This window comes from Alexandromys fortis, unplaced genomic scaffold, assembly GCF_014885135.2.
Source record: "Alexandromys fortis isolate MF-2015 unplaced genomic scaffold, M_Fortis_MF-2015_v1.1 scaffold_27, whole genome shotgun sequence".
Lineage (NCBI taxonomy): Eukaryota > Metazoa > Chordata > Mammalia > Rodentia > Cricetidae > Alexandromys > Alexandromys fortis.
In genome coordinates, this window is record NW_026067952.1 from 8,838,453 (window position 1) to 8,909,105 (window position 70,653).

General features: G+C 48.3%; 3 protein-coding genes across 9 annotated transcripts in view; all 3 read right to left on the reverse strand.

Annotated features, from left to right (window-relative positions):
- Positions 1–8,819: 8,819 nt before the first annotated feature.
- Arhgap40 (Rho GTPase activating protein 40) lies at positions 8,820–41,982 on the reverse strand. Its single transcript, XM_050151329.1, has 16 exons — positions 41,840–41,982; positions 40,469–40,537; positions 25,568–25,764; positions 21,769–21,986; positions 21,197–21,272; positions 20,715–20,866; positions 18,581–18,746; positions 16,759–16,850; positions 16,197–16,274; positions 15,664–15,823; positions 13,717–13,799; positions 13,113–13,316; positions 12,438–12,578; positions 11,639–11,808; positions 10,268–10,317; positions 8,820–9,384 (listed from the first exon to the last, which is right to left on the reverse strand). Exons 1-16 carry the CDS (start codon positions 41,971–41,973, stop codon positions 9,293–9,295), a joined length of 2,082 nt encoding a protein of 693 aa, XP_050007286.1. The 5' UTR covers positions 41,974–41,982; the 3' UTR covers positions 8,820–9,292.
- Positions 41,983–47,352: 5,370 nt separating this feature from the next.
- Positions 47,353–56,815, reverse strand: Adig (adipogenin). Of its 2 annotated transcripts, none has more exons than XM_050150878.1 (3): positions 51,677–56,815; positions 49,287–49,398; positions 47,353–47,600 (listed from the first exon to the last, which is right to left on the reverse strand). In XM_050150878.1, exons 1-3 carry the CDS (start codon positions 51,801–51,803, stop codon positions 47,573–47,575), a joined length of 267 nt encoding a protein of 88 aa, XP_050006835.1. In that variant the 5' UTR covers positions 51,804–56,815; the 3' UTR covers positions 47,353–47,572. The 2 variants fall into 2 exon arrangements, with proteins under 2 accessions (XP_050006835.1, XP_050006836.1); XM_050150879.1 differs by having other exon boundaries at positions 49,269–49,398.
- Positions 56,816–56,965: 150 nt separating this feature from the next.
- Ralgapb (Ral GTPase activating protein non-catalytic subunit beta) overlaps positions 56,966–70,653 on the reverse strand; it is a 79,517-nt gene continuing 65,829 nt past the window's right edge. For all 6 annotated transcript variants that reach the window (XM_050150873.1, XM_050150871.1, XM_050150876.1 and 3 more), the window contains 7 exons: positions 68,633–68,798; positions 66,732–66,854; positions 65,087–65,223; positions 60,336–60,444; positions 59,595–59,673; positions 58,338–58,486; positions 56,966–57,703 (listed from right to left, as the gene is read on the reverse strand). In XM_050150873.1, the coding sequence (XP_050006830.1) occupies positions 57,510–57,703; positions 58,338–58,486; positions 59,595–59,673; positions 60,336–60,444; positions 65,087–65,223; positions 66,732–66,854; positions 68,633–68,798 (957 nt within the window). In that variant the 3' untranslated portion in view covers positions 56,966–57,509. The remainder of the gene's footprint in view (positions 57,704–58,337; positions 58,487–59,594; positions 59,674–60,335; positions 60,445–65,086; positions 65,224–66,731; positions 66,855–68,632; positions 68,799–70,653) is intronic.

Below are 70,653 nucleotides of genomic sequence, written 5' to 3' on the forward strand. Positions count from 1 at the left end.
ATGGGGTTGTAAATGCCATGGCTCCCGAGTCACACCTAATATTCCTCCAGAAGCAGGCAGGTCATTCGGATGGCATCTAGGCTGAACTCAAAACAAGCACATCTCAACTATGTGCAGAAGGAGATTTCCTCCCCCAGAATGAAGTGAAGTGTACCCTTGTGGCAGAGAATATCCAGTGTGCCTGTTCAACTCCAGATCTCAGCAGAGGAGGCCAATGACGTGGAAGTAGCCATAATGGAGCCCACTTGGCAACAGAAAGCAGGATCTATTACTAAGCATATGAATCCTGATGCAGTTAGGGGGCCATTTGGCCTCGGTGTAAGGTCTTTTATCTTTGTCCAGCAACGTTACCTTGGAGTTGTAGACAGAGAGGACAAGTGAGGACAAGCTAGGTCAAGGCCAAGTTCTGGAACTGGGGCTCTGGGTCAGTACCCTCTGTGTTGACCCAGACTTGTCTTCACTCTGGTCTCAGTATCCTTCAGTCATGGGGAATTCCCAAGTCCTGTTGATATCACTGCTTCAAGGGGTGGGGCACAGAGGGCTTGGCTGCCTGGTCCTTCTTAAAGATACTGTATGACAGCAGCTTGCCTCAAAACAGTTTGAGTATCTTAGAAAGTTGCTAAGGTTTCGTTGTTTATATTTTTATCTTCTGACACAGGATCTCATTAGGTTGTCTGGTAGCTCCGAGTGGCCTGGAATTCATCTTCCTCAGCCTCCCAGGTACTGAGGATCAGAGGCAGGCACCACATGCTCTCCTTTAAAGCTATTACACAATGACAACTCACTTAGCTCTTAAACTCTCCAAGACAAACAATGAAATATTTTGTACATTTTCATTTGTGATAGACCATGCTACAAATTTCATTAAATATAACATTAATATTAAAGTTTTTGGTGCTCAGAAACATACAACTGTAACTGGCAACACACTATGTGCTTAAATGAAGATCCAATAAAGTAGAAAGCTATTAACTAATAAAATATAGTATTGATGTTAAATATTAGAATTTTATTTTTATTTATGGGGGGGGGTTAAGACAGTTTCACTGTGAAGCCCTGGCTGTTCAGGAACTCACTCTGTAGACCAGGCTGGCCTTGAACTCAGAGATCTGCATGCCTCTGCCTCCAGAGTGCTGGGATTAAAGGCATGAGCCACCACCGCTGTCCAGCGAATATTAGAATTTTGGTACCATACAAACAAATCAGTATTACTATTTTGAAAGGGTTACTACTGACTGCCAAATATTGAGGTGACTTTTGGCATTGCTTTCTGACATGACTTTTTAAAATGTGTGTGTGCACGTGTGTGCGCATGCATGCATGCCATGACACACATGTCATGTGGGTGTCAGAGCACAACTTTCCAGAGGCAGTCTCTCCTTCTACCATGTGGGTCCCAGAGATAAAACTCAAGTCTCCAGGCTTAGCGGTTAGTGCCTTACCCCATTGGGACATCTTGCTGGTCCTGGTAGTTTTCAAAGGGACTATGTGACACACACCACCAGTGTGATTCAATAAATATAACACCACAGAATGTCTTAAAATTTGAACTTTAATAAAAGTTAAATTAACTTTAAAATATTAATTTGAAAAAAAATCTGGCCGTAAACTGTAGGAATTACCAGTGGAAAGTCCAAAGGCTTTTCCTGAGGCCTGCTATTCATAGAATGCTGGCTGGCTTGGCTGTGCCAGGTGTAACCAGACCCTAACATCCCTTAGGGTGCCAAGCGGAGCAGGGGAGCCCAAGGAAAGCAGCCTAGAGCCTGGTTCCTGGAGTGTGCGGAGCAGAGAGCATGTGAGCCACGCTCGTGTGAGGGGAGACCAAGGCTGCCTCAAGGGACCGAGGACACAGCTGCTAAGGGCTTTGCTCAGGGCCTGGCTCACAGCCGGAGTCAGGGGTCATTTGCCATTTCCCAATCGTCTTACTTTGAGCTCTCTGAGGATGCAAACAAAGTCCAAGTTAAGTGGCCATGGTCATGGGATTCTATGCAATGTAGAGGATTCAGACGGGTGTGTGTGTGTGTGTGTGTGTGTGTGTGTGTGTGTGCAAGGTTGGCAAATATTTTCCCTAAAGAAGAGACGTCTCAATGAGAAGGGAAAGTGGGGTCTCATTCATTTCTCCATCCCCCCCCCCTTGCAACTCTGTTCATTTTGCTCCCACCCACCCGACTCTGCGACTCACTTCCACCTCCCCTCAGATCCATCAGGGCCGATTGTTCTCTGGTCCTCAGTCCAAAGCTCTTGATGGATTTGGTAATTGGGGTAATTACGGTAATTTTACCTTAAAGACAGGCAGCTGCGGATTCCCTATTGGGGAGCTCCTCCCTGGGCCTCCTGCCAGTGTTCAGGGACAATGGCAAGTGGCTCCCATTCCCCTCCCCCCAGAATACAAAGTAACTGGGTAGGGGTGGGAGAGATGCGAGACAGTCCCTCTGGAAGCTCAGGGTGGGGGCTGGGATGGCACAGCGTCATTTTCCTCTCCACCACCCAGCGCTGGTTCCAGGGATCTGTCAAGCTCAACACATACACCCCTCCACCCCACCCCCACCTTTTTCCCTTTCAGGCCTGAAAACCCAGACAGATAAAACCCACTGTCTCTCATACGTGGATGAAGCCCCTTAACGATGCCTAAAAGCTCTTCAGCACCCATCCTTCTAATCTCCAAGGATGAGGAACCAGAAAGAATGATGGATCTGCACCTGGAGTGTCATTTGCCCAAAACCAGGGACCTGGAAGCACCTGCCAGGCTTGGAGGAGCGGGAGCCCGCGCTGCTCTGTCCCCAGCGGCATCTTGAGGAATTGCATCCTAAAGCATTGCCTGGGACACCAGAGCCAGCCTGCGCTGAATAAGGTCGCTGACTGCTGCTCCGTCTTCGGATTTTGAGTATAGAAGGCACCTCCAAGAGCAAAGGTGTCAACCAAGGCCACCAAGAATGTGTGTGATTCCCCGCTGGAGTGTTTGGCAGTGAGAGCCCCACACAAGTGCTGGGAGCAGACCAGCAGGGCAGGCTCTTTCAGGGACATTGCGGTTGTGTTTAGGGGGAGCTGAGGCAGCCCTGAGGTAGGTTCAGAATTTCAAGTTGGTGGCTTCCCTCTTCCAAACTCTTCTGGAATGCATCTTCTGCGCCGTCCCAGGCAGCTCACTCCTTTGTCGCCGCTGGGCACATCCTAGCCTGCAGTCTCTTCAGGGTCGGTCAGGAACAGTCCTTGATATGCTTGAACTCCAAGAGCACTGTTCCCCGCTGCTTTCGGGGGCCCTTCCACCTGTCTCCTGTTTATTCTCAAGTCTCACTTTGAACTCCACTGTGCTTCAGTGGCACATCCCTGGAAACTCACCTCTCCCCAAAGGAAAATTCCAGGCCTGTTTTAGCTCCCGGACTCCAAACACTGAAGGACCCTGCCCCTCCCTCCATCTCGTTTGCCAATTGTTATCACACAGCAATTTGTGTGAAGCCTCGTGTTTAGCAACTCTTTCTCCACCGGACTGCAGACTCAGCAGGAAATTCGGCCTCGATTGACATCCTGTAGCTGAGAGAGAGAATTCTGTTGCTGCATGTTGGAGGTCCGGTCACCGACTGGCCAGAGGCGGTGTCTTTCAGCACTGGGCAAGAGGGGTGGGGTGCGGCCTCGGAATTTGTCAGTTTGCCCAGCAGCCTCCCTGCCCTTGTCCTCTACTGGGTAGCACTTCTCGGTCTCTCCCTCATTGCATAACAAAGCCCACATTTCCGGGATTGAGCCCTCCAAAGCCCCACCTCCTGTATTGGATAGCCAATCCCTGACTCGCCTGAAAGTTGGGGGCGGGGAAAATGAGGAAGTCCGACTACAGGTAGGGTTGGGGACCTGGATGGGAAAGCTGGGAGCATAGATTGAGCTGTCCCTCTGCCTGACAGCCTGAAGATCTTTCTGACTCGAACACCTGGGTGAACTTCAAGGCGACCCTGGCTAGAAATTTTCAGCTCCTTCTATGTGCAGGTCTTTGCGGTCAGCTATCCCCATGGCTGCCCGCAGTTTATAATCCGTTCAAGTGTCACCTCTTTGGTAATGTCTCACGGGCCCATTCTACCACATCCCCTGGGAACCCATGACGCCTGTACAAGCCATTGGCGTGCTCTGTCCGAGGTCTTGCCCGTGATGGAGGTGATCAGTCAGCCTGCCTGCACGTGGGCAGAGCACGGACACCCACCCCACCCCACCCCACCCCCAGCTCTTGACTGGGAACAGAACACACGACTGAGGTTCAGAACTCCCACCAACACTGAGCCCCAGTTTCCCACAGGCCAGCTCTGGGGGCCCAGCTCCGGACCCCTCTAAACGTCACACATTCCTGGCCTCCTCTTTCCTTTCTGTCCAGTTGATTTTTCTCACACTCTGATGTCTTTTATTTCTGAGTTGATGTCTGTCTTGCCAGTCTATGAACTCCGTGCAGGCTGGAGTTCATTTCCTCCCCTTTGCAATACTCTGAACCTTAGTCCAGCCTTCTGGGCACACAGAAGGCATTCAGCGCAGCCGCTGAGAGACTGTAGACCCCCTCAAACATCCTCATAGTTCTTGCTACAACTTGGAAACGGTCTTGTGACTCTTTAGGTGCACAGAGCAGTTGGCCAGGTTACCTGCAGCCTGCACAGGTGGAATAAAGTCCAAGGCTTGAGTGTCCAACCCGGTATAGCCCTGCTAAACGTTGACTCGCCCAGGGAAGCATGCGCCTGCATACTGGGTTCTTTGCTTGGCATCACCTCTACTCTTTGCTCTATCCATTTGAGGATATCTGGCTAAATCCCATCACTCTTCCTTTAGAAAGTGTGGGGGGGGTGCCCTGCTATGGAAACCTTAGAAAATTAACACCGGTCCCTTGCCAAGAGCGCATCATCTCACACTTTGATCTTGGATTTCTAGACTTTAGATCTGCGGCAATGAGCTTCCGAGTGAGGCTGTCTTCTGTCTTGAGGCTCTTTGTCTCTTCCCTGCGTCTTCTGGCCTTTCCTGTGTGCTCTGGGTAGGAGAGAACTCCTGTGGCACCCCTTCTTCCCTTCAGGGCACCAGCCCCATCAGCCTAGTACCCCACACAACTGCCTCCTGGAATTTTAGCCCCCTTCAAAGGCTTCATATCCAAACGTAGCCACTTGGAGGTCAGAGCTTCAACATATAAGTTTGGGAAGGATTGATTCGGTTCCTAAAGCACCGGGTAAGAGATGCAGGACTCAAGCCCAGACTGCAGAGAGCCCGGACAGCCGAGCCCCCACTGTGAGCTGTGCTAAGCCTGCAGAGGGGCGGCTGTGGAGTCATCAATCATGGAGACACCACTGCGTGGAAAACGATGAGTTCTCAGATAGCTCTGAAGATGAATGGGGCAGCTGACATGCGATTAAACGGGGATCCTCCCCCACAGCCAGGACTTGCTGCAAGCCGAGGCTCCCGCACAACTTGGAGTGTGTGCCCACCTCCAGCCTAGGTCAGTAAACTACAGAGTTTGTGGTCAGCCTGGCTGGGCAAGTTAGTGACAGAAGTAGGCAATGAGGCCAGCACAGGGGCTGAGCCCCATGCAGGGACAGTGTTAGTTACCATCTCAGGCTGCCTGGCTCACGTTAATAATAATAGTACTGACAAGGAGCTGTGGGCACTCCCGTGAGTTTTCTCATCTGTGGCCACCAAACAGGCAGGTCAGAGTAAGGACAGGTGGAGACTGCAGTGGCCTCTGGAGCAGGCAAGCGAAGGTCCAGAGGACAAAGAATGAACACATTCATTCATTCATCCAGTCAATCAGTTTTTATTATGCACTTTAGTGCCATCAAATCTACAAAGGTGAGGAAACCCCCAAGTGACATCTGCCTCTGAGGAGCTGATCCCCAATCACGGAGATAATTTCATTCACCTAGATTATCTCAGGCAGTGTTAAATGCTAAGAAGAAAATGAATGATGGAAATGCACATGTATGGGGGAAGGAGGGAAAGAGAAGAAGAGAGGGAGGGAGAGGGGGAGAGAAAAAAGGAGAGGGAAAGATAAGGAGAAAGAGAAAGGTGGAGAGAGGGAGAGAGAGAGAGAGAGAGAGAGAGAGAGAGAAGGGAAGAGGGAAAGAACACAGGGAGCAACTTCAGGTGGGGTGGTCTCTTGGAGGAAGGGGTACTTGACCTGAGACCTGAAGGTAGAAGGGGTTGGCTGTGGGAAAGGATTCTAAGTGAGATAATTACAAGGGCAAGAGCCTGAAATGGGCATGGACTTCGGTTTTCTAGGGACATGAAAAGAGTTGCATGTGTCTGGCCAACACAGGTGACTGTAGAGATAGAGTCAGGGACACTAGACAGTCTAAAGGTCCAGAGAACAAATCAGAATACTGCTTTAAATGAGAGTCTTCTAGGTCTTCAGTGGGAAAACTTTCAACAGGATTGAGATTATCATCATCGTCATCATCATCGTCATCATCAATTACTACCACCACCATTATTCTCACTACTCACCATCCTCACCATTAGTACCATCATCACCAATCATCACCACCTACACCAGCATCATCAACTCCAGTCACTACCACCACCATTACCCATCATCCTCACCATGATTGTCATCAGTCATCACCACCACCATCTCACCATCATCACCAATCACCACCACCACCAATCACTACCACCACCATCTTACCATCATCACCAATCACCATCATCACCAATCACTACCACCACCACTGCCACTACCATTGCCACCAATTACATTCTCATTATCACCGCTATCATCATCACCAACAGCCATCAGTACCACCACCATCAATGCCATCCTAGCCATCAATTCCCAACAACACCACCAATATCACCATTACATAATTAGGCCTGAAGAGGTGTTTTCTGCCGCACATGACTTTTCACAGTGATTTGCAGCACCACTCTACGAGAGCCTAACTTAGGAGTGCGTAACAGCTGAGTCTCGGACCACCACAGCCGCTGAGTGTCCATCAGGGACCATGGCTAGCTGACTTGGGAAGGCAAAGGCCAAGCTGAGAGTAGTTAATCTGTGTCTATGCCATTTCAGTTTCCTGTCTGTAATGTCTGACCACATTCAATTCCTGAGCTGTTTAAGGCCCTTTTATTTTGGAAGCCTGCTCATTTCTAGAATCATGAATGAAGCCAATGTGATATTTTAATCTGGTGATGAAGAGATGGCTTAGTGATTAAGAGCACTGGTTGCTCTTTAGGGGATCTGGGTTTGATTCCCAGCACTCACATGGCAGCTTACAACCGTCTGTGTTTCTAGTTCCAGGGGATTGGATGCCACCTTCTGGTCTCTGTGGGCACCAGGCATGCAAATGGTGCACAGACATACATGCAGGCAAAACATCCAATTGCATAAAAAGATATTAAATTCCCCATCTTTATACAGTCATAGCATTCAACATGGCACCACCACCATTGCCACCCCATGACCACCACCATTATGACTTTCATTGCCACCATCACCACCACCATTACCACCATCATCATCCTATTGTGATCACCATCGTCATCATCACCATCATCCTGTTGTGACCACCACCATCATTATGACCACCATCATCACCATCATCCTATTGCAACCACCGCCATTACCACATGGTCACCCTCATCACCACCATCACCATCATCCTGTTATCACCACTATCATCACAACCACTATTACCACCACCGTTAGCATGCCATAGGATGACCCAGATGTTATCAGTGCCAAGCCATCTCTCTTCCTCCAGAATTCACAGAGTCAGTGCACAGTAACCATTTTGAACTGCATCTGTATCTTTAGCCAAGAGCTCTTCAGCAGTCGGAGCCAACTCTACAAAGCCCTCAGGCAGCCTGGAAGGACAAGGGAGCACTCCCCTCATAGTCAGTGTAGTCTGTATCCAGTGCCTGGACTTGAATCTTTCCCCTCTGCTCCCACACACCTTGTTCTCTACCTCTGGGATGGGGTGACCCAAATGGACAGTTTCTACCATTGTTTCTCGGAGTCCCTCAGCAGAATTAAGCTCTGTCTGCCTATTTTGGCAATTTGTGTGATAACGTACCCTCTAATGGTGGTCTTCCCTTCCATCTCATGTGCTCAACCTCCAGGCCTCCAGGAGCACTCCTTGGTCTTGAATCTGTCTCAGAGTCTACTGGGAAGAGCTGAAGTGGAGACAATAGAGGATCGTGAAGGTGGAGTTTGTAAAACTCTTAGTATAATTTAGAGGATCAGCACCCCCATTACTGAATGAATGGATGGATGAGGCTTCACTTCCACTGAGGAGAAGGCAGACTCAGGCAGGAAGAGGAAGGGACAGAGCTGGAATCCTAAGTGACAAGTACCGGGAATGCCAGAAAGTCAACCTTGCCCTGCAGAGATTGCTGTCTATAGGTGGGGCAACCAGAATAGGAGAATTCTGGGAAGAGGAAGGGCTCAGTCTGCAGTCCTCATCCAGACCTAGTGGAAGCAAGATGAGAATGCCTCACTGATAAAAGATACCAAACCACGTGGCTAACACAGACAAGAATTATGGGCTAATTTAAGGTGTAAGAATTAGTGAGAAGCCTGAGCTAATAGGCCAACCAGTTTATAATTAATGTAGTCCTCTGTGTGTTTCTTTGGGAATGAACAGCTGCAGGACTGGGTGGAACAGAAACCTCTGTCAACAGCTGTTCTTCCTCCAGCAGCCCTCCCTGCTCTGGGGCTCCTCAGGGTCCTGCTGGATGGGGCAGGTTCAGGTGTAGTCAGAGCCCATGGGAAAAAAGGCACAGTAAGGTGTTTCATCTCCTAGCTCCAGTCAGCTGCCAGAAAGGCAACATCCATCATGAGCCAGACTGGGAAAAACAAAGCAAAAGTGGCGTTGAGCTAGTGATGAGTTTAATGTTGAAGCAACTTAAATATGCTATAAAACAACACGTTTCCATAAAACAGCATTTAAGATACAAGAGGGCAAAGTGAAGTTTGTTATCTGTCCAGGGCATCGTTGGGGTCTCAGAGAAGACAAGGGGTCCTCCATGGTCACAGTGGTTTCCCACTCCATACTGTGGGGTTGCCTCTAAAGGAACATTCTCCGGAAGCTCCCACCTGTTCTTCAGAGGGGTGCTGCAGTTTCGTTCTCCGTTTCTGGAAATTGTGGACAGACACCTGTGGAGATGCAGGTGCCCTGGGTGGCATCCTCGGGGGCTCTGTGTGTGCGGCGAGGAGGGGGGGGAGCAGACCCAGCTCTGTGCTGTCTGGCATGGAAGAGGTATTTCCTGGGAAGGCCCAATCTTTCCACGTGAAGAGCTCTGCTCCCAGGTTGGGTGTTCCAGGCTGTTTCTTAGGACTCGAGGCTTAGGTGGGGCTCTGTCTAATGACCCAGTCACCGTGGGGGTTGGCACGGTACAAATCTAAGAGGTAGGCGTCTGGGTCCAGGCGATGTTCACCTGTAGGAAGAAGGGAACCCGGAGGTTGAGCGTGTGGCTGGAAAGATGCTGCTGTCCTACCCAGAGCCTCTCACCAGACAAGGTACCACCCTCTGGCTATGGGAGCCTCAGAGTTACCCCTTTCTCTGAGGTGATTTCTGATGGGGGAAGATGCTTTGCCGGGAAATCTAACCCCTCTTCCCCAGGCGTCCACACCAGAGGTTGTGGTTTAGCCTCCAGCTGATACAGCCATGCAGCATGAGTTCCAGCGCCCCCTGGTGGACCCCACAAGCTCCTGAAATGCCTCCCTGAGCCTCCTCCACTCCTTCCACACAAGGCTGTCCTTTCAGCCACCACAAACTCCTGGACCTTGTCTTGTCTCCCCTTCTTGGCCAGTGGTTCTCTGAGGGTAGTCCAGTCCTTGGACCAGCAGCTTCAGCGCATGAAGGAGCTTATTAGAAACATGAGTTCTCAAGACACAGACATTTGTCATTCTGGCCCCTGGAGGTGACTCTAATGCCCCAGTCAAGTTTGAGGGTCATTGCTTGTCCCTGGTTCTCACAAAACAAGGACCCTAGGAGCTGGATGCTGGTGGGCCTACAGCATTCCTCAAGGCATTCATGTGCAGGACTGAGATTTCCCTTCCCTGGGGGTGTCCTTGACACATCGTGGTAACACTGGCAACTTTCATACTAAACACGGGTCATTCGTCTATCTGGAAATCAGCCCTGTGTAGAGCTGTCTGTGCAGGAAGAGTTCCTAAGTCAGCCATGCTCATCTTGACCCTCACAGCAGTGTCTACCAGTTGCAGGAGACAGACCTGGAGGGAAGGCTCTTTCTCTTTCAAGGTCAAGGCGCTCCCGGGAGCCCAGGCTTCGGGCTCACTTCCCACATGGGAACTTACCAATATTCCCTCCAACTTCATAGACAAGGAAGGTGGCTGGCTTGGCGGTGCTGTAAGACAGAGAGAAAAATCTACTGAGCTCTGCTGGAGAAAGCAAAACCACCTCATGCCTGGAAAGGGCGTCCTGAAGAATTTGTGGTCCCAGTTGGAAGAATTAAGGACCCTTCTGAGAGACCTGGGGCCCCTGAAGGAGACCAGCAGCCAGCAGCAGCAGGGAGTGGCATCCAGATAGACCTTGGCAAAGATCAGCCCCAGGCACTCTGCCACAAGGTCCCTTCGTGCTAGACATCAGAAATGGGCTTTGGAGGGGTGAGATGGGGTGTCACATGGGAAGAGAGGCCTCTGCCATGAGAGGCAGATTCGGCATCAAAGTGGAATGTGGGCATTGTATGATTCTGTATGATAGCTGTCACGAATAATTATGGGTATCCCGAATTTAGCTTCAGGATCTGCCCCCCTGACTCTCTCTGTGGTTTGGACATGCCCTACCCCCTCTCTGGGCCTTCGTTTTCTCATCTGTAGAAGGAATTGGATCAGACACTCTGAGGGTCTTTGTGCCAAACCCATGAAAGAAGCTCCCGAGGGCTCTGGCTACTTCTCGTGCCTGGGAACGACGCCCACATCTGGGTCTCACCCATGCAGTCAGCTGCGCTGCTCCTTGCTGCCTTGGGACCCTTTGCACGTGCAATCTCTTTCACCCTGAAGCCTTGTTTTCTCCTCAGACTACAGTAGGCACCCATTGCATGTTCTTGTTGCTCTCTGTATCTCTTAGAAAAGCTAATACAGTTTTTAACTTGACAGTTGGTGGCTACTTTACTTATGTCTGTCTCTTCCATGTATCATGAGCTTGTAAGGCCAGGACCTCTTTGGATATTTTTTATAATCAGTTTTAATTATGAGTATGGGGGGGCATACGTGCAACTGTGTATGAGTGTCTATGGATACCAGAGTCGTCATGTATTCTGCAGCTGGAGTTACAGGTGGCTGTGAGCTGCCTGACCCAGGAGGCTGGGAACTGAACTCGGGTCCTCTGAAACAGCAGTCAGTGTTCTTAACCACTGAGCTGTTTCTCCGACCCCTCTGGTGAGTCCTTTTATTACTATTTTAGCATTCCACATGATGTCTGACCTATACTAGCCATTTATTAAGCGTATATATTAAAACCAATTATGAATGGGGACTCTCGTAATTATTATTTGAAGAAACTCTATAAAGGTTGGAGAACCCATTGTGACCACCCAGAAAGAGGAAGGCCAGGGGCAGTCAAGGACACATTTAACTCCTCATGGCCTAGAGCTGGGAGGGATTGAGCCCTCCCGGTACCCTGCCGGAGAGAAGGGAGGCTTGGTGCCTCGTGGAGGTGGCCCTTACTCTGAGAGAATGCTGCCTGAGTCTTCCCTGCCATCTTCAGGCTGTGACCCAGGGTTGAGGCGCTCTGTGAACAGCTTCAGGATGTGGGTCACTCTGGTGCTAGGGTTCAGAGGCACCTGCAGAAGATCCGTGCTAGGCCAGGTCACCTGGACCTTTGCCACTTTGGGAGTCTGGAGGAAGAGATGATGGAGATGAAGAACAGAAGGCTCTTTCATCCCTGGAATTCAAACACATGTGTGCTTGGGCCAGTATTCACATGCCCACCACATGCATACACAAACCCACACATACATCCAAGTGTGGAAATACATGCACATAGGAGCACATGCAAGCTATCTACAGATGTGCACGTATGCCCCCAGGCTCATGCCTGCTCCCCCCTTACACACACACACACACACACACACACACACACACACACACACCCCTTTCCCAAGGGACTGTGTTGTGGACTCTACCCTGCTGTGTCCTCCAGAAAGACTCTTCTTCCACAGCCCTGTCCCACAAAACGACCCCGTCCATTTTCGGACCCCCGACCCAGACACACAAAGTGCCTTCTAAAGTTAAGGCCAAATATGTGGCTTCCAGGAGAACCCCCACCAGGCCAGCTTCCCAACTCCGAGGCCTCAGCTCTCTGGTACTCCACCGGCTCCTTCACCTCTGCGATGCGGCTCGGGCGCCCCCTGGCGGTCACAGACTATGATACCAGGCAGCTTGGCGGCAGGGATGATGGGAAACCCGGATGCCCTCCCCCAACAAGGTACCTTTTCTCCATTTGCTTGACGTGGGGGGCACTCACCGCCTCAAGCCCGTCCCTGGTCTTGTCCCTGTCTACATGTGTCCTCCGCAACCAAGTCTTGAGGCCCCCATCACAGAGCTGGGAACGACGGCCATTACTGTCATTCAGTTTTCGCACTTGGGCTACCAAGAAAGAGGCAACCTGGCCAAAAGGAATCATGGGTCGGCTGGGGTCTGTGGTGCTGTGGGCAAGAGGCCAAGCAAGGCCCCATTCAGGCCACCGCGGGGCTCCTCCCACACAGGGCTTGGAAACGGACTCCTCGAAGTGGCTATTAGTGGGACGGTTGCTAGGTGTTCAGTCCCACAGAGCACCCTGGAGTATTAGATTCAGAATGGAGTGGTCCCTGCGGTTTCTGGAGAGAGCTGCTTACGTGGGGAGCTGTTCATTGGCACCTCAGGCAGAGATGTCCCCCGAAATACACCTGGACTGGCCTCCTGCTCTGAGAACCCCAACCAGTGGGCCTGGGGGAGTTCCTGAAGGTCTGCAGGTCAGATCAGCCACGGTGCAGTGAGAATCTAGTAAAGACTCCAGGATCCTAAGAGGAGCCCTAACTAGCAGCGTGAAACATGGCGCCCGTGACAGATAGCCGAGGGTAGGTAGCTACACCAGGGAGACCAGGTGGGTGGAAACCGTGGACAGCCCGCCCCTGAGCTTGCTGTCATGGCTGTCACTCACCGTCCAAAGCAGGTCCTGGTACTGCACCATCATGCACATCACTTCAGCTGCGCCCTGTGCCAGCTGCTTCTCACCCTTGGGGAGCTTGGGAGGTCGTCCCCGGGGCAGGAAGAGGTTGGGGGCCATCACTGTGGAAACATTCCACAAGGTCATCTTGTTGTGCTGTTCCTGGGCTGCCACCTTCCTGAGGAATTCCAGGAGCGCCTAGGGAAGGGCACAGAACCTGCCTTGAATTCCAGCACAGCCCTGGGCTTCCCACCCTCAACAGTGCTTCACCCTTCTTCCCTTGGCAGAAAGGGGTAGTTCACAAGTGCCCCCTATCGACGCCTTGTCCTTTCGGCCCAGTAGCTAACCGCTCACACGGGTTTGCCAGTTCGCTGATGGTAAGGCAGCAGAAAGACCACACGGGAAGTTTTACTGTTGGACCCCTTTTGCAGAGGAAGAATCTGGCTTAGAAAATGTGCCAAGGGTCACATAGTAAAGATGAAAGGAGAGAGGGATGGGTGGACGGCGTGGCTGTGGGATTGAGTCATGAACAGGGTAGGCACCTTCAGAGCCAGCACTGAGGCTGAGGGCTGAGGCAGGGCACCAAAGCCACTTTTACCTTCAAGGTGTTGCGGTTGGGTTCAGGCAGGAGGAGGACTAGCAGGTGGAGAGCCTGCAGGCGCTGCTTCAGGTCAGGGATGTCTGCAGAAGAGGGAGGGAGAGACAGAGAGGCTCCTTTATTCCCCCAGACTCTTCCCAGGAGAAATTCAGTGCTGGGAAGCCCAGCGGGTCCTTTTCCACAGCTTGCCACTACTTCCTGGCTAGCATGGTCAGACAGAAGCCCAGCCGGTACTGGTCAAGACACCACACTTTGCTAGTGAAAAGCAGGCACACATGTTCAAGGCATGTGCACTCATACATGCACATGTGTATCTGTATACATGCCCAGATGGAGAGACACTGAGCTGAGCTATGGCCCAGGGTCAAGAATGCCAGGGGCCAGAAAGTCATCGCCGGGAGGGGACATACGTAGCTCACTGTCCAGGATGGAAGGTTTTGTGATCCCTTTTGCAAGATGAGGGTTGGAAAGGAAGCTGACCCGCACCTGAGGTCAGAGTCTCTAGGAGGAATGGGGGTAGAAGTTATAGAAATACATCTCGTGTCATTTCAGGGGGGCTCCTGAAATTTGAACTTGGGCAGGTGGCAGTGGTGTGTGGGGAAACCTCTTCTAGTCAGAGAGCAGCAGGCGTGGAGGACAGAGACAAGATGAGGAGGAGGAGCACCCTCTGTAGGCATTTTACCCACAGAGGGGGGCCTAGGAGAAGGTGGGTCAGGCCCTTGGAAGGAGTCAAGTCCTTTCGCCAGTGTGTTGGGGATGGTTGGCTTGATGCATGTTTGAAAGGAGGCTGTGAGACACAAAGGCAAGAGAGACACTCACCACCCTGCTGCTGCAGATGGTGGAGTTCAGACAGCCTAAACGTGAGTGTGTGTGTGTGTGTGTGTGTGCATATGTGTGCAAGCCAGAGGTGGACACCAAATAGGGGTCTTACTCAATTGCTCTCTACCCTGCATTTTGGATCGCTCACTGAACCTGAAGCTCGCTGACTGGCTAGGCTGGCTGACTAGTTTCTCTTGCCTCTGATTTGCCTGTGCTAGGATTGCAGAGGCCCGTGGCTCCGCATCTGGGGACATGAACTCAAGTCTCTACACTTGTGTGGAGAGCCCTTTATTAACTAATCATCTCAACAATCAACCCCACCTGGAAGGAGAGATGGGGGGGGCAGAGAGAGAGAGAGAGAGAGAGAGAGAGAGAGAGAGAGAGAGAGAGAACCTTGTCAGGTTTTCCTGGGTTTGTACAGGGAGGATCATAAAGAAATTCAATGAGGAATTTATGTGTGTGTGGAACAGGAGGGTCTGACCTGTGTATGCACAGGCAGAATGACCAACACACACAGGTGTCCACAGTTACATAAACCCGATAAGCTCCAGCCCATGGATATCAGGACCATGTCCTCTGACCTCTACATGTGCACCATAGCATGTGCCCCCATGTCCTCTGACCTCTACATGTGCACCATGGCATGTGCCCCCCACATCCTCTGACCTCCACATGTGTACCATGTCATGTGCCCCCCCCCCCAAACAACAAAACTTTTAAGATGTAATAAACATTTAAGAAAAGAACTAAAGTCAGCTAGCCCCCTGTCCATGTCAGGGCTGATAACAGATCCAGTTCCCAAAGCCCCAGCCTCTTCATCTTCTCCCGTCACCCTATGCAAATGTGTACAAGAGACGCACCTGACAGACACACGTACCATTATGCACCTCACAGGTGCCTGTGCATACATGGACATGTTCACATACATGAAAACACACTTCCTGCCCCAACAGCTTGAGACCCCAGGAGACGGACACATCTGTACAGGTGGAACAGTCTGCCCACCACTGCCCTTCTCCACCTTCTCCCACCTACCAAGGCCAGGGGCTCCCAACCTCCCACGGTGCCCTTCACATCACAGGACTGCCACAACCCTCCCCTCCACATGCACGGGACTTCCACACGCACTGGGCACTGCTGCAAAAGCTGGGAGGTACTCGGTTGTGAGCAGAGGTGCCGGCAGCTTCCGGAGGAACCTCTTGAGCAGGTCGGATGCGTCATTGGGATGAACCTTATCCCAGCTTACGAGGCCAGCATAGAAGCCTCGCTCCAGCTTTTGCTCCAATCCCTAGAGAAAGGAAGGCCACCAAGAAGTTCCCCACAGCTCCCATGTAAACTGCTCACTGTATCTGGGCTTCAGTGTCTGCTTTCAAGGTGGGGACAACCATGGCACCTTCCCAACATGGTTACTATGAGTATCGGATGCCATTTTGAGTCAAGCTATTGAATGCAGGGCTCCGTTCCACAGGTGTTGGCAGCGTGACCCCAGAGCCCCCCCCCCCCAGAGCTCTACTGGGCCCCCTACCTATCTCCTGGAATCCCATAACCACACCAAAAGCAGCTCACAGATCAACTAGGACTCAAATTCTCTCCCAGCCAAACACAACACCGGGCTTGGAGAGGAAAGGCAGCCTTCAGAGATGGAAGAAATCAGCCATTACCTTGACTCTGGCCTGGGATCCAGGAACTCTGAGGATGCCTTCTGTGTCCAGCCCTCTTTTTTCCAAACAGGACAGCAACTACCAGAGGAAGAGATCATCACTCAAGTCAGCCACCGCTGGTGCTGGTATACAGGTCGAGCAGGGTGTGTCTATCTCTCGTGAAAACTGGGAAGGGGAGAATTCTAGAAGGACTCCTTCAAATAACAAGGTGGAGCCAGGGTCCTGTACGTGCTGTGCAAGTGATCTACCCCCGGAACCAAATCCTCAGCGCTTCTGAACTTCCTGACCACACTGCACTAAGAGCTTCAGGGGCATGTGCTCCCTCAGTCTTCAGCTAAAGATTTGTGTTAGAACCCCAGCTCACAGACCTTGAAAGAAAGGATCTACAAGTTCCAAATTGCCCCCAAGTCTCTGAGTCAGCAGTTTCCAGCATCAGAATTTGAACCCAGGTCCCCTTCTCTAAAGCCCAGGTTCTTCCCCTTGTGGTAGGCATCTCCCAAATGTTCCCCAGAGCCAGTCCTTCAAGGAAGGGCAAAGTAAGCCCAAGCTGGGGATAACTTACAGCTTGCAGGAGCAGGGGGACCTGGGCGCTGGGGAGGACTCTGTGATCAGCTTCCAGCAGGCTGTGAAGGGGCACGCCAAAAAGGCCCGAGTCTGCAGGAGGCCAGAAGAGAAGAAGCTGTATCTCAAGGTCTGCAGGGACTCCCGACAACCCAAGGCTGGCGGGGCCACTAGGATGAGACTTGTTCCTCCAAAGGACCAAGTTCTGGGAAAGGTGGAACCGAAGTATCTGACCTCAGCACTGGTGACACCAGGCATGCCACAGCGCAGACCTGTCCCCCAGGTAAGGAAGAACTAAGAGGAGAATGTCCTGCTGCCCTAGTGTGAGCCAACAGTCCAGGACAGAGCTGCCTAGCTCCGCAGGCATGGGCCGAGAGCCGGGGATCTCAGCCACCCTGGCTCAAGGCTGTTCCCAGACAAGCCCTCAACTGTCTTCTGTTCCATTCTTTCTTCCACTGCTTTCTCCCCGCTGCTTGAAGGCCCCTCCTTCTACCTTCCTAATCCGCTGTCCCTTGCCTTTGGACAGATAGAAAAGGGCCAGCAGAAGTGAGGACTAGGAAAGGGCAATGGGTGGATTTGAACAAGGTACAATGATACACTAATATGAAAATGTCATAATAAAATTGATAATTTTGTACAATAGCTAGAAAAATTAACTTAAAACTGTTAAGATACTTTTTTTAAAAAATCATATTTTTTTTCTTTGTGTGTGTGAGGGGGGGTGCCTGCATATCACTTGAGGACAGCATTTGAGAGTTGGTTCTCTTCTTCCACCTTGTGGGCCCCAGGGATCGAACTCAGCTCTTCAGGCTCGGCAGCAAGCGCCTTTCCTTCCTGAACTGTCTCATAGTCCTGAAAATCCTGTTTCCAGAGAAAGTTTAATCGCTGTGGTAAGTGGAACTATTGTTCCAAATTCGGCATGCCTTCTGAACACCCTCTCTGCTGTATGAGCCTGTATTTTGTCCCCACTGGGAATGCAGAGTGCACCCCACCCCCTGTGTGGGGCCTGCCTGTGTGAATAGTGGAGACTGGTAACACGGTAACCCGCACAATGTACATGGAGGCGCTGGTTAGGCTGGAGTGCTGGCCCGTGTTTCTGCTCTTGCCAGGAGAATCTGCTCCGGATGGCCAGGTGGTCCAGTGAGGAGAAAGAGAGCTAAAAACAGCCCCAGCTGCAGCCACACCTGAGCTGGATGAACCAAGCAAGCGCCAGCTCACCCATGTGAGCGAGAGATAAGAATGATTAAGTCATAGATTTATTGGGGGGGGGGTGGCTGTTCATTATGAAGCATTGCTATAGAAAAAGTGTAGGATGTAGAACTGGGAAAGTGAAAAATGGCCACAATCATCGTATTAGGGGGGGATATGCATACAAGGGTGTGTCAGAGAGAGAGACAGAGACAGAGAGAGAGACAGAGAGAGAGAGAGAGAGACAGAGAGAGAGAGAGAGAGCACTGAAAGCAAACACTGCTTATATCTGCATTATATTTTACTGTATTTACTTAAATAGGCACAGAGTAAAATGAGCGTGAATTGTGTTTTGTTTTTTTCTTCAGGCAGAATCATGCTATGTAGCCTAAGTTGGTCACAAACCCATGATCCTCCTGCCTCAGCCTCCCTAGAACTGGGTTATAGTTGCACCGTGCCACTGGCTAGGAACTGTTTCCACTTGCAGAAAAAAATCCACAGAAATCAGAACCATGCTGAGTGTTTCCTGGCAGTGGGACGGATAGTTCAAGTTCACAGAGCAAAGGGTGGGTGGAGGAGGGGTGTAGAGGTGGCAAGCTTAGAGGGGCAGGCAGGGGTCTGGCACACATGCTGACCTGAGCCTTTCCACTTCCCGGCTTTGCTCCTCTTCAGGTCCAGGCCCAGGATGTCATAGAGGGCTGTCAGCTCTATCAGGGCCAAGGGAGGAATCTTCTTCATGTCCCTCGAAGACAAGTCTCCTATCCTGGTCACACCCAGTCTGCCTTTGGGGATTCGGAACCTCTGGGGAAGGGAGGAAAGACAGCCTGTCTGGAGGAGGTAAGATGACGTCAGAGGCATTTGAGTGGGAGGAGCCCAGAGCACGGAAGACCCCAGTCAGGGTCCACACTGGACTCAAGTCTGAGCTCTGTCTCTTGCCAGATGGTGATGTTCTGTATCCAGTTCTTTGCCTGGAACTGTACACACCACCCACCTCAGGAAGCTTTTGTGAGTGCCAGTGAGCCTAAGGGCAACACTGTAACAGGCTCAAAACTAGCAATGCCACAATAATGAAGATGGTTTTGCCAGCTGCAACCCAAGAGGGCCTGGAAGAGAGGAACCACCAGGGACCTCTTAGCATGTTTCTATTCTTGCATTTTGCTCATTTTACCCACGCTTCTACTTCTGTCCCAAAACTTGGTGTATAGACAGTCATAGCTCCTCTCTCTCCCTGTGAACAATGGTGAAGTAGTAACTGAAGAAAAATAAAGGCTGCTCAGCTGCACCACCTAAAGGCTACTTTGGGGTTCTGCAGGCAGCTTTTAGCCTTGTGTAGTCAGAGGTGACCAGCAAGAAAGAATAGTCTTCTGGCATATCCTGACAGGCTTGATCAGATCACCTTCCAGTGTGCCTTTAGGGCACCAAAGGAAATGGAAGCATCCCGTGTTGTATTTGTTTTGCATGTGTGCATCTGTGGTATGCATGCATGTGTGTATGAATATAGCAGGCATGTGGGGGGCACATGTATGCCCCTGCATGTGGAAGCCAGAAGCTGAGTCAGGTGTTTTTCATCTATCTGTCTGTCTGTCTGTCTGTCTATCTATCTATCTATCTACCTACCTACCTACCTACCTACCTACCTATCTATCTCCCATCTACCTATATCTATCTATTTATTAGGGCAAGAGCTCACTTTATAGACCAGGCAGGCTGGCTTTTAACTCACAGAGATCCACCTGCCTCTGCCTCCTGAGTGCTGGAATTCAATGTGTACACCACCACACCTGGCAATCACTTCTCATTTTATGGAGGCAAGGTCTATAACCATGGCTGCATTTTATAATTATGGGTAAAATATAGCCCATAGGCCTTGAGATCCTACTTCAGAGATTCACACGCTGATTTGCCCTTTAATTTAAACACTCAGGAGGCAGAGGCATTCAGAACTCTAGTTTGAGGCCAGCCTTGTCTACATGGAGAGTTCAGGTCAACCATTGGCTGTATAGTTCGTGTGTGTGTGTGTGTGTGTGTGTGTGTGTGTGTGTGTACATGTGCCACAGCATACATTTGGTAGCCAGAGGACAACTTGAAGTAGTCGGCTCTGTCCTTCTACCATGTGGGACCCAGACGCTGAAATCAGGTTGTTAGGCTCAGCAGCAAGCACCTCTCTCCAACTCAACCGTTTCACTGGCCCTAACTTTCGATCTTAAATACTTAATTATAAATGACTGATTCTAATATGCTGAGATATCCAACATTTGGGGAAGTAAAACACTAAAACCAAAAAAAGTTGGGTTTCTCTTACCTAACAGGCTCCAAGATTAATTTTTTTATGTAACTAGAAAAGCTGGGTGTTGTGCCACATGCCTTTAATCCCAGCTTTTGGGAGGCAGAAGCAGGCAGATCTCTGAGTTAGCGGTCAGTCTGCTCTACATGGTGAGTTCCAGGACAGCCAGAGCTACCATGCTGAGACCCTGTCTCTAAAAACAAACAAAATAACTAGAAAAACTACTGGGTGATCAGCTGCTTGGATAAGGGGTGACTCCCCTAAAGACAAAAGCAATGAGGAGCCTCAACCGAAGCACCGAGAGAGCCCCTAGGTGCTTGCTCCTGGTCCCTGACACCCAGAAAGCGACACCCAGCTAAGGGCTGCAGGGGGAATCAAGTAAATGAGTGATTCAACAACTCCCCTGCTGGGTACCCGGCAGCCTGGCAAGTGTGAGGAGCTGAAGGATGGAGAAGTGCCCAAGGACCTTGGGGCAGCGTCCTCACCGGCAGCGATCCCTTGTCCCAGGCACAGGTGCCTCCCGGGGATGACCTGGCCCTCTGTAGAAGCATGGCAGCTTGTTCAGAGTAGGCAGAGTCCATGTTGAAGACTTCCTCTGTTCCAGCTGGTTCCTGTGGTCCCCTGAGATCTGCGGACCCTTTAAATCAAAAGCAGAGAGACTGGTCTGACTAGGAAGCAAGTTCTTAGGCTGTGGACTCAGGCACGCTGTCCAGGAAGTGGTATTCTAGCTGGGGTCATTGCCCAGAAACTGGTTTCTTATCTGAGCACCACAAAAGTGATCACCTAGCCCCAGATTTCCTGGTCTGAGGCCCAGTAGTTCATTTAAGGGCACAGCTTGTCCCGCTGGTGTTTCTTCCTTACTGCCCTTGTGCAGGGAGGGAGAGCAACCAGGAGAAGGTTCAGAGGTGAGCATTCTCTGCTTATGCAACCTGGATTCTCAGGGCCCTGAAGAACAAAGGCCACTTACCTACAGGAGATGCAGAATCCACAGGATTGATCTGGGTCCATTTCATTCCCAAGGTCCCATTCTCTGAAACCACTTCCTATACAAAGTGTAGAGATCATCAGTTAGTCCCGTGGGAGGTGATACACAGACCCTGGGAGGTAAGAACCACTCACAGGTAGAGCAACTGAAGCTCAGAGAGGCTAAGTTACTTGGCCAAGATCCCACAGCAGCTGAGTGGATGGGGAGGGAAATGGGGGCCTGACTGACCCAGCTTTGATGCCTATAATTTTAATCACAGGGTTGCACCCTTCTATGGATCCCAGAAAGAAGATGCCCACAGTTTGTCAGGCTTCAGTGCCAGCAGAACATGCAAGTGATAACAAAAAGCACTATGTTGGCATCAGTAATGACTTAGCCAGAAACTTTCAGATGCGTCCAAGGACATGGTGGCAAAAAGCACATATACTCTGTCACGCGCAGCATACAAACAATCCCATACAGCCTGGGGACACAGCGGCAGGCAGAGAGGCACATGAGAGTTGAAACGACAACACAGAAGCTCCCAAAGACAGTGCCCAATGGCCCTTACTCACCTTTGAGGTGAAGACCCCAAAGATATCCCTGACATCTCTGACGGGTGGCTTGTGTCGTCTTCGGGCTGAGCGGGCATAGGTGTCTAGCCGGCGGCACACAGCAGCCACCTGGGTCTGTGTCAGTGTAGACAGGAGTCCCTGATGATCGCCATCCGAGCCCAGGCCACCAACAAGGCCAGACAGACCTGTGTCCCGTAGCCACTGGGATTCAGTGTCCCCTTTGGACAACGGAGGGAGGAACATCAGATAAACACACAGAATTCCGTGTGTGGTTAGCCATGCTAACTAACATAAGCCTCACGTGGAATCACAAATGATCGTACAGACACGAGGAGCTTCTGCAGTGTTCATATTGAGGCCCATTAGCACCAATCTGATCCTCCCCAGGTGGGAGCTAGGTGTGCTTACGAACAGTGGCTAGCATCCAATGAACGCTTAGAGACAGCACATACACTCTGGTTCTGCAATATAGCCACAAAACCACTTCCACTCCCGGTTCTGGCAAAGACACCAACCACAGGATCATGTAGGTCCAGCCACGCACAGCACAAACCCTCTGTTCAAGACCTCTGTATGTTGAAGTAATGGGGTGGGTTCCGTGCCAGCATCCTATACCAAAACCATGATGAGACTATAGCTTCCGTTCCCACCTGTGAGAACTCTGCTCCAGGACTCAGGTCAGGGGCTGGGATGCTGCCTAGACCACTGTCCCCAGTTACCCAGACCACCCTGAGGAGGCACTGGCCTTGTGGTGGGGGAAACCACCAAGTGCTCACCAAAGAAGTTGTGCAGAATGCGTGACTGTACATCGTGGGTTGAACAAGGTAGTCAGGAGGGAGCTGATGGTTTCAAAAATAACTAAACAAGGGCTGGGGGAGACGACCCAGTGGCTAAGAGCACTGGATGCTCTTCCACAGGACCCCAGTTCTGATCTCAGTACTTTCGGAGCTGCTAACAACAGTCTAACTCCAATTCCTGAGCAGCTACCACCCTCTTCTGGCCTCGGTAGGTAGCACATGCACGTGTTATCCAGATACACAGGAAGGTAAAGCGCCCACACACATACGATAAAAATAAATAAGTCTTTTTAAACTATAACTTTTCTGTCATACCACACTTTTACCTTTTATTTTTTTAAGCTTAAAAGAAAAATTTTAGGGCAAGCAAGCTGTAAACCTCAGCAGTTGCCCAGAGGAGGGAAAGAAGAGAGAGAGAAAGGGCCACGCTGTTGTAGTTAAGTTGGCAGGTCAGCCTCGGGTGACAAGCGGGCACATGGGGGTAGGGAGCTTTGGAGAATGGAAGGAACGCACAGAGTGTCAGAGGAAGCACATCTAGGCTCCGCTCAGAATCCGGAAGAAAGAGATAAAAGGAAAAATCAAAGGCAGGGGGAACCAACAGAGCCTTGCGGCTGCTTGTAGATGTCAGAATACAGTCTAAGAATAGAATTGTGGGAATTCTGAGTTCTTGTGAGAAAACTCCAGGAAAACAAGAGTCCTGTGACCTTAGTTTCTTCCAGACGTGGACTTGTTCTTGGACTATGCTTTCGTGCCCCTCCCAGGTGTAGCGGACAGGAGTGGGTTTACTTCGGATTATTCGTTACAACGGGCTGTTATTATCTGTTTATGGAAGAGCATGTTTTTGCCACCTGTGGCTGTCCTTGCGGCTGTACACTTTCCTCAGGTGACTCTTCTTAACCCTCAGAGTACAAACTGATGCTCTGAATAAAGTTGGCTATTGCATGAGACTTCAGTCGGCCTCGTTTCTAGACTCCATTCTCCCAGGTGTAACTGCTAACAAGAACAACAAGCAGTAGGGACCACCTTAAAGCCACGTAAAGGACAATAGCCCCACCATTGGTGGAGTACTCGCCACTACCTGCCATGTGAAGAACATGCCGCAGAAAGGACCGTCAGGAGCAGGGACGGGAGAGGGCAGAGGGAGGCATGGGTCTGAGCAAAGTAGAACGAGCTACGTGTGTGGAAACATCACAACAAAAGCCGTCGTTCCTGCACTGAAGTCTAATGATATAATGAACTACACATGCTCTTGACTCCTTCTGTCCTGAGTCTACACCAGCCCTGTCTTTATTCTGTTGTCTGAAAAGTCTCCAGCCTTTGGCACTCTGACTCCAGCCCTTTGTTTGGTTTTTGATGTATTTGCTGGCTGCGGTATAAAGCAAGAAAGCCCGTCTCCGGCCTCCACTTCTGGCCTTACCAGGGATTTGCATTTACGGAGCCCCTGCACCAGTCCATCGGTCCTCTGAAGACCTGAGTGTCCCAGGTGGCCTATCTGACCAACCAAGGCCAGCGAAGCTGAAGCACAGGCCAGATCAGACTTTCAACGTGGGCAGCCTCGTCACGCCCTCGTCACTCCCGCACTTGCCAAACGAGGGAAGATGGGGAATGGAAACGTGCCCAGTTCACCCAGATACCAGCACACAGGCGGAAGTGGGGAGCCTTGGTGATGCCCTGGCCCCATGGAAAGTGGAGGATGGCGGTACGTGAGCAAATGTTCCGATAATGCCAAGGCATGGTTGCTACAGCAATGAATAACATCGGGCCAAAGTCTGAGGGTTATCGGAGTGCTGTGGTATAGAAGTTAGGAAACACTTCTGAGCCCAGCACCTGGACAGAATCTTCTGGAGGGAGGAGGCAGTGAGGACAAAGGCAGGGGTGTGCTTTCATGGTCAGAAACAGCCCGGAGGCCTGTAGAGAGGAGAGCGCGGTGGAGTGACAGACTAGACGATGAGGCAGAGATAGGTCCCAGGCCAGTTCTGGAAAGGCTTGTGAGCTATGGGAAGCGTCACCCCACCGAGAGGTGGTGTCTGAGTCCCCTCCCCTGGCATCTGGGTGCACATTGGGTAATAGGAAGTGAAAAACAACAGTGGCTGTCTCCCAAGGCTGGCCAGGGACAGCGTCCCTGGCTCTTTCCCAGACTCTTACTCTTCACGCCCAGACGCCGTGTTGTGAGGAGGCCTGGGCCACACACAAAGGCCACATGGAGGTGTCTGAGCCCAGGTCACAGGTATGGGAGGTCACACACACCACCAGACACAGGGGTAAGAAGCCCTTTGAGATGACTCTGACCCAAATGACCTTGGGCTTTTCACTGAAGGACAAACTAAGCAAACCTCCCAGCTGAGCCCTGCCACCGCCAGAACTGTGAAACATGTTAGCAATGGCTTGGTGCTCCTCTCTGCTACTGTGTTTAGGGGCCTATGATATGGTTACAGGGACACATGGCTGCTGGTATCCTAAGCGGGGAGGGGGTAAGTACTTGGCAGAGTGCTTAGAATCTGCCAGAATTTCAGGTCCTCCCAGACTGTTTGGTGTTCTCCACTGTATCCCAGTGTCTAAACACTGCCTGGCAGTGGGGTGTGGTGGCGCATGCCTTTAATCTCAGCATTCGGGAAACAGAGGCAGGCAGACTTCTGGGTTCGAGGCCAACTTGGTCTACAGAGCGAATTCTAGGACAGCCAGGGATACACAGAGAAAGCCTATCTCGAAAAACTAAAACAAAATAAAACAACAAAAAAAATCTACTACGTGGCAGACAAGAACACTCAATAGATCTTTCCTGAGTTATTTCATCAAATGGGTGACAAACTGATCGGCCTTATCAGAGGATCCTTTTGACAGTGGCACAGAACGCATAGAGCAGGGAAACCAATTGAGAGGCCGCTGCAACAGTCCAGGCAAAGAAATCCTCCAGCCTCTCAACCGTGTGTGGGCCATGACACATCCCTCCCCTGGAATAAGGCCTTAACATCCACCTTGCAGGCCCAATTAGGGTCCCTCACCTTCTAGGAGCTGGCTTCCGCTTCCAGCCCTGTCCTCCTCCGTCAGGTCGCCCTTCTGCTGGATCCGTTCCACCTCCAACCAGAAGCCATCCATGGACAAGCTCTCCGCCCAGGACAGCCGGGAGTGGGAGCAGTCCGCAGGGTGTGACTTCAGAGGATACTGTTGCAGATGTGTGGGTCCTGTAGAGGGGCCAGGGCTGTACAAGTGAAAAGGGGGTGTCAAGCCAGGCTCGGTTCTTGCTGTCCTGAAGTTAGTGTCTCTCCAGATATCAGACACTGGCTCCCAGCAAACAGACCAGGATCCTTGACCTTTTCAGAATCCTTGGTCACAAGCAATGCTGCTGATGCCAAAGATAGCTAAAGGGCCAGGGTGTCCCCTTAACAAGGCCAACAGTCCTTGTTCTGGGTGATGGTCAGTTTTGACTGTCAACTTGATAATATCTAGAGTCACCTAGGAGACTGGCCTCTGCAGCCATGATAGATGGGGTCAGGGTCCCAGTTCCAGACTCCCATGACCTGGACTGTAGTTTGTCTTTCAGGCTTTCTGCATCCCACCCTTGACTCCTTCCTTCCACACAACATAGAATGAATTTCCACTTTGTGCAGTCAGATAACTCCAAAACAAGACCAGGCTCCTGGTCCCAGCTAATGACAGCTGAGGATGACCAATGATCTCGGGACGACGTTTCTATGCTTTGATCAGAGCCAGAGGCTTCAGGGACCTCTCGGTGCCAATAGTGCCCCAAACACACCAATCCTGACACCCACATCAGTGACAATACCTCCAGGTTCCTCAAATGGGAAGGCAGTATATCTAGAAGATTCTATAGCTATTTGAGCTTAACATTAATACCAGCCAAGCTCTGGCCCCTCTAATGAAAACAGTAAGTTGCTTCAAGTTTCAAACTTCCCAAATTAGAAAAACAAAACAACAAGAAAAAAAAAACCCTAAATGCTCAATCAAAAAAGCAATCATGAAGATGCTGCTTTGCAAAGACAAGAGAGAGCTGGTCGCACAGCGTGAGGACTGGAATTCAAATCCCCAGTACCCACATTAATGCTGGACCTGTAACCCTGGCACTCAGAAGGCAGAGATGGTGGATTCTCAGGGACTGGCAAGCTGGCTAACTAGACTCGCCAAATTTGCAAACTCTGGGTTCAAGTGAGAGAGCCCACCTCCTTATATAAGGTAGAGTGCAATCAATGCAAACACCCAGTGTGTCAACCTCTGGCCTCCACATGCACACATGTGCAAACACATGTCCCCCCACACACAAAAAAATAAGGCATAGTATAAAACGGCAAAAACTAGAAGGAAGTTGGCTGGGGATATAGCTCAGTTGTAGAACGCTTGCCTGACAAGGCTCTAGGTTCAATCCCCGGCACAGAACACACACATATACACACACACACATACATAAACACACACATACACATATACATACACAAGAGGCCAGGGGTCAGAAAATAAACAAGGCTGGTCATATATTGGATAAACATTAACAAAGAGAATGAGCCCAATATTACTTTTAGATTAAGATGCATTCCCAGGAGGGGGAATGTATTCAGAAAGGGCCTAGGGTGGGAACTTTCACACCTGGAACTGTACGGGAACAGCAAAACCCAAACCTAGCAACCACGCAAGTGAACAAGCACCATTAGAAACGTGAACCTGGGCCAGGCTGTGGTGGTGCACGCCTTTAATCCCAGCACTCGGGAGGCAGAGGCAGGCCTGGTCTACAGAGCAAGATGGGCTGCCCTCTTGTCTAGCTGTTTCCCACCAAGTAACCTGGCATCGAAGGCGTGGCATTTACACTACTCCAGCTCGTCTTGCATTCCCTGACGTCAGTGCCAAGTCCGTCTCCTCCTCAAAGTGCAGGCCCCCTGCTACAAAGGCAGCAAGCACCCTTCCCTTGGGTAAGCCCTGGCCATCTTGTGGTAGAGACCACCTACCAAAAGGCAGCCCAGAGAAGACAATGTCAATGTCAGGTGCTCAGAAGCTCTGATGGTTTCAAGTGGACATTACACGGTAGCTGGGACAGCACAGCCACACCTGTGACACCGTTGCGAGTGACTGCGGAGGACGGCAAGGTTTCTAGTGGGGTGACATGCTCTATGATGGCTGCACAGCTCTGAGAACACATGCGACCCCGCTGACCCCCCCAGTGTGAATGCATGGGTGTTGTAGCGTTGACAAGCTCAGGACCCACACAGCTGGTGCTGGTTGCCTCTCAAGATCTTTCTGAGGTGGTGACACACCTATCAAGACAGACAGTCTTAGGAAGGCTGAGGCAGGAGGATCACGAGTTTTAGACGAAAACACCCATAGACTTCTTTCTCATCACTAACTGGCTTGCAGTCAACGCAAGGATTCCTGCAGAAGTAAAGCAGGGAATCTTACCAGTGACCTTGTCACACATCACCCCTGCGGACCCTGACGGGAAGATGAAGGGAATTTCTCCTCAGGTGCCTTTAAGCCTGGGCCAGATGCCCTATTCTTCACACAGGGCGACCCAGTTTCACTCCTCACGGAGCCCTAGGGCTCAGTTTCCTCACTGACCACCTCCGCTAAAAGGCCAGCGGCTACCAAGGAAGAGTCCCTGCCCTTCCTTCACAGGGCAGCTTATTTCACAGATCCCCGTCTGGGGAGGGGACCAGCCACTCCATGACGCTGCCGTTTGCATTTGCCAGGACGCCGGGATGATAAATGCTGCGGTACATGCCCTGCCCCTTTGTGCAGAGGTAACCACAGGAGAGACTTCTGGAAGCAGAATTGCTCAGAGCGGCGAGATAACGGCGCTTCTTGACAAACTGCCATCAAAATGGACTGCTGTAGTAGACTTTACTCTCGTTGCCTGTGTGGCCTCTGAAGCTGCTGCTCCCCACCCCATCTGAGCTCCACGCATTGAATATCCTTATATTCCAATGTGATCCAGGGGTGTGACCCAGAATCCAAGGCCAGCTTCTGTGTATGCATGACCATACAACTACACCGGGAAAAAGAGTTTGTTGGCGGTGGGTTTTTTTTTAGTCTTATTACTCTTTCGGGGGCCCGCCACCCAGGTCCCAAATAAATCACACACAGAGGCTTGTTCTCAATTATAAATGCCCAGCCGTACTTGGCTTGTTTCTTGCCAGTTTTTCTTAACTTAAATCACCCCATCTGCTTTTTGCCTCTGGGCTTTTCCCTTCTCTTACTTCTGTATATCTTACTGTCACTAACGCCGTGGCTGGCTGCGTGGCTGCGTGACTGCGTGACTGCGTGACTGCGTGACTGCGTGACTGCGTGACTGCCCCTAGCACGCTCTTCTCCTTGTTCTCTTTATTCTCTCTGCCTGCCAGCCAGCTCCGCCTACCCTTTCTCCTGCCTCACTATTGGCTGTTCAACTTTTCATTAGCCCATCAGGTGTTTTAAACAGGAAAAAAAAAAAAAAAACCCTGCAGTTTCACAGAGTTAAACAAATACAGCATAAACAAATGCAACACACCTTAAAATAATATTCTACAACAAGAGTGTGCAGAGGAAGTTACCATCCCTGGCTTCATGTTCTACTGATGCTACACTGGATTTTTATTTTTATTTATTTATTTATTTTGAGATAGGCTCTTGTGTAGCCTGGGTTGGATTCAAACGCACTACACAGTGTAGCAAGAATGATGGGGTTACAGGTGTACACTACTACCACATCCTGTTTTCTGGGATGCTGAGGAGCAAACCCAGGGCCCTTGTGTGGGCCAGATGAGCACCAAAGGAACCTTAGCTCCAGCCCCGCCATCTTGGAATTTCGATCATTCTTGCATGAAGAGCTCCACACACTTTTTACACCACTTGTCCCTCCTGTACCTCAGCCCAGGACCCTGGCTCTGCCTCCCGCTGTCCCTGAGCTGCCAACAGTTCCACCTCCAAACACACTCAAGTGTGGCAAATTGTGAGGGTGTAGGGGCCTGGAGGAAGCGGGGAGAGCTAGCTGGCCATTTTCTCCCAGCAGCGGCGTCCTGATTGGAGATCCATTCCCGGTTAATGATAAAATTGGCTGCTGGGCTCTGTTTATGCTTTTCCAGAAGGCCAGAGCCAATGCCTCCCGGGAGTCTGTTTACAACCCATGCTGGCGCACAGCTCTGTGCTTAGCCGCCTCTAGAAGCCTTTGGAAATTACCGGCATCTGCGTGTTTTCCTGACACTCTGAAAACTGGAGAAACGAAGTGCAAACAAGGGCCATCCACCGTGTCACCTTTCGCTAGCGGAGCGGCAAGAGGGGAGCAGTTATCCATGGAGGTCAGAGAGAACAAGCGGGAGAACGGGAAGAAGCCACACACACGCAGTTCCTGAGGTCACTTCATGTCATGTGTCCATGTGTCCCCTTTTAGCAAGAAGAGGCAAGATGAGCACCATCGTGGAATTTTCTCAGAGCCTCACAACCACCCTTGATTTGTAGCCAGTGTCAGGCATGCAAAGAACGGCGACCTCCAGTTCCCAGGCCCCTCTCACTACTGAGCATGCGCACATGCCTAACAGCGGACCCAGGCTTATTTCAAGTTGATGTATCAGCCCCGTGTGAGGGACACAATTTACCCCAATTTACAGACAAGGAAATGGCTCCAGAGAGATGAGAGGACCCACACAGACTTACCCAATAATCAAGGTATAGAGCCAGAACCCAACACCGGGTTTCAGGTTTCAAAGATCTTGGTGTGTGGTATATGTGCAGTGTATGTATATGTATAATGTGTATGTGTATGTATATGTATGTATGTGGATGCGTGGTATGTTTTGCCTCAGTCAGTTTCCACCTTATCATTATTTATTATTATTATTATTGTTGTTGTTGTTTTAGACAGGGTTTTTCTGTATATCCAAACTCAGAGATTTGCCTGCCTCTACCTCCTGAGTTCTGGGATTAAAGGTGCATACCACCACACCTGGTTTCCACCTAATGTTTGAGTCAGGGTCATTCCTTGAGCCTGAATGAAGCCCATTGATTCATCTAGCTTGGTTGGACACTGAGCTCCGGAGCTCCGCCTGGCTCTACCTCCGGAGTGCTCCGCATTACAGATGCAGGTCCATGCGCCTTAGGATGTCCTTGTGTGGCACATACTCTATTTACTGAGTTACATCCCGGTCTCTTAACAGCTGCACTGGATGGTTTGGGGTCCCGGGTATAGAGCAGGGGATCTGAACGCATTGGCTGCCCCATAGCAAAGCTGTTCCTCTCTGAGTTCTCTTTTTTTCAGTGGCCCTAGAAGTCCTTGGTGGAGGCCCAACCTCACCTATTCTGTGTGACAATGGAGACAGTGATATGTCTGTCCCTCGGCAGCCTGGCTTCTGTAAGACACCCTTGAAGAGAGGTTTAGGCCTGCAATTTTACCAGCTAGCTGACAGCGACAGAGGCCTTGGCTGCAGAGCAGGGTAGAGCTGCAGGAACACACAAAAGGCCAAGAGTCCTCGGAAGGGAAGGGAGAAACTCCTCAGAGGCCAAGGTCAACATGACTCTGGCACCGAGAATGCGGCACAACCTGGTGAGCAGGTGGAGGTGTGGCCGGGGCTCCTTGCTAGCAGCCACAAAGGCTACAGTGGGACAGGTGGTTAAGCCTGGCACCCCAGGAATAAGAGCCTTTATGCTGCACTAACACTGACTACAGTCACAGCAGCAGGGCCATTATCCTCGCCGTACACATTAGAGGACACTGACATAAGGAATAGGCTCCTGTCACAATACAGGTGATACGGTTAGAGTGACAGTTGGCCCTAACCCAGGTCCCCAGAAAACTGCCATTTGCCTGTGCCTGGTTCTGCTCTGAACCCCACGGTGTGGCTCTCCCGGCTGGCACCAGGGGGTCACTGGCTTGTGACGAGGGCCATCCCTTGCGTCAGGAATGTGCAGCAGCATCTCTGGCCTCTGTCCAAGCGGACAATAGCATTCCTCCGTTGTGACAACCGGAATGTGTCGAATGTTGCCAGGAAACAGCATCGTATCTCTATGGATGGGGATACTCCCCGTTCACACGGGCCGATCCATTCAGCCTTCACTGCTTCTCATTGTCGCTACCCCATCCTGCAGACGAGAAGGCAGAGGCGCAGAACAAGAGAGTTCACCCAAGATTTCCTGCCAGAAAGGACAGTCCAGGCCTTCTGACCCATAGACTATGTCCTGTGTGCATTTCCTGCTAGGTGTGGCCTCTCTTTGATTGGCTGGATACAGCCTGGATGGAGAGGGAATGCCACCAGCCTACACATGCCCATCTTGGCCCTATCAGCTGAAATCCCTGTCTCTGCCACACCAGCCGAGGGCTGTTGTTCTGTTTGGAAGCTTCCTCTTTTCTCACAATTACTGTTGTGCAATGATAAATGGATTGAGACAGGTCTGAGTGGGGCATGCTGGGAGTGCAGTAGGCCATCACTGCTGGGCCAGCACCAAGGTTTGCTTCGTTGAGCAGGCAGGCAATCAGAAGGGAAAGGCTGGGGACAAAGAGAAAGAAGAGCAGTTGGTGATAGGCCAGAGATGACAATGGAGGAAGGGCTGGATAGTGTGTCAATGCCTTTTGCCACGCACCGCACCCCCCGTGTCTGCGCTCTGTGCGCTGGCACCCAGTTCGCGAGCTTCAGGCAAGGGGGCTGGAGGTTAAAATACACAGACACACACAGACAGAGAGACAGCGACACGGGTCATCCTTGAATTCCCCAAGAATGCCCCTTTATTGTGTTCAGGGGCAGATTATATAGAGATAGCCATGCCCCAGCCAAACCCACCAGAAACCGCTCTCCTGCCATGAGGAACTCCTGAAGGTCTCGTGCTCAGAGCAGCTGTAGGCACTCAGGTCAGGGGATTACAAGAAATTCAGGATCTGGGGTCTCACTGCTCCCAACAGCCTTTGACTTTGGGGAAAGCCAAGTAGAGCCCAGGCTAGATTAGCTAACACCAGGCACATGCAAACATCTGAACAAGAACAAATGGTTGATGAGTTTCTGAATGACCGATGCTGATGTTGGACCATTTGTTATGCAACCAACAGCTGATTAACACAGGGTAATCCTGAGCGACCAAACTACTCTGCCAAGAGGGGCAGGAGCCCACGCTTCCTCACTCAGACACATTCCCAAATGCCACACGCATGCCACCAGAAGTGTACACGCTTCACGTATTCCAATTGCCAACCCTAATGGGTGACTCAAGTTCAAAGTAGGGCAGGTATCAGGCCTCTGAGAGCAGATGCTAAACAGTGATCTCAGGACACAGCCATGGGCATATGGCCGTGGCAGGGAAATGTGGGTGCATACCCTTTGATAAGCATATAGACAGACATGGGTTCTCCACGCCTCACGCACTGTCCTCACTCAGCCGAGGACCATGGTGTGGACGGCATACCTTTGGAGGCAAGTACTTATTGCACAAGGCACAGTGCACAGTCTGAACCTCATTGCACAGTGCACATCGGAAGATGGCTGCAGTGCCATCTGTGAGGCAGGGTCTGTGTGGAGGGGGAGAGGGCAGGGGGAATGAGAGGTTACAAGAGCGGTGAATGCCCACGTATCCTCGGCAGGGCTCTTCAAAACCCTCTAAGGCAGTAGTAGCTTTCCTCTTAAGACAAAACAATAAAAACAAAAGGTGACTCAATCTTTGTACTCAGTCTCTGAGTTGTAATAGTATTCACTGTGCTGAGGATGTAGCTCAGGAATGGAATGCTTGCCTAGTCTGCACAAGGCTCTGGGCATGTGCACACACATGCATGCATGTGCATGCACGCATACATGCAAACACACACACACAGAATTCATCTCTCTCCACCTATGTCTCTGTTCCCTCAAACCATGGGCCATCTGAAGCCGACTTATGTTGCTCCTGTTTGGTACCTTGTCACAAGGGGAAAAGGAGCCACCATAGCATTGAGGTGGTATTTAGGACGGACAGACACCTTGGGAGCAGGAAGCCACTGCCCAACTGTGACCCTATGTGCTCTCAATGCACATGGAAGCTTCCACAGGAGAAGACAGCATCACAACGGATGTTGCTATAAATGGAAACTAGGTACCAGATTTGGAAGTGTAAAATGTCTGCCTGTTAAAATTTCATATTGGTTACATGCTAAAATATTTTAGACATACCAGGTGAAAGATGTATCATTAACCACATTGAGCTGGTCCCACACCCCAAATCCCACCATAGTCTTCCCTGTGCCCTAATGCATCCTATCGCCTTGATGGCCCAATCAACTGATGGGGCCCTGGAGGCATGGCTTCTGGTCTGTAATGTGTCTTTAGCTTACTTTGAGGAAGGAGGTTAGGGAGAGCTTTTAAAACCTCTGAGAGGGACTAGAGATGCTTCTGAGGGTAAAGTGCTGGATATGCAAGCATGGGAACCTGAGTTTGGGTCCCCAGAACCCAGGTAAAAGCCAGGCCTGGTTTGCACATCTGGAACCCTAACATTGGGTCAAGGGCACATAGAAAGACAGACTCCAGGGCTTGCTGACCAGACAGGCCAATCAGTAAGCTAGCTCTAGGAAGGCCCAACAGAGGAAGACATCTGACATTAACCTCTGGCTTAGACACATGAACACACATGTGCAATCACTCCTGCACACATGGGCACACAGAAAATACACACACACAACTTTTTAAAAAAAAAAAAAAAAGAAAAAACCTCCATCTACCAACATTTAGCAGATGCTTTTTAGCGGTCTTAGGTCTCACAGGGCCCATCCTTGCTTCCTCAACACCTGCTCTTCAAAGCAGTCTGAAATCAATATCGCCGTGGGAAAAGCACCCAGCTGCCAACCTTGGACTGGCTTGTAAGCCGTGCCTTGCCACGAGGGCCTTCACTGCAGGGTTCTCCCCTTTCACCTTTTTTCTTGGATATTCAAGAGCTTAACAGCCAGAGCTGGGAGATGGCTCAGTGAACAAAATGCAACTTTAAGGCCTGAGTTTGGATTCCCAGCACCTACAAAAAAACCAAGTACAGTAATGTGTATCTGTGATCCTGGTGCTAGAGAGGGTTGGAGACAGGAGGATTCCAGAGGCTCGTTAGTCAGCCAGTCCAGTTAAAACAATGAGCTTAATCTAGTGAAAGACCCTGTGTCCAAGAATAAAGTAGAAGCCGGGCAGTGTGGCTCACGCCTTTAATCCCAGCCCTCAAGAGGCAGAGGCAGGTGTATCTCTGTGAGTTTGAGGTCGACCTGGTCTACAAAGTTTCTAGGACAGCCAGAGCTACACAGTGAAACCTTGTCTTAAAAAAAACAAAAACAAACAGAAAACAAATAACAAACCAAAACAAAAGACACCTCAAGTGAAACTCTAGCTCCACACCCAGATGCAGAGGCAGGCAATACCTAAACAAACACACACACACACACACACACACACCCCACGCACACACACTAAGTAAATAAATAAATGTAATTAAAAACCAAGTGACAGTGTTTTATCTAATCATATAAAGAGTTCCCAGAAATCAGTAATAAAAATACCAATAGACTAGGAAAGCTGGCATATTCTACACACTTGGAGACAAAGTATCAGTGCTCTCTCTATGAAAGGATACAGAACCCACAAAGATCAGGAAACAGCAAATTGAAACAGCAAATTCAAGCTGGAGAAATATTTCACCCATCAGAATGACACACAGCCAAGGGAACCCTCGTAGCCCGCATGAGCGTGAGTAGGGACAAAGGCATCCTCACGCTCCTTCAGCATCTGCCGTGGAGCTGGTAGAGTTAGGGATGCCTGGCAGAAAAGCATGTAAACAGGGTCCACACGGCAGGCAGGATGAAAATCCCAGGGCCGTGGTGGGCAGCAGAGTACCAGCACCCCAGGGACCATGCTACGGCCTCGGATCATCTGCCCAGCTCTGTGGGCCGCAGTGGAGATCCCCAAGGACGTCCACGTGGATGATAACCACTCTCAGAATGGCACCAACTTGAGTACAGGCTCGGAGAAGAGAGGGTTTTCACAGGAGGATGTGGATTCAGAACTCTAAGTCAAACTACCACTGCAGGAAGCCAATGGGCCTGGGTGTGCTGTTCCCATGGAAACGGCCTCTAAGCATGCTCCCTTTGACCGCTGATAGCTGAGGTACTGTGCCAAGCACAGACTCCATTTTACCCTCACAATGAGCCCACGTAGGCACTGCTCATCACAGACATTTAGATCCAAGGAAAATTAAGCTCAGAGAGGTTGAGAAGTGTCCCTCAGAGGCCCACAGCTGGCAGGTGAGGTGCAGGTTAACCTTGTCATTTGAATAGTGTGCCGGTGATTCATTCAGATCTTGCATCTGCAGACGGAGGATGCTATCTGAAGGTCAGTTGACCCTGACCTCAGTGGCAGGGACCTGGGCTGCACGTGACTGAGGTATGAGTTGAGGACGTTACGGGTGATTTGCTCATGAGCCACTTAGGTGTCACCAGCCAAGTCACCTAGCTATTATTGGTGAAGGGGATCCGATAGCCGACCTGGGATCAAAACGGGTCTTCCTGCCTCTCGGCTCCAGCTCGAAAATCCTGCCAGACACTGAGCGCGGGGAAAAACCGTTCAACCTATCAACAGTGATCTTTAAAAGGCAAATTGTGGGGCTGGGGATGCAGCTCAGCTGGTAGAAGGTCTGTCTAGGGCACACTGTCGGATCCCAAACACGACATAAATGGTGTGGTGTGTGCACAGAAGTAATCCCAGCACTCTGAGGCAGGAGGATTAGAGCTCAAGGTTGTCCTCACCTACATTATGAGTTTTAGGACACATACACACTCTCTCTCTCTCTCTCTCTCTCTCTCTCTCTCTCTCTCTCTCTCCCCCCCCCCCTCTCTCTCTCTCACACACACACACACACACACACACACTCATTACAAGAAGTTTATTTGGATCCAATTAACAAAAACTAAAGAATATAATAATATACTGTCAATAATGAGCCAGGCATGAGTATCACATGCCTTGAATCCCAGCATTCTAGAGGTAGAGGCAGGCAGATAAATCTCTATGAGTTCAAGGCTAATCTGGTCTACATAGTGAGCTCCAGGATAGGCATAAACACATAGTGAGACCCTGGTTTTTTGTGTGGTGTCTTTTTTATTGTTGGTTTTCAAGACAAGGTTTCTCTGTATATCCCTGGCTGTCCTGGCACTCTCTTTATTGGCCAGGCTAGCCTCGAACTCACAGAGTGCTGTGCCTCTGGAGTGCTAGGATTAAAGGCATGCACCACCACGCCTGGTTCAAGACACTGCCTTAAAAAAAGGAATACCAAGAAACGGGGCCAGCGAGATGGCACAGAGGTAGAAGAGTTTGCTGTTCTCAGGCCTCACATCAACATGGAAAGACAGACCAGCTCCACAAAGGTGTCCTCCTAACCCCACAAGTACGCTGTGGTACACAGCAGTGCACACCCCCCGATAATGAAATAAAAGCTAAAAACAAGAATATAAGGGTGCAAGTTTATGACCCCCCTGACACTGTAAGGGGCACAGCTTTCCTGGAATTCCCCCTGAGGACATATTTCAATGTCCTCAAAGTCTGTGTCTTAGGACCAGAGATTCCTGTCCTGCAAGTTTGTCATAAGGATAAATCTCAGAGATTCTTGTCTGAGAACACTGCCGTACACTTTACCAGAGCACTTGTCCAAAACAAGAGCCAGGAAAAGGACCCCAGATTCCACTCAGAGGAGGCCACCTAACAAGGAACAAAAGGAAACGTCAGGCAGCCATGGAGAGGCAACGTCGACCTGTCTCCAGCAGCTGGCCTGAAGTGGAAAAGGCCGCTCACTGCTAGTCAGTACCATACGTCAGGGAATAATGCACGTGTGTGTGCGTGGATACATGCAGTTAGAACATGAAAAGACCATGTATGTTGTCTTAGTTAGTCTCCCGCTATTGAGATAAGACCTCTGACAGAAGCAACTTAAGGATGGAAGTATTAACTTTGGCACGTAGTAGGAGAATGTACCCATCATGATGGGGTTCAAGGCGGAGGAGCTTGGGCCCACTGAACCTGCAGCCAGGAAGGCCAGGGTGCGGGATACTTGTGCTCAGCTTGAGTCCTTTCTTTTATTTTTATTGATTTATTTTGAAATAAGGCATCACTATGTAACACTGACTGACCTGGAACTCTCTATGGAGACCAAGACCGGGCTGGCCTTGAACTCACAGAGAACGGCCTGCCTCTGCCTCCTGTGTCAGGATTAAAGGAGGTGTGTGTGTGTGTGTGTGTGTGTGTGTGTGTGTGTACCCAGGACAGCTTCCTCTTTCAGTTGCTGTCAAAGGAATCACACCCCCTCCTTCAGGGGAGGTCTCCAGCTCTAATCACACCCCCTCCTTCAGGGGAGGTCTCCAGCTCTAATCAAGAGCGCCCCTCACAGGCATGTTGAGAGGAATGTAACATCGACAGTTCTTCACTGTGGTGTTGGGGTTCTGTCTAAAGTAATTTCAGATCCTGTCAATATGAACCATCACATGTACATTATACATACATGATGCTGTGTATTCACAAAGAATAGTATCCTACAGGCTGGGCACTAAAGCATCCTTGGTGACTGTCCTTGTGGGTTGCAGGTGGGAGGAACAGGTGAGTTTTGCTTGTAATGTTTTGCTTTCTTGGTGGTGATCAGCATGAGTCAATACTGCTCTCCAAAGAGGCTACAGTTTTTTTTGATTTTTTTTTTCTTTTCTTTTTTTTTTCTTTTTTTTTTTTTGGTTTTTCGAGACAGGGTTGCTCTGTGGCTTTGGAGCCTGTCCTGGAACTAGCTCTTGTAGACCAGGCTGGTCTCGAACTCCCAGAGATCTGCCTGCCTCTGCCTCCTGAGTGCTGGGATTAAAGGCGTGTACCACCATCGCCCGTCAAAGAGGCCACAATTACTCAGCACACCACTGGTCCGCAGAGAGCTGAATGATTTGATGAAGTAATAGCTAGGATGGCTCAAGTCCATCCTGCTTTTGGGGAAACCAAGCCACAGTCAACAGACACACAGCATGTACCGTCCCCCACTCTGAAACAATAGACATCTCTACCAGAGGGTACTGGTTGTCTGTCCTCCAGACGTACTGGCCTACACTGTCCCCCAGACACACTGGCTCACACTGTCCCCCAGACACACCAGCCTACACTGTCCCCCAGACGCGCCGGCTTGCGCTGTCCCCCAGATGCATGGGCTCACATTGTCCCCCAGACGCACTGGCTCACACGGTCCTCCAGACGCATGGGCTCACACTGTCCTTCAGACTCTCTGGCCCACACTGTCCTCCAGAAACAGCTTGTGTGTCCCTGGTTTCAAAGTGCTGATGGTTCTATCACAAAATCTAGCCAAGAGTCAGCAGATGCTACAGCACATTGGCTCGGTTACTGCTTATTAACCACGATGAGTGAATACCAATGCCAGGAACAAAGTTGTCACATGGCTGTGGTCATTGAGATGACTCAGCCAGTAAAGACACTTGCCACCAAACCTGACAACCTGGGTTCCAGCTCTAGGTCTCACAGGGTAGGAGGAGAGAAACAACTCATACAAATTGTTCTCTGACCTCCCCCATATACATACACACACATGCATGCTGTGGCATGTTTGCATGCACACATAACACACACAAATAAGTAAATAAATTGCAATATAAATATATTTGCAAATTACCACATGAGATATGGAACTTGACTTGCAATTTTGTGTAGCAAACAGAAAGTATATTTCTACTGGGCAGCAAGAAGAGAACCCTGCCAAGGTCACCTTGCTCAGAGGAACTTTAAGGCTCCTCCCAAGGTCAACACTGTGATATAATTTTTAAGATTCTGTGCTTTGACTCTTTCACTTTATAGGAAGTGCTACTAGAGGAGCCGCTGACTTTTGCCACACCCCAGCCCAAAGCTTCCTGTGTCTTCCTCCTGGCCTTTGAACTCCTACCTCCCTGTCCACCTGGAACTTCACAAACAAGCAGTGAGTATTACATTCATTGAGTGAATATTTTCCCCAGCAGCGCTGAGGGGCCAGCCCTAGACCTCCACAATAGACACAGGTGAACAGAGCCATGTCACACGGAGCATGGCACCTGAAGGTTGTGGCCTCGCTGGAACCTGCTGGGTAAACAAATGACTCAGTGAATGACAGTGAATGACATCTGAGAGGAAAAGGCTCAGAGGTGGGAGCCTTGACGCAGTGACTTTGTGGATGGCACATTAAACCTAGCCTGGAGGGGACACAGCCACACTGTCCCAGGGAAGTGGGTATTCTGCAGGGGGACAGTGGATGCCATTCTCAACCAAAAGAGAGAGAGAACACCCTGTTCAAGGCTCATGGTGAGAGTTTGGTACAAGGCACCTACTGATCATATGTTCTAACATTATTCTGATGGACGAAAGTATTGAGTATATAGCACATTTGAGGAAATGTTCTCAGTAGTCATTTTACTTCTTGTGTGTGTGTGTGTGTGTGTGTGTGTGTGTGTGTGTGTGAAACGTATGTGGGTGTGAATGGGTATGTTGGCCTGTGCAGGCCAGAGGTGGACAATCAGGTATCTCCCTCTGCTGGTTTCCACCTTACATTCCTGAGACAGGGTCTCTCACAGTCTCTGCAGCTCCCACTTCGGACGGACTGTGCACTCTAGAGATCCACCTGGCTTCACACAGCTCAGGCTTAGCCCTGCCCTAGCTCTGGGGTCACAGGTCCACATCACCACACCTGGCCTTTACCTGCATGCGTGGGACCTGAACTCGGGTCCTCATGTTTGCACAGCGAGAGTTTTACCCCTAAGCCATCTCCCCATCCCCTTAACTAGTTTGCTTTTTTTAACACTTAAAAAATATAATAATGCTGAGCGTGGTGACCTCATCACTGGGGAGGCTGAGGCAGAAGGACTGAGAATTAGAAGCAAGCTTAGGCTACATAGTAAGGCCGTCTCAAAAATAAATCATAACAATAAAACTAAAAACAACGCTTACATAACCGTGGAGTTTGGAAAGCCATTCTCTGGGAGGCAAACATGTCTCACTTTTGTTCCTTTTGTGTTGCTGCAAGTAAACAAAGGGGTGCTATGAAATTTCACACTCAGAAGTAACATTCATTTGTTCACTCAACCATAATCACTGAGCACATTCAACGGGCCAGAGGTTCTCACCGTTGGATCCAGTATTAATAACAGGAGATTAAGGGGGAAGGGTAAGAAGAGCCGCATTTGCAAATAGGTTGGTAGGTTGGTTTTGGATAGACAGGTGGAATGTTAAATAATGGATGGATGGGTGGGTGGGTGAATGAGTGGATGGATGGGTGGATGGATGGATGGATGGATGGATGGGTGGGTGGATGGATGGGTGGGTGGGTGGATGGGTGGGTGGGAGGATGGATGGATGAGTGGGTGGATGGGTGGATGTATGGATGGGTGAATGCATGGATGGATGAGTGGGTTGATTGATGGATGGATGCATGGATAGATGGTGATCACAGTATAGAAGGATGGATTATAGATTCACAGATAGAATAAGCGATGGTCCCTCAAAGATGTTCGCATCTTAATGCTCAGAATTTGTGACTATGTACTATGATTGTGATTGTTCAGGTCCTCTAGATGAGGGGGAGCCCAAGGTCACCACTGTTGTCACCTTATTAGTGGCAGAGGCAGGTGGGAGAGGCAGAGGTGACAGAAGAGAAGGGAAGGGAGGGCTGAAGGTGCTGGGTGCCGGCATTGCAGATGCAGGAAGCAATGTGTGGGCCCTTAGCATCTGGGAAAGAAAGCCAGTTCCCCTGAGAGCCTGATTCAGGTGGAGAAAGAGTCCTTGGTTTGGGGATGCCTAACACACAGAACTCAAAGAGGATAACTGTTGTGCGCATGTCCCAACAGAAGCGGCAGGAAGCCAACACATCCAGCAGGCCAAGGCTAAGTGGACAGACAAACAAGTTTCCCCTATTGAGCCCATTACCACCCCTCATGGGTCAGAACCCCCACAGGCGCTCAGGGGCTATGTTCGGTGGCACAAAGGTCTACGAGTACTACTCCCTGCCAGAGCCCGGAGTAGCCCCATCTAAGAGTACCAACCCCAATTCCTGAATCGCTCTTTGGGGAAGGACCCCAGCCAGTATCCAGGTGTTTGGGCAGCAAATGAGGGTGGCAGAAGCCATCAGCATCCCAAGGCTACTTTTGCACCTGCAACATCGATCTAGGGATGGCTGTGCCCAAGCTAGTCCACAGTATCACTCAGAATGGCGAACAATCAGGACCAGTCTGAAAGGACTCTTGCCCCACAGGACTGCTGTGAAGGCTGAGGTGACACCTGTCCCAGGCACACAGCCTCCCTCCACCACCCTTGAACCAGTACCTGCAGCCCACGGGGGCCCATCGCCCCGGTGGCCTGGCGATGCGGGCTCGTGGGATCCGGGGACAGGGTGAGGCCAGGGGCAGCAGGGCCAGCCCTTCCATCTGGGCAGTGGGGAGAAGAGAAGGCTCTGTCATGGACAGGCACACAAGGCGGCCAATGCTGCTTCTGGGACCGAATGAATCACCACAAGAGTTGGAGGAAGGTGGCAGGGCCTGTGGCACACCCTTCCAAGACACCCACTGAGGTGGGGCTGACTTAGCCAGGACCGCCTACAGGCAGGTATGTGTGAGCACACACTTGGACCCTTGCCAAAACAGAAACGGCACAAAGAGGCATAAATTAAACATGTCACACCTGCCTATAACCCCAGAAGTTAGAAGGTAGCGAAAGAAGATCCTGAGTTCAAGGCCAACCAGGGTGGCAGAGTGAGGTTCTGCTTCAAGAACCAGGGCTGGAGAGATGGCTCAGCAGCTAAGAACACTGGCTATTCTTCTAATGACCTAATGACAAGTCACAAACCTTCTAATTCCAGTTCCAGGAGGGCCAAATGCCCTCTTCTGGCCTGTGTGGGCTTTACATGCATGTGGTACACAGACATACATGCGGGCAAAATACCTATGCACATATTTTAATCTAATAAAAAGATTTTTAAAAAATCAAGTAAGCAAATACACGTGTACCAGACATGAACTATGCTGTTGATCTGGCCACTCTCATCCCCACAGCCATTCCAATTTCAAAATAAAACCAAAAGGATTAAATAAAACCAAGGAAGCCAAGGCTTCACCTTGGCATAATCCCTCCCCATAAGCCTCTGGGAGCTGTGACTTCCTCCTCTGTGCAAAGGTGGTGGTGACAAGCAGGCAGAGAGCACCAAGGTTTGGCAGTGAGGCTGGCCTTGCTGTGGAACAGAGGGTGCCGAGAAAGCGCATGAAGGAGTAGCTGTTGGGGTGGGGTGGGGGCAGGGGGCGGTGTGGAATTCCTGCAGGGGAGGCGGATGTGTCATCTATGGTCCTAAAACCTGCCTCTGCTGCAGAACACAAGCCCCTGCTCCCTGACCAGAATGCCATGGCCTTATCACGGGGATAAGGCTGCCCTTCTAGGAGAGCTGAGAGCCAGTGACCATGAAAGCGTATTTACCTTCAAGAAGGGAGGTCCCAGGCACTCTTAACTGGGGAACCAAGTACACAGGAATCAAGCAATGGAGTTGAAGAAACTCGAAACATGGTTCCGTAGGAGCCGCAGTCCTAGAACTACGCGTGCTCCTGGAAGATGGAAGGCCTCATGGGAAAAGGACCATGGGAGGCCTAATTTGCAGGACGCCACCACTGGCTCAGACAGGTCATGCAGGGAACAAATGTCCACTTTCCCAGCACTCCTTTCTCAGGAGGAGACAAGAGAATGATGTCACAGGAAGGGAGAGGAGATGGGGTCCAACTGCCGAGGCTCCTCCCCGCGTGTAAGAAGAATCAGCAAGGAGGACAGGGGTGAAGCTGGTACATGATGAGGGTTCATGGAGCTGCGTGTGGGGAACACAGTAGGTGCTTAATAAAGGATGGGTCATAGGCGGGTGGACAGGGAGTGGGTGGATTGATGGACATGTGGGTGGATGGATGGACGAATGGACAGATGAGTGGATAGGTAGATGGATGGATGGGTGGAAGAACGGATGGACAGATGAATGGATAGGTGGGTGGGTGATAGATGAATGGATGGATGGATGATGGACATTGATGGACAGATGGATGGGTGAGTGGGTGGATGGATAGGCAGATGAATGGATAGGTGGACGGATGGTGGAAGAACAAGGTGAGGGGTGGGATGAGAAAAAATCCGAGTGGCTGGAAAGATGGCACACTGGCCAAGAGAATGTCTGCTCTTGCAGTGGGCCGGAGTTCAGTTCCCAGCATCTACACTGGGCGGCTCACAACCCACTGTAATAACAGCTCCAGGGTATCCAGTGCCTTCTTCTGGCCTCCTTGGGCTCCTGCAATGCATTGTGTACATATGTACACACACACACACACAATCTTAAAAAAGAAAATGGCTGAGGGAGGGGGTCAGTCACAAGGACCTTTAAGTGAGAAGCTAGATGGCTGATGGGCAAACAGGTATGCGGGTGAGGGGAAGAGGGGCTGTGTGGGGAGCCAGCAGGTCTGAGTGACGTGATAAAAACAAGTACCTGGGGAACGGCAAATGGAAGCAGGGATGAACGCCGAGTGAGCAAGCTAGGGCCTGAGCAAATGCTAACCTAGAACCACAAACCCAGCTGCCTGGAGAAAGCAAGAGAAGTGAGCAACTGGCCTGGATCCCACACAATAAACTCTTGAGCCTCTGGCAGGAAGTGCCACCTCCCAGCTTCCTGGATAGCCGCGTGTCTTTAGAATGAAGCCTGGGGGCGGGAGTGAGCCCCACCTCTGCACCTCTGGTAACATTCCTCAGCCCCTTGGCCCAGTCCCTGGAGTATCGGCCAGGCCGGCTAGGTCACAGTGGTGACTCAGACCTGTGGGCCCCTGAACCTGGGAGGCTGCCAGCTCCTAGGCCGCCTGAGAGCTGGACAACCCTCTTCCTACCATGGACTCCCGTGTCCCTCACACCTGGTCCCCAGGACCACGTTCTCGGCTCAGAATCTGCTCCATACCTCTGTGCCCACAACAGGACTATTCCACCCGGTGCAGTACAGTGGTGCCTATCCTGGGAGTGACCTTCAGCTTTGCCACTGTGGTGCAACCTCTGGCAAATGCCTTAACCTCTCTGAGTCACATGTCCTGAGAGTTGGTGTAAGGACTCAGAGAAACTGATGACAGGCCAGCACCTCTATTGCCTGGGCACATGAGACACAGCTCTCCTTGGGTCCAGGGGCCTGACTTTTTTTTTTTTTAATGGAAATTTATAGGCCATTGGCAAAATGCTCTGCATTGGTGTCCCTCCATGCAGATATTAAAGTCCTAAACCCCAGGACCTCAGAATGTGACCTTATATGGACACAGGACATGGGCAGGAAATCAAACAAAGAATGAGTCATTAGAACAGGCTCCAGTTCAGCATGAGCGGGACCTTGGCACGGAGGGTAGATAGGGGGCGACAGCAGACAGCAGACATCCGGGGGACTATGTGAAGACAGAGCTGATGGCATTGCCTGGAGACAGGACCTGGGTTGCAGCCACCAGATGTTGGGGAGCCCAGGGGAGATTCTGAGGGACCAGTCTGGTGTGCCCTCACCTCACCCAGGTAGTTTCTGTCATCCAAAGATACTGCCTGCAGATACTCAAGGCCCTAAACTTGTGCCCTGTGCTATGGCTCCCTAGAGGGCACTGGCTCTACAAATGAGGACATAAGGCTCAAAACAGTGGTAGGGGAAGAGGAGGGTATTATTCTTTTAAAGCGGGTGTGTGTGGAGACAAACACAGGACAGACAAAACACGCACGAAAGGAGAAGACACAGACACGCGGCTCCCACGTGGGTGCGCTTTAATGGGGGGGGACACGATAAGGGACAGATGTGCAAGACACACAAGGGTAAGGGGCAAGAGAGCGAGACCTCGTGGAAGCTCGCTTTTTAACGAGAAGCGCAAGGGTATCTGGGAGAAATGTCCTGCACCTGTGCGCGCCCGCGCGCAGGTGTCTGTAATCCAGGAGGAATCTGGGAGCTGTAGCTTCCAAAAGGAACAACAGAGGGGACTGCGGGGAGGGAGCCCTGGCTTGTGACCCGAAGTTCAGAGTGGAAAATGAAAACAAGACTGCAGGTGTATAAGGAACATGTGGCAATGTGAGAGACTTAGAGGCTGTGGAAAGACCCAGACACACACACACACACACACACACACACACACACACACACACACACGGTTATGCGCGAGTCCATCCTTGGCATTTGACTGGATGTGTGACCAGGGAGAGACATGGACTGCATCAGAGATACCGACAATCATACCTTTTCCCAAGAAATCTTTCCAGCTGCCTCAACAGGTGCAGAAGGGCCTGGCTGCTCCTACTTCCCCTCGGGATTCACTCCACTTACTTCCAGACAGGTTGGAGCAGTGATGGGGAGCTGGACGGCAGAGCTTCCGTGCAGTCCTGCAGTCCTGGCACGGCCAGGACTGTACGGAAGCTCTGCCGTCAGTCAGTACCCAGCACGCCTCGCTACAAGGGGCTTCTGACCTTTGAGCAGATGCCGGTTCCTTACACCAGGGTTGGTATAGAAGACTCCAGGCAAAGCCAGGGGGCAGCTCCAGCCAAGCTGCATGAGAGCCATTACCAAAGGTATTTTGTTCACATGCCTCCAGGAAGCCCAGGCCCATCAGACAGATTGCAGCCCTGATGAGGCACGGGTGTACCCGTGAGAACCTGAGGATGTGTGTGATTCTGCGTATGTGCCTGTGTGCTGGTGATGTAGATAGGTTTAGAAAAACATGACCTTCCGTGCGGCGTTGGTGTCACCCTTTGTGGGGAGACTTGGCAACTTCTGCGAGCTGTACTGCGTGGCCTGCCCTGCACCTTCTGGAACCTTCTGGAACATCTCCACATAGGGGCAGACTTGTGGGTGAAGTCAGACATGGTCATTGCATCCCACTGGTGGAAGAGACACCTCACCAGCAACATGGGCTGGGCTCGGATCCCAAAGGGCAGCGCTACTCTGCGGAGCTGGGACTCTGGGCAGGACCGCAGGGAGCTACAGTCAGTCTTAGGGAGATGGGAGTGCTCTGATCGGTGCTGTGGGTGGGTCATTCTCACAGGACTGAGGAGCAATAGTGAATGGCCACCGATTAGCAAGTCAGGATCTATCTTCTTCTCGGGACGCCGTCAGTTTTTGTGGTGTCCAGTGGGATGTTGGGGGAGGGACAATGTGACATCAGATAGTACCTGGGAGGCCTGTTTCCTCCCTTAGTGTATCTTCCCTGTCGCCTTGGGGCAACCAGAAGGGCTGCAGGAGACTTTGGGAATTCTCCAGGCACCATGGCACATTCCTTTAATCCCAGCACTCTGGAGGCAGAGGCAGGTTAGTCTCTGTGAGTTTGAAGCCAACATGGTCTACACAGTGAGTTCCAGGCTAGAGCTACATAGGTACGCCCTGTCTTAAAAAAAAAAATTAAAAATCTCCCACCACCTGTGTCCAGTTCCCCACCTGGAGAGGATGGACACTGAGTCAGCACATGCCTGAGGAATCACTGGGCTGGGTAGGAATCCCTGTTCCTCCACTATGTCTTGGCAAAGTTACTCAACTGCTGTGCCCAGTTTCCCTCTCTGAAACTGAGGGACAACCAAGATCTCCCCTCATAGAACCCTTTTAGCCACAGCCCACATGAGGCTCTCAGGAGAGTGGGGCTCACACAGCAAACACTCACACATGCTCCCGTTGTAAGGAGACCACAGCAGACGCAGTAGACAGGCACACTACAGTCTAAACAAGGATCGAGCTTGATGGGTGATGCTGGAAGCTCAGAGGGACAGAGCAGACGTGAGGGTGGGACAGTCCAGAGGGAGTCGGGGGTGAATGAACGGACATCAGAAGCTCTGGCAGGGCACAGAAGAACCCCATTTCTTTAATAGGGACCCCACACCTCCTGGGAGTTGAGCTGGCCAGCTGTCCCCTATAAACTCCTTGGGCCTGACTCTTCTCTGAAAGACTTCAGGTCATCTGTGTTGATGGAGGACAGATGATTCGGCAACAGGCTTGGTAGGTCTGACCACCGGAGGTCCCAGGAAGGCTCCTTGGAATCCAGTGTTCTCTTTCTACCATCCACTTGGGCCCAGATGATACCTAGACGAACATGCCAGGAATAAGAAGTGCTTGGGCTAGGAATGAAGTCAGTGAAGGGTAAGGGATGAAGAGCCATAGTGGATTGGGGGGGGGGGAGCTATCTGTAGACAGGCTGAGCCCTTTCAAGAAGTCAAAACATTCTTTGTTTGCCCCGTTCATTGACTATGGGGCCCGTAAACAATGGACATGGATGGTCTCTTGTTCCCAAACTGAGAATTTTGGATGGAGATGTGTGTGACTCAGTGGTACAGAGCTTGCCTAGTATGCTTAAGTCTCTGTGTTCAAACCCAAACACTAAGACACCAAAACAATTAAAGACAGCCATAGCAGGGAGTGAAATCAAACACAGACTTCTGACCATGGGGCCTTGAGGGATTTCAACAATCACGAAGCCCACCCTGTACACCAACCCATCACGCGATTCTGTGAGAGTTTTTCTGGGGCCCAGAAAGGTTAGGCAAGGGCTCTAAGGCACGGCGAGGGCTGGGTGAGGGGCCCTGGTTCACAGTTCCACCTCCACCAGCCATGTCAACTAGAGAGCATGGTGCTTGACCATGTTCACAGTCAGACAGCCGTGAGGACAGAGAGATGTGTGTCGCCAGGACCTGCAGTCATGGCTGGATGTGAGGGAGCCTGAGGTTGAGCCCGGAGGTGGTGGCTAGAGTCAGCTACCTGCGTCAGCTGCCCTTCTGTGTGGAGGGAGGTAGGAAAGAGAAGGGGACAAGGCCACTGGGTGTTGGGTGGCAATGGGAGTGGAGAATCCCACCCCAGACACGGAGAGCTTAAAAGGGCAGGTGATGGAGCTCAGAAGATTAGTGTGATGTCGACCACCTGATAGCACATACTCACCAGGACACCCCTAGACAAATGTCAGCCAATCAGAGGTCCTGAACCTCAGAAACCCCTCACCCCCACCTTTACTACTACTGTGTGATTATTTCGGTTCTGAGCAGCCAGGAACCAACTAGCGGCCTCCTCCAACATTCACCCAGCTGTGTACCACAGACCCTGATTTCTCATGGTGGTTTGAATGGAAATGACACCAAAGGTTCATAGGGACTGACACTATTGGGAGGTGTGGCCTTGCTGGAGGCAGTGTGTCACTGGGGGCAGGCTTTGAGTTTCAGAAGCTCAAGCCAGGCCTAGTGTATCTCAGTTTCTTCCTGCTGCCTGTGGGTCCAGATGAAGAATTCTCAGCTACTTCTCCAGCACCATGTCTGCCGGCACGCCAACCGTGCTTACCACCACGAGGATAATGGACCTAACCTCTGAACTGTAAGCCAGCCCCAATGAAATGTTCCTTTTTAGGAGTTGCCACGGTCATGGTGTCTCTTTTCAGCAATAAAACCCTAAGACATTTCTCATCCAGCTGTATACCATGGACCCTGCCTCCCTATCCAAATGTATGCAATAAACATGCTCCCTCCGAGAACCCAGATCACCCGGTCCAAGCTTTTCTATGTCTGTGTGTCTGCCCTGTCTTCATATCCTCACTGTCCCAGTCAGGCCACATCCCTGAAGCCGTGTAGAGCATGGCAGGACTGTCAGTTCTTCAGCATGACCAGGGCACAGGGCAGCCATACAGCAAGGCAGCCTGCCCTCGTGAGTCAGCTGCTGGCAGGCCCAAGGTCTTCCTGCAGTCTCCAGGATCCCCCACAAAGATCTTACCAGGTAGAACAGGCTCACCAGTAGTGCCTGTACTCATAGTCACAGAATGTCTCCTCATGGCCAGACTCAGAAGGTCTTTTGCTCCAGGGTTCCCAGTTGAAACATAAATCTGAATAATCTTCCTTTGACTCTGTAGAGACAAGAAACACTGAAGAGACCCCAAGTCACCGACCTGCCCATCATTCATCTTCTAGGCCAGTCATTACCAAACACCTGTGATTTGTACTGCTTGGTGGTGAACACACATGTGAAGGAAAGAATTCCTAAAAGCACACGCCTCTATCATGAGAGGCCTGGGGCGACTCAACCGCCACACTCGCTTCACAGGAGACCTCGGTGGCACACCCGAAGCTGATGGACGCCTGACATCTACCCGTATCTTTCAGAATGTATGACGCTAAAAAAAAAAAATACAGGCCTGCGGTTATTGAGGCTGCAAGCCACCAACCACCTTGGACCAGATCCCAGCACCAGGGCAGAACACACAGAGAAACTAGGAGTGAGAAGACAGTGACGCCAGGGTGCTGTCACCTCTGAAGATCAAAGGCGGAGGTAAGACGTCATCTCCAGAGAAGCCACCCAGAGTCACTGCTGTACTTCCTTCCACACTGACACAGCTACCGTTGACTCAGCCGGCACTGGCTGGGCCTACAAGCACCTACTAGGTACCATGTACGCAGGTCCCTGCAACAAGAGCACTAGATCTCATAAAGCCTTTCTTCAGCCTGAAAGTCGTGTACCTGTGTACAGGGGTGTGACTGCCTTCACTTTGTGGTGAGGAAACTGAGGCTCAGGCAGCCCTGAAATTTGTACCGATGACATTGCCCAGGCTGTGACCCTGGGCAGGTTGCTTCTTCCTGGCAAGCCTCAGTTTCCCCATGTGGGCAATGGGGACTCTTTACAGGATTCTCCTCAGGGTTGGAGGGAGACGGTATGCGTCAGGCATTCAAAATGACTTCTAAATGTTCAAAGTTGACTTGAGTATAATCTATCAAGGAACCGATACTAGACTCCAGAGGGAAGGTCTGGTGTATCCCAGACTTCAGACTTGCTGAGGATGACAAGATCCCCTTGTGTTTACCTCCTGAGTGCTGAGAGTACACTAGGTATTACCATGCCTGGTTTATCAGAACCATGGCTTCCTGCGTGCTATGTGGCACTCTACCAACTCACACCCCCAGCCAGAGACAGCTTCCAACAAGCCTCAACTCCCCTAACTGCCTGGGTGGGGCCCCAAGGGAGGACTCTGGCCCACCCTGGGAGTGAGGTGAATATGCTTAAAACATGTTTTTCAGAAACTCGAGGCCCTCTGAGGCTCTTGCCGGGAAACTGAAGTGAAACCATGAGCAGGCCAGACAAGAGGATCATGGGGCAGGCAGTGCAGGGTGCTGCTCACATCGCCTCAGTAACTTGTGACCAGAGCTGGCAGCAAGCTGGGCATACTGTTGCCCAGTCGACCTAAGGTCACAGAGCCTAGAAACAGGAAAGAAAAGCCTCTGAGTTAAGAGGGATCTTTGGGGAGACAGGGTGCCTCTTGCTATATCCCAACCCTCTGGCCACCTAGCCTCTTTCAAGGTCAGTTATGTTAGCCTTTAGTTCAGTGGCTCTCAGCCTTCCTAATGCTAAGACCCTTTAATACAGTTCCTCAAGCCGTGGTAAACCGCGACCATAAAATTATTTTCATTGTTACTTCTTCTCTGTAATTTTGCTGCTGTTATGAACTGTAATGTATCTGACATGCAGGATGTCTGATGTGACCCCTGTGAGAGGGTCGTGACCCACAGGTTGAGAACTGCTTTACCCAGTCTTGCTAAAGTGCTGCAGTCAGGACCATTGTCAACAAGCCTCCATGATCCTGTGTACCAGAGAAGGCCTGGCCAAAAACCAGAATAGTGTGACCTCCCCCCTCAAAACAGCAAAGGCTGCTATGCCCCGCTGTTCACGCTGTTTACAAAACCACACAGGGGAGGGTCCGAATAAAGCTGAGGGCCAGTCCGAGCTCTGCTCGGTACCTGAGCACTGTTTCCTAATTCAGCAGCTCAGCCTGAGCACTAGCAGTGGCCCTGAGGGGCCACAGACAAGCAGACACACATACGCGTCAATCAAACTCTGTTAGGAAACTCCCAGTCGCCAGCATGCCAGTGCACACCTTCAATCCCAGCACTCAGGAGGCAGAGGCAGGCAGACCTGAGTCCAAGACCAGCCTGGTCTACATAGTGAATTCCAGGACAGCTGGGGCTGTCTAATAAGACCATACCTCAAAAACAACCAAACAACAACAAAACACAATAGGGAGGAAGAAAGGAAGAAAAAAAAACTTATTTCAACTGGAGCTGCATTTAAAATGCTGCGCTATTCCCCTTCTGTGCCCACTTCCAAAATGAAGAGACCAGCCTGGACCAGCTTACCTTGACTGAGTAAGAACTGTAACCAGAGGATCATCAAGAACAGCAGCAAAGCCACGGGCAGGCAGAGCCAGAACACCAGGAAAGAGAGCGTGAGGTCGTTCACCAGCGGCACAAGAGGGTACTTCATTGTGCACCTGTGGCCATGTGAAGCCACCTGGATTGAGCAGGCAGGCTGCCCCTGAGTGCCTGGCGGCTTGGCCAGGCTCTGCTTTCAGCCCAATTGTGACTTAACAGTGAGTGTGATGTAACAAGGAAGTCACAGTCCTCAGGCAGAGGGAGCTGAAAGGGTCTGGCTGGGAGACAGGCTGACTTCTGAGGACGGCCAGGGCTGGACTAGCCCAGCAGCCACAGGGCTCATGCGAGCCTCTGAGGGAACTGAGCAATTCTAAACTCAGAGAAACAGAAGGACAAACATCGGCCCACAAAAGGTACTCGCCTACTCATAGTTAGTGTGGCCATGAACCAGCTAGGGCCCCGGGTGCTGCTTCCAGTGGCACGTACACACACGCGCACGCACACGCACACGCCGCGCTTGTGGGACAGGGCACTGTCGGGAACGGAGGAAGCTCGGTGCTGGAAGGTAAGAGACTGGGGAGCTCCAGCAACAGTTGCCACATAGGAAAGGCAGATGCAGCATTGCCACACTGCCCACCCCCACAAGAGCCTAACATCTGGTTTTTATGTGGAGTCTCCCAAGTTTAAAACAGGAGACAGGGGAGGGGAATAAGATGCCTATCCCAGAAATGAGGCCCAGAGTTGGGGGGAGGGCTCCAGAATCCACATAAAGGTGGGTTTGTCAGCCTTCCTGTAATCCCAGCAGAGGCAGGGAATCCTAGGGCCAAGCTGGCTAGCAAGAATAGCCGAAACGGCAAGCTCCATCCAGCCAAAGATCCCGTTCTAATAGAGACCAGGAAAACACCTGGGTGCATCTGCCCCTCCAAACACAAACAGATGGGATCAGACTTCGTTAGAACGCTGTAGGCTAAACCTGTCGGGCCACACACTGAGCCACCACTTAACACTAACATTATATTGAAGCTTCCTCTACTTACCTTTATTAGGCGTTTTAGCAAGGGACTTCTAAAAACTTGCCCCCTTGTCTCGGTGGGGCAAGACAACACCTCTCATCCTTCCCACCTGGGCTGGACTTACACTTGTGGCAGGAAGTGGGCATTCATTGGGAGTCAGGGGATGTCTGTAATAAACTGGCCTGTGCAGTCTTCAAAAGATGAGTGGGGCTGGGAGGTACGTTAAACGTGCCAGTTCCTAGGCTCACCCTCCTTCATTGAGGCTGCACCCCTGCGGTTGAGTCATGACTGGGCGGGAGGCAGGCATGATGCGGGAGAACACAGCATCTCATAGTGGAAGAGCACAGGTTGAAGTCAGGGTTGTCCTAGACTGGGAAGCTGATGCATCAAAATTGGGTTAGAGGGCAAGACATGGAGGAGGACGCCTGTCTACAGAGAAGGGGAACCAGGCCAGGCTGAGTAAACCCACAGGAGTCTGGGTAAACAGGATTCAAACGTGCACCTAAGAACACGGCAGGCTGTGGACAAGGCAGGCCCAGAGGCCAGAAAAGGAGCAGTCGGGGCTGGGATTTCTAGGTGCCGGGTCAGTATGGAGGTGTGTCGGAGAGCTGAGCTACAGAGGTGGAAAAACTTGAATGCTTATATTTTTGGCTAGCTATGAAACTTTCGCAAAATGGGCCACTGAAGTCAGCTTCTTGTGCCAATTGGCCCAGCTGTAGGTCCTGTGCTGGCAGGTAGAGCTGGATAAGAAAAAGGGAGAGGGCGGCTCTGGGTCCCAGGCAGCTCACATGCAGCAGGACAGCCGTTCTGTGGAGTTGGTGCCAGGCTGGAGGGGTGGCTCCGGGTGCAGGCAGGCATATTAACAGCTCTCACTTATGTATCCAAGATTCGCCAGCCCATCACCTATGACCCAGGCTCATGGCCCCAACATGTTTCTTGTAAAGCCCTCTGAGCCAACCAGTGCAAAGGGGCAGTGAGGGCACAGGTGACCTCTGTGCCCTCTCCATCTGGGAATGTCCTTACTTTTCTCTACAGGCAGAAAACCCCAGGACTCACTCATCCCCCAACTTCCAGCCTTTGTATCTTAATTCTACACACTCCTGCCAGCATTAGAAGGACATGTCCTTTTCTCTTAAAATTAGCCTAATTTTGAGTATTTCAGGAAAAGTAAAAAACCTAGAGTGAAAACCTAGATTAGCTAAAACTGAGCAGACCCTCCTGGAGAGTGACGTCAGAATGACCAAGCAGGAGCCAGCCCTGTGGCTGATAACCAAAAGGACACACCAAGTTATTAGATAAGAAGCTCCTTAAAATTTAATTGACTGCGTGTATTACATTCATTATCCTGTGGGTTTCTTGTGGACGGAGGACAGGCATAAATACGAACCTCTGCACCTTCTTCCCAGGCTAGCGCAGATCCAGCACAGGCAGCGAGGGACACAGGCACACCTTCATATTTACATCTCCTTTACTTTACAGATCAGTGGCAGAAATATTTACAGAAAATACAATAGGAAAAAAAGATCCCATCTTGGCAATATACCGAAATTCATACAAACTGTAAATATGGTTTCGAGCAAATAATGATACTTAGATTTTAGCCACAACTGCCAAGCCCTTCGGAGGAAGATGCGTTGGTCACTGTGGGGACAAAGAACTTGATTTGCTTCAACAAATAGGTATTGGGCGCCTACCATATGCAAGGCACTGTGGAATCCCAAATTACACATTTCCTCTCATCACTAAAAAAGCTTGTCTGAAGAACAAGGGTGGCTGTTCTGAGAAAACACTATGCAATGCCGGGCTCTGCCAGCAGTGAGACAAGTGACTCCACTGCCAGGTGGATCCCTCAGGAAGAGGGAATGTCAGGGAGTGCTGAGAACGGACCAGCGGGTGCCAATGGTCACTGTTAACACCAAAGATCCGGCCTGAACAGGCTTTAAATGCTAATGGACAACTGACGCCAGGAGAGTGTCAAATGTCCTCTAAGACAGTTGTCACCACCTACCCAGCTCTGACCAAGGCTGACTCTGTGGGGAAGTTCCACTTCTCAATAGGAATACACCCTGGAAAACTCATCACTGTAGAGGTCAGCCTGCAGAACCTGATTCTCCCCTAATGCAGACAGGGAGCTGTTCTTCCAGGCTGTCCTACTACCTGTGAGCCAGACAACGACAGGGCCAGCCAAAGTGTAGGTGTTTTTATGGGTGAGCCCCATGATGGAGCTACCCTAAGATCGGGGAGCTGAAGAGGGAGATGCTCATATACACATGTGCATGGCACATGCATCTGTATGGCCGGGAGGGCTGCCCTACCACTGGAGTTCTTTTCAAGGAGCCAAAGGCCAGGAGGCCTTAAGAGGAAACTCTAGACAAATGGGAAAGGTGGCAGCAAAGTTTGAAGAAGTTAAGAGCCCTGTCTCCTGTGCTCCCAGGCAAAGGAGCAATCCCCTACTCCCGCCCCCAGTTTCAGAAGTGAACAGGAGGGGGCTGCCAGCCTAAATACCCTTAGCAAATGTTCCTCTTTGAGAGTGCCTAGGCATCCAAGTACAGCAACCGAACAGTTTAAACCATAGTCCAGATTGGTTCCAGTATTTCTTCAAAGTTTCTGAGCCTGTGTGGGCAAATTTATCAAGTGAACTTCTAAGATTATTGTAAGTACTAAGTATGTTCCTCTGACAAGATTCTGTTCAAAGTGATCTTAGCGCAGGCAGGAGGGTGAACTCAACGAGCAGGATTCCAAACCACACTCTGAGACCGAAGGCTCTTATCACACCCTCTGGTAGGTAGATGGTGTGTGGAGCAGAAGGAACCAGTGAGGGGGTGCATCCCAAGTTCTGTTGGCTGTACACACTAGGGCTTCCCTCCCTTCTTGGGGAATCACCATGTACCCCAGATTTCAATCTACATCTGCCATTGTTGTTCTCTTACCAAAGTTATCAAAATTAGAGCCAACCGAAGGGGAAGGGCCAGAAAGCCCACCCCAACACATAAATCCCATACGTCATCTTTCTGGTATTATTTAAACAATCCCCAGAGTAGGAAAGAAGTACATCTTTATCAGTTATCTGTAGCCTCTGCAATGTTCTAAGTTGCACATGTATGTACAAATTCTTTATTCACCTCACACAGAACAAGAAATTAAGTGTCAGTCTGGAAGGATCTTAAAGGTTGTTCAATTTCACCTCTTCTTGCTGAATTACTAGAATATTTTTAGGAAAAACCTCACTACTAATTTTTACCATTCCTTACCCCACGGTATCACCTGAAGACATTAGATTATTGCCTGACTTTAAAAAAAAAATAAAGACAGAACACTATGCCTTGAATGGAAACTAGACTCACAGTGGGAAGGAAGAGGATGACACCAAGAACAAGGAAGATTGGAGGAGAGGGGGGGTCTGTACCTGAGTAGAGAAAAAAAAGGGGGGGTTGTGGCAAACCAGCCTACGGGATGCTACACCCATGGTTCTTGCTCAGGGACCGCAGAAGACATACTTCTAGAATGGAGGCACCTGCACAGATGAGCGGGTATAACACTGCCCCTAATATCCTAGGGAAAGAGCAAAACCTCAAACCAAACAGTAGACCCTGATCTGCAGATCTTAATGACAGCGGGGGAATAGCCCTGTTAATCTCTGATTATTCTTCTTTGGACTATACATGTTATTTGTTTTCTAAGACAAATAATCTTACTGAAGGAGTAAGAACATAAAAATTGGAATATAGTGAACACTGTAACAGGAGTCCTAAAACAGTTTGGTTCTGGCCACCTCCTATGCTTAGTCCCTTGCAGAAAAACAACAGTCAAGTGACTGAAATATTCCAGAGTCCTGGCAGGGAACTTGTACCTTCAGCTGGCTAAGACCAGGAAACATAACAGCAGCTGCCACCTATGGAGATGACTCTGATTCTATGGATTGTGAAGCAGCTGCTCTCTAAAGAGCTGAGTGAGTGGCAGTGGGACACTTCCTCCTGAACCATGAATAGAACCCTCCAAGAACTACTGCAGCTTGCTGCTTGGTCCTGAAATAATTTTCAGCCTGTTGTGAACTCCCATTATTGGTATTTAATCAAGAAACCATGTCTACCCTATCATCAGGCCATCGAACTGAACAGTCACGGAGAACGAAGGCATCGTTGCTCACTCACAGCCATTAGAGTACACAGCTGTGCCTCCACTGCCATCTGTCTGCTAAAAAGCTGAGGCCATATGACAGATCTCCACAGCAGAGAGAGGGACAACTTACTTAAACATGGAGAAAGAAATAGGAAATATTTTAATGTCAGACTCATCTGAGTAAAACCCTTTATGTTTCACCTGTCAGTATGACAGGTAACAAATAGATCGAAACATGAGCACAAAGCTGCTACCTCCTCCTTCACGGTGTCAACTTGAGCCTTAAAAAGTTCTGGAAGGTTCTGAGACTGATTTTAATTTTGAATACACCCTCCTAAAAAGCGAGGTATAAACTATCTTCAGCTCCTACCTTGCAAGCCTGTTGACACTACCAATGCATGTATTTAACTGATGCATAAAAGCCTTTATCCTCAAAAGGCTTATATTTACTAAAATTGTCACTTTAAAATAAAGTTTATGGCTAAAATGCTTGCTGTCCTTTTCAGCAGGAGTGTGACTATGTGAGGTCCATCATCAGAAAGCAGGCAGTCGAGCCAGTGGCTTCACATCGTGGTTCTGGTGATTGAACAGTGAGTCTTGGGAGTGATTCGCTTGTGTTTTTCAGGACTGTCTTGCTTGGATGTCAGAGCCCATTTTGCAGTCCACTGCCCTGGGCAGACTGTGCTCTAAGAGCTGCAGTTCTTGAGCCCAACCTCCTGGAAAAGGGCAGTATAAAACTCTGGCTCCAACTGCTTATTCCGGTATTTGTTGACAATGTCAGTGATTTTCTGTTTCCGACGGACATGTGGAGGACTGTAGGAATCACTCTCCAGTCTCTTTCTTCTACAAATATTTATTACAGTCTGCCGCACCAGAAAGCCTTGAAGACAGGTGAGAATAACTGTTAGTAAGCTGTCAGGTGAGCTATGTTCAAGGGACCATTTTCTCAACACTACAACTCTTTCACTGCAATCCCATGGTTTCCCACCTCAGAAACAAACACAGCACCAAGATGAAACTGCTGAGAGAGACATTAGCTCAGGACAGAGTCAAAGCTGCTATTCCACAGCCCATCTTCTCTGTTTTCCTCTTTAGTTATGTAGTTAATTCATTCAGTTAGTGAAGGCCTTTTTATATTACCAGATTAAAGCTTAAACGGCAGCATTTTCTACATGCAGCGACTATTAAGACCAGCTCCTTACTTGTGTTTTATGAAAGTGTTAAAGAAGGCAAACAGCGATACAGTTGCTGGCATTCTATGGAACAATAACCTCCAACCCACAGCCATACATGGGGCCTATCTAAATTCAGTGGGACACACACCATAAAATGTTGACAGGGCCTCAGTAGAACAAAGAGGAATGAGGCAATCAATGTACTGTGAAGTGAAAAAGGACTAAAATTCATTAAATACATCTATGAGATTATCAAAGAATAAGAATAAAATAAAATTTAAAGGTGAAGGAGAACAAAGAAAGTCAGGACTGCTGTCCTTCAGGACACACAGCACTTACCCAGGGCTCGCCGGCTGACTATCATCCCATCAACAAGGGGGATGACCATGTTAAATTTTCCAGTGGCTCCTTGGATTTTTATCCGGAACAATCCAGTGTTTAAAGGGTGGATGAAGATTACTGGGACTTCTTTTTCAAGAGTTGTAGATCTTAGAAAAGATAAGTCCTTTTAGTTCAGACACAAGAATCTTTTCTATGAGGTGTAAGAACACGTATCAGGGCCTGGGACCTGCTGTCAGCATGGCTGCGACAGTGTCAAGACAGAGCCCAGAGCACAAGCAGTAACAGCAAAAGTCCAATACGGTAATTATATATACATACGTATAAGTTACACATAGAAAGATAAATTCTTCTACATAATAGAATTTATCTGAAGAACATAAAATAAAGTCAAGAGATTACAAGGTCCTTAAATATGGAAACAGGAAGGTTTTTGGTGGAAAAATACAAAATTTCATTTATGCAGACCAAGTAAGTCCTAGAAGTCAAGTGTTCATTATACTGAGTAAGGCTGTAATACTGCATTACATTATTAAAAGTCTAAGAGGGCAAAGCAAATAGTAATAGCAATAATAATAATAATAACAAATGGTCTCAAAAAACAAAAAAATAATAAATTATAGGTACTGTGAGTGGTATGGGACTTCTAGAGGTGATAATGTATGTTTACAGGATATAGTGGTGATGGTTTCATATGTAAAATATACCTCCAAATTTAAGACTGAACACGCCAAATATGCACAACTTTTTGTATAACAATTGTATTTCAGTAAGTTAAGTTTTTAATTTTGTTTTTTCCTGAGCATTTCACATGCTGGCTTTTTCCCTCTTCAAAGCTCCTGAGAAGACTGGGAAACCAAATAGCTTACAGCTGTATCTACTAGTCTATCACATATTTAAACATGGAAAAGGGGGCCACATAAATGCCATCTTGCCAGCCCTTTCTTTGATTCTTTAAAATTTTTATTTTTTTTTAAATTTGGATCTTCTGCAAAAACAAATGTTCTTAACCACCAAGCCATCTCTCCAGGTCCTGATTCTTTCCTTATTTGCCTTTAACTATTGTTTGATTATAATTCTTTATTCTTTTATTAAGTGTAACCAACAGATACAGACAGACATGCTGATAAACTCAAGCAAAGAAGAGGACATACCTCAGAGAAGTGCTACTGTTAGCAGTAGTTTATTCTTTTATTGAGTGTAACCAACAGACACAGACAGACATGCTGATAAGCTCAAGCAAAGAAGAGGACATACCTCAGAGAGGTGCTACTGTTAGCAGTAGTTTCCACACCAGTGCTGATCTCTGTCATCAGATCTGACAGGGGAAAGTTTTCTAGAAAACAACATTACAGTTACCACCGCCTGATTTTCCCGAATTCATTTCCTAACCTCTTCACAGGCAGCAACAAGTACCATCTGTGCTGCACCACAGTGTGGAACCCTAATGACTCCCCACATAAGAACAGCTGTCTTTCACAATGTTTGGCCAAGTGCACCAAAAGCAGAGGGCTTTCAGAGAATATGACCTGTAGCTGTGAGGGCGTGGTTAGAAGCAGAATGACACTTTCCTATAAACCCTGAGCTGGACAGGGTGCTAAGCTAAGCACGCATTTCTGATGCTCTTAAATCAAATGAAAATCCTAAGAAAGTTATCCATGGCAGAACTTTTAAGGACAAAGGAAGCAATTATATAAAAACGAGACCACCTTTGCACATGGAAAGATGGCCCAGAGCTCCTGGGAGGCTGGGAACACTAACTAGGAAACAAACAAAACAGTTAATAACTTTGTATCTACTAATCTATCAAATATTCATAACTAGAAAAGAAGGGTCACAAGTATGCCCAATTAACAGGTTTCTTGAAATGGGTAGAGAAGCTGGAATACAAACCCAGGTTTATGAACTGCAAGTCTCTGTATCCGCCCTTTTCAGACATTTGGTAGGTCACTGGCAACTTAATCGTTCTTAGAGAAAACCTTTTTCCTCATACAGTACCTATATCATCGTAGCGTTCCACCCAGACTACAGACACTCTTGTCTCAGGTCCAAGGGGAGGCACAGGGCGACCCTGAGGCAGTTTCTTCATTCTGGAACTGGGACTAAGCTATATGACAGAAAAGGAGAAAGACGGTTTTTGTTTTGTTTTCCGAGACAGGGTATCTGTGTGTAGCCCTAGCTGTCCTGGAACTAGCTCTTGTAGACCACGCCAGCCTAGAACTCACAGAGATCCGCCTGCCTCTGTCTCTCTAGTGCTGGGATTAAAGGTGTCACCACTGCCCAGCATGATACAACTTTTAAGTATAAAACGAATACTGAACAATTACAATTTGCATAAAAAGCAATAAAATTTGCATGTCATATTTTAACAAAGGTTTAAAAGGACTGAATCTACCTCTGTCGTGGCCAGAAAGCTGTACGTTTCCCAGATAAAGAAATACAACTGTTTTGTCTAGTGATCTTAGTCTCTAAAATGCAACATCAGAAAGTTATCTCTAGTTCTGAGATGAAATGTTCCAGTAGCAATCTATACCTGATTTTCCTCATATTGTCTGCAAAAGACAAGAGTTCACTGGTCTTTGAGGCAAGCTCATGCACATTTGCCTTTTCAGCCACTCAACTGGCTTATTTTTAGTGAACTACTTTTGGTTATGTGTCAATATATTAAGGTGCATTTATTATTATGCATGATGTTCTATAGTATATAATGTTTCTTTTTCTATATCTGTACATAATTTTATGTAACTATACAAAATCTAACTCACAAAAAAGAACATATTTTTCTGAGGCTGTCTTAATTCTCTTAGATGCATCTGTTTTCTTTTTAAAGATTTATTTATGTATCTGTGTGTCTGTGTCTGTGGGTGCCCAAGGATGAAGCAGAGGGCACTGGATTCCCTGGAGCTGTGGTGATAGCACCCAACATGGATGCTGAAAACCAAAGTCAGTCCTCTGCAAGAGCAGTAGTTGCTTTTAATCACTGAGCCATCTCTTCATAATGAAGGAGTTCAGATCTTGTCATAAGGCTTTTCTAAATATATTGAGATGATCATCTGATTTCTACTCTTTAGAAAATGTTTACATAGTGTATTATTACATTTATTGATTTTTGTATGTAAAACTATTGCTAAATCTCTAGAATAAAGATAACTTGATCAAAGCCAATGATCTTTTCAATGCGATCTTGATTTGGGAATGCAAATATTTTGTTGAGAATTTTTGCAACTATATAGATTGGTCTATCTTCCTTTTGTTGTGTCTGTATGTCTGTATCTTGTTGTGGTATCAGAATACTGGTTTCAGAAAAGAAACCAGTTCTGGAGTGTTCTGTGCTTCCTGTTGTTAACAGCCTGAGAAACACTGGTGTTAGTCCTTTACAAGTCAGCAGATTCAGAAGTGAAGCTAATCCAGGACGGCTCTCTTTTAGGAAAGATTTCTTTTTTAAGTCCTTTAACAACGCTGCTTGTTATAAGTCTGTTAAAATGACCTCACCTTGATTTAATTTTGGTATGCCCGATGTACCTAAAAAGTGTCCATGTTTTTTTAGGTTTTCTGTGTAATACACGTTTTTAAGGCACATCCTGATCATTTTCTGAATTTCACAGTTATCTGTAAGAACAAGTTACTTCACTTAGGTTTATAGTTTTAGTCATTTATGATTTCTCTTCTTTCTTCTTGTTTTTTCAGACAGGGTTTCTCTGTGTAACAGCCCTAGAAGTCCTGGAACTCGCTTTGCAGACCAGGCTGGCCTCAAACTCAGAGACCCACTTGCAGACCCAGTGCTGGGATTAAAGGCATGCACCACCACACCTGCCTTTCTCTCTTTCCATCAGTTAGGCTGAATGAAGGTTTGTCCATCTTGTGAAAGAACCAGCTCTTTGCTGCAGTGATTCTTTGTTTTTCTGATTCCATTTCACTAATTTTTGCCCTGATCTTAATTTTTTTTCTGTCTAGTGATTGTAGATTTGGTCTGTTCTTATTTTTCCAAGATCTTAAGGTGAACTGTTAGTTTATCTGAAATTTATTTGATTTCTTATGTGTGTGGGCACTTACAGCTATAATCTTCCTCTTAGGCTTGCTTTCATTGTACCCCACATTTTTGGTATTTGTGCTTCCATTTTTGATACTAGAGATTTTTGTATTTCCTAATTTCTTTAGTGACTTTCTCATTAGTCAAGCATTTTGTTTGCCATTAGTATTTATACTTGTTAAAGTATATCCCATTGGATGATTTGTTTATTTTTTGTTGGGATAACCTGTCCAAATGATGAATATTGGATACTTTTACTATGATAGGGTCAATGCGTGAATTTACACTTAGTAGTATTTGCTTTATGAAACCGTGTGTACGCATTTTCAATGTATGTTTTAAAATTAGAATGTCCCATTAATGACTGACTGTTCCTTTGAAGAGTATGTAGGAACTCTTTTGACTAGTTTTTGTTTCAAGTATATTTTTACCAGATTTAGGAAAACAAAGGCTTGTTTGCTTGTTACATTTTAATGGACTACCTTTCTCCATCCTTTAATCCTAAGGAGTTAGTTTTTTTATGGTGTCTTGTGGTGTGTTTCTTGGTGGCAACAAATCCCTCTTTAAAATTCAAACTGTTGTCTGTGTTTTGATTGTAGAAATGAGACCATACTATTAAAAGTATTATTAAGAGGACAGTATTAATTCCTCTCATTTTGTTGGTCTTAGAATGGTGTTTTCCTATCTCTTGCTTAACTGGTCGCTCCGATATCCTTGTGGATGTATGTTTTAAACACGGACCAGTGATGGTACTCAGCACTCTTGCCACCACTTTGTCCACTGAGCCACCTCCCCAGCCCAGTTTGTTTTGTCTGTTCTGTATATTTAGTGATGTAAACACACTGTGATATGGGAGGTTCATTTTCTAGTCCACTCTCATATTCTACATGCCTCCTGTATCTGGACTGGCATCTCTATCCCTAGTTTTGGGAAACGTTATGATTGTACTGAAATGGTTTCTATGTCTTTAGAATGAAATTCTCCTTCTCTCTGCCCATGATTCTTTTTTTTTTTTGTTATATTTATTTATTATGTATACAATATTCTGTCTGCATGTATGCCTGCTGGCCAGAAGAGGGCACCAGACCCCATTACAGATGGTTGTGAGCCACTATGTGGTTGCTGGGAATTGAACTCAGGACCTTTGGAAGAGCAGGCAGTGCTCTTAACCACTGAGCCATTTCTCCAGCCCCTCTGCCCATGATTCTTATTAAATCTGATCTTTTCAAGGTATCACATACATCTTCAAAGTACTACATTTATTTTCTTACTAATTTAATCTTTGTCAATGTTCGGTGTCCTAATTTCTCCATCTTGTTTTCAAACTCTGATGTTCTCTTTGAATACTTCTGTTCATAATGCTTGTGTGAGTCTTAAGCTTAACCCAGTATTGGGGGCAAAGGGGGGGAGTAATAATTTTAACTTTGGAATGAACCAAACTAAAATCCTATTTATTCCTGAATTTATATTCAGGAATGACTTTGGTCAGATTTACACTTCATCTTTTTTATTATTTGTTTGAAATCAATCAGCCTGATCATGTGTTTCTGTTACCACTTAAGTCATTTTTTCAATAAAGATAAGGGGTAAACACAGATAAAGAAATAAAATCAGATGATAAGTATAAAAGCAAAAGATTTTCGTATGCAGTAGCAGTTGTGTGTCATACTCAACTGATTTAGTTATAAACAGTAGCCCCCACCCCACCTTTATCCATGGGGATACATTCAAAGACTCTCCATGGGTTCTTGAAACCAGTAACTACCCAATCCTATCCATATTCTTTTCTAGTGTACAACTACACACACACAGAGAGAGAGAGAGAGAGAGAGAGAGAGAGAGAGGAGAGAGAGGAGAAACACCCTTGAAGTAAATGTAACAACAGCAATAAAACAGAAGAAATAAAGTGTATTTCAATAAAAGCCTATGTGAATTTGGTCTCTTTCCTTCATGAAAGCTTATCATGCTATAAGCATTCCTCTTCCTGCAATAATACAAGGTGATGCAATGCCCACATGAGCCACAGTAAAACACTGTGACAAAATGCTAGGCATTGTTAACTTTACATAAGCATTGCAGTATAACATTCCATGACACCAAACCAAAACTAAAGTGACAGATGAGGGCAGAAGTGGGGAAGTATACAGATACTGAACAAAGGATGATTAGCATCCTAGGTTGGAAGAAACAGGATTTTGTAAGATTTCACCAAGTTATTCGGAATACTACATTATTTTAATCTTACAAATTGCTTATTTCTGCAATTTTCCTTTAAATATTTTTAGACTATAGTTGAGCATGGGTCATAAAATGGCTGAAAGCAAAGCAATAGACAAAGGAGAACTGCAGTCCTTAGTGTCTGCAAATGCTACGGCTTTGCAGACAGTTCTTAGCTGGATTGTGTGAGGACAAAAGCTACACACAGCTCCTGCTGTCATGCTTAGTGGATACCGAAAACCTCAGCTTAAACAGGAGTGAGCGAGAGACTGACCATTGAAGCAGAATGTCAAAAACAAGAAAAATGCTGTCTTAGGGACAACCATTTATTATAGATTAGAAAAATGAAAAATTCAAGAATTCATTTTAAAACACTTCAGTTAATGAATCAGTAGTCTTGCTATACCTCCTACATTACAAAAAATGAGAAATTTTCAGACTTGGTTCTATAATTACTGCCACTTCACCACAAAATTTTGGGTGAATCAATAAAACAACTTACCCTCTGTGAGGAATTAAGATTGTCTGTGTGATTGGGGACCAGTTCAAGTGTCAGGGGTGGCTGCTTCAGAATTCCAGGCATAAGATCCATATTTGAGTCACTATCTTGGTCTGAGATATTACTTTCCAAAGAATCGGCTGCAAGGCAAGAAAAAAATTATATTTGCTACTTCTCTGGAGCAGAAGTTTAATTATGTTAAGTAGTCTAACTACCCTGAGTAACTGAAGACCAAGCACTGCTTCCACAGCAAGTCTTGGCAGACATTCTATGAAGGAGCAGGTGACCTCAGGGTAGGGTTTGCTAGTCATAGAAGTCTTTGCAGCACACTCTTCTTTGCACTTTACTTACAATACTTGAAAAAAGGTAAAACTTGGGACTGAAGAGACAGCTCAGCAGTTAAAAGCAATGGCTACCCTTGTAAAAGAATGGGGTTTGGTTCCCAGCACCTACAAGGTACTGACAACCATCTGTAACTCCAGTTCCAAGGGATCCCTGGTCTCTTCTAGCTGTCATGAGCACAAAAGACAAGCATGTAGTGCGCATAATACACGCAACTAAAACATTCATACACATAAAAGAAACATTTTAATCTTTAATAACCACATAAAGCCCATTCTTGGCTGAATCTGGTTTGTGCACTATAGTTTGTCATCTCCTGCTGTCTACAGGATAACTAAGATGAGAAAATTATGAAATCAAAGCTGTTATTCTCTTAATTATTTATATATCAATCAAAAGTACCATCATAAGTAGACACTGAGACACCTGAAAGCTACTAAGAACCTAGTCTGAATTTAAAGTACAATATGGTGGGAGATTAAAAACAAAACAAATCTGGTAGTAGTAAAAAAAAAAAAGAAATGACCAAAACCCCCAGGAAAATAGAGATATTCTATTTTATGCAAACAGATGTTTTGCCTGCATATATGTATATGTACTACATGTATGCTTGGTGTCCAAGGAAGTCAGAAGAGGGCACTGGATTCCCTGGAACTGGAGTTACAGATGGTTGTAGGCTACCACACAGGTACAGGAAATCAAACCCAGATCATCTGAAAGGGCAACAAACACTCCAAATCAGAGCCTTCTTTCTTGTCCCGGAATATGAATATCACCAGAAGCTGAGTAACACACAGAAATGGCAAGTGGCATTGATGTGGGAGTGTCATATATCAATCTGTTGATTTCATTGGTTAAGCAATAAAGAAACTCCTTGGCCCTGATAGGTTAAAACATAGGTGGGAGGAGTAAACAGAATAGGATGCTGGGAGGAAGAGGAAGTGAGCTCAGACTCGACAGCTCTGCTCTCTGAAGCAGAGGCCCTGCTTCGCTCTCCTGGGCATACACGATGAAGCTCCGACCCAGGATGGACATAGGTTAGAATCTTCCTGGTAAGACGCGATGAAGCTCCGACCCAGGATGGACATAGGTTAGAATCTTCCTGGTAAGCGCACCTTGGGGTGCTTACACACATTATTAGAAATGGGCTAAATTAATATGTGTATAATCTAGTTATAACATCCTTGCTTAGAAGCTAAAGAATGCCTTAATTTTGATGACTTCAAAAATCTCCAATGCATAACACACCAAATAGTGAATATACAAACAGATCTCAAAATAGCTCTATGCAAAAACATGTTCTTACTTAAGGACTCCACAGGAGAAGGAACCACGAAAGCTATTTCCGTCAGGGCATCAGCATAATACAGGACCTTCTTCTGCCCATTGAAAATGCTAGCCCCAACATCTTCAGAGGAAGTTATTTCATCTGGGAATAAGGAACAATGTATCAGTACTTAAAGCTGGGCACCTTCACCTCCTGTTCATGAATTTCAGTCACTTTATAAAGCAATGGCAGTTTCAACGAGAACCAATTTGTAGGTGAGAAAAACAAAACATGAGTGTTGGTTAATTATCCTTATAATAATTTCATATAATAATTTTCTAGTTTGTGAAATTACTCTGCAGCAGACCTGGACACTCTACTGCTCCTCAGCTCTGCTTCTGCTCTCTCCCCTCTGGTAATCAGTGATGTAAAAACACACAGGGAGTTTAGAAGTATCTGCTCTATACCAAAATGAGTTCTAACAGTCTGAACTAGTCTAAGTCTCAGTTACAATGAATATATAATAATATGACATAGTGTCAGACCTTCACAGGAAGATGACACAGATTTCAGGAAAGGAATATATGAAAACATGCTTGCTTTTCCAATCACAAAACTAAGATTTCACCTAACATATTAGGGTACTTAATGCTGGTATAGATGTGGTAAGCAAGAACTTTAGAGCATAAGTTGACACACTTTTTCTACAAAGGACCAAAGAGTGAATATTTGATGCAGGGAATATGTCTCTGCTACAACCATCCTATCACTGTAGGACCAGAGCAGTCATATACAGCTCACAAAGGGGAGTATGGTTAAGTTCCAATAACATTCTACTTACAAAACTAGGTCCAGGCCACAGCTGAAACTCTCGGGAGCACTCTGCATCTACTCTGGTTATTGCTCCAGCAGCTACTCTGCCTGACCCTACTTTGGAGCAGACCCGCAGCTATAGTGTAGGTGGGACTGACTCTAAATACAATTTCTCTACCGAGTCGGGCTTAGGGAGAAAAAAAGACTCCAGCTCAGCTATGTTCCTTTCCAGGCTACGGCAGTGTATGCATGTAAAGTCTGATACTGCTTTTCTTTAGCTTCATAGAAGACAAGTAGGGATTAAGAAAAAAATCCAGAGAACAGATCTAAAGGAAAATTACAAATAAAATGAGTGCTTTTGTGCTGATAATTACATAAAACACTTAAAACAATCTGGAATTTCTTGGTCCCCTGGAAATGATCTTCAAAGTTTAAGCCAGGGTCAGTGAGATTGGTTTAGTGGGTAAAAGTCTATCAAACATTCTTTTTTTCCCAGGACAGGGAGGCACAGGCTGACTGACCTCTCTGAGTTCTAGGATAGCCTGGCATATACCCAGGGAATGTGCCTTCCCCTCTCAAAAAAAAAAAAAAATCTTGTTAGTAGAGAAAACAAAGTCATTTGTTAAGAAACTATTATTTATTAGACACATTTTAGACTTATTAAATATTATAAGTTGTATTTGTTTCTTCACATATAAAAAGAAACACATCAGCACAGCAAATAGTAAGTACTTAAATTTATATTAGTTTACCCTACTATTACATCTTTACACACAAAGGAAATATCTATAAAACTAGACAAATTAGGGTAGCAAGATGGCTCTGAAGGTTACGGTTCCTGACCTGAGTTCATACCTGCAACTCACACAATAGAAAGAGTGAGCAGACTCCCTTAGGATGTCCTCTGACATCCACAGGTACATGTGTACCCCTCTCCTTACCCAACCTTCCTACACAAAACAGACAACTTTAAAAAAAGAGAATATACAAACTAAATGTGACCTTCTGAAGACTAGAACTGAGGAAAGGAGACTTTTCCATGATGTAAACTGTTTAAAAGGCTAAAGGATTCATGGGAAAGGGGAGGGAGGAACAAACCAGAAACAGCAGCTATTTATGAGCTTTACCTTGTTCAGACCCTTCACCATCATCGCAACTATTAATTGACCAACTGGTGGACACGTGTCCCGTCCAACCAGGATGCCTGCCCACATCTACTGACCAGCCAAGGGAAAGCAAAAATTCTAGGAAATGTGGCTGAACATTTCTGGAAGACTCCACGTTCTTTAAAATCTGAAATACACAGGAAGCATCAGTTATGAAGGGAATACAAGGGTATAATAAAATAAACACACGCGAAATAATGAGCTTTGACACTTCTGACAAATCAAGGTCCAGTTCTGAGTGAATTTGGAAATATATGACCACAGAAAATGTGTGTTCTGGAGTTGGTTGGCTGGACTGGCTGACCCTTGTGTCTGTTTCTCCATAGCAAAATGGGGATTATGAGGGTTATGAAGATTATGAGATGATGTAAGTAAAATCCTAAGCTATCCCTATGGCAAAACAATTACTGAGGCAGGCCTATTTATTAAAAGTAAACAAAAGGTACAATGTCCTTGACTTCACAGTTGGCAGTCTGTCAAAAACAGGAGTGTGGTGACAGCCTCGACAAATGAAACAAAACTGTAAGCCTACTGCAAACTCAATGAAGATGAGGTATAACTAACAAATGAATATGAGACTGCCCTTTCCTTAGTCCAAAGAAGAGAAGACAGGAAGTACAGGAAAACAAAGTAACCAAAAGATTCCCTCTCCTACTGGCCACAAAGAGGGGAAACTTTCATTCTCAACAGGTTTTGAGGCTGGCAAAATAACTCAATGTGTAACTTATCTTGTTACTGAGCCTGATGATCTGAATTTGATCCCAGAAACCCACATGATGGAAGGAGACAGACTCCCACAAGTTGGTCTTCGACCCTCCACCTACATACCATGGCATGTGGATGGCCACAGGCAAAAAATTAATTAAATTTAAAAAAATTAATAAAAGTCATTCTCTCCTGGAGGTCAAAACGATAGTGGCAAGCCTGGAGATGTTTTTGACTGTCACAGTATGATGGTTCGTGTTGTCAACTTGACAAAATCTGGTAAAGGAATCTCAAGAATTGTCTAGATTAGGGTGATCTACGGGCATGCCTTTAAGGGTCTTTATTTCTTTATTTACTTATTTGTTGGGCAAGGTTTTACTATGTAACCCTGGCTATCCTGGAACTCACTATGTAGACAAAGTTGGCCTTTTTTACTAGAGATCCACCTACTTCTGCCTCCAAGGTACTGGAATCACCACCACCCAACAAGGTATTTTCTAAATGGGTTAACTGAGGTGGGAAGATCCACCTTGGTGCAGGACATTCCATTCATGGGCACAATTCTGGACTGATGTAAAGGAGGAAAAATACAAGCCTGCATGCATTCATGGCTGCTTCCTGAGTATGGGTGAGATGTGGCCAGCCCCTTGTAGCTTCCAACTTCCCTGACACAATGGACCTGGACTATGAGCTAAATAAGCCTTTCTTCTTAAGTTGTTTCTGTTAGAGTATTTTATCACAGTAAATGAAAAAGAAACTAAGACACAGTGATAGAACAATGCTGGGATTCAGAGCAGAAGACGCTACTCACTGGTCTGAAATACTGGGCAGCTGCCACAACAAAGAAACAGCTGCTCTTATGCTCTCAGGTCTAAAGATAGGAAAATAAAGGAATTCCTTTCCAAAGTAAAAGTGAAAAAGCAGTGGAGAATATGCCAAACCATTTGGAGAATTTTCTAAAAGACCCCTTAGCTTGCCCCAGGCCTACAATGTTAGCAAAAACAAGATCCTAAAATTGCCATATTTTTAAGGGCTCCTCTCATATGACTGAAGCAGCTCATCCATAAATCTCTAGTCACTTATACAGTGCTAACTGATGGCAATACCCTGCTCACATGCCTGGAAAAGAAAAACGGGGTGGGGGTAGGGGAAGAGTTACAGTCTTTACTTCTCAGTCTATTTGTTTTATTTACCCATAGTTCTCTCAAATTCTTTTTTTAGTATTTATTTATTTACTTAGTACTGTGTGAGAGAAAGCCAGAGAACAAAAAAGAGAA

Excerpts from the sequence above, each read along its gene's own strand:
- Adig (XM_050150878.1), bottom strand. The coding sequence starts at position 51,803 with ATGAAGTACCCTCTTGTGCCGCTGGTGAACGACCTCACGCTCTCTTTC. Across the intron at positions 49,399-51,676 it reads ACAGTTCTTACTCAGTCAAG|AGTCAAAGGAAGATTATTCA; the intron begins GTAAGCTGGTCC and ends TTGTCTCTACAG. Across the intron at positions 47,601-49,286 it reads TATGAGTACAGGCACTACTG|GTATCATCTGGGCCCAAGTG; the intron begins GTGAGCCTGTTC and ends ATGTTCGTCTAG.
- Arhgap40 (XM_050151329.1), bottom strand. The coding sequence starts at position 41,973 with ATGACAGAGCCTTCTCTTCTCCCCACTGCCCAGATGGAAGGGCTGGCC. Across the intron at positions 21,273-21,768 it reads TTGGGGTCTTCACCTCAAAG|GAAGTGGTTTCAGAGAATGG; the intron begins GTGAGTAAGGGC and ends CACTTTGTATAG. Across the intron at positions 9,385-10,267 it reads TGAAGTTGGAGGGAATATTG|GTGAACATCGCCTGGACCCA; the intron begins GTAAGTTCCCAT and ends TTCTTCCTACAG.